Source organism: Haliotis rufescens, unplaced genomic scaffold (genome assembly GCF_023055435.1).
Source record: "Haliotis rufescens isolate VD_foot unplaced genomic scaffold, xgHalRufe1.0.p SCAF_2, whole genome shotgun sequence".
Taxonomy (NCBI): domain Eukaryota; kingdom Metazoa; phylum Mollusca; class Gastropoda; order Lepetellida; family Haliotidae; genus Haliotis; species Haliotis rufescens.
In genome coordinates, this window is record NW_025963890.1 from 41,764,831 (window position 1) to 41,825,778 (window position 60,948).

General features: G+C 41.3%; 2 protein-coding genes and 2 long non-coding RNA genes across 4 annotated transcripts; 2 read left to right on the forward strand and 2 right to left on the reverse strand.

The window, feature by feature from the left end:
- Window positions 1–28,763: 28,763 nt before the first annotated feature.
- Window positions 28,764–30,882, forward strand: LOC125381939 (putative nuclease HARBI1). Its single transcript, XM_048399309.1, has 4 exons — window positions 28,764–29,491; window positions 29,882–30,004; window positions 30,174–30,308; window positions 30,636–30,882. Exons 1-4 carry the CDS (start codon window positions 29,073–29,075, stop codon window positions 30,880–30,882), a joined length of 924 nt encoding a protein of 307 aa, XP_048255266.1. The 5' UTR covers window positions 28,764–29,072.
- A 281-nt stretch (window positions 30,883–31,163) lies between these two features.
- On the reverse strand, window positions 31,164–32,560 carry LOC124127784. Its single transcript, XR_007222266.1, has 4 exons — window positions 32,487–32,560; window positions 32,007–32,081; window positions 31,802–31,834; window positions 31,164–31,214 (listed from the first exon to the last, which is right to left on the reverse strand). It is a non-coding gene; the product is annotated as an uncharacterized LOC124127784 (long non-coding RNA).
- A 191-nt stretch (window positions 32,561–32,751) lies between these two features.
- Window positions 32,752–34,194, reverse strand: LOC124127782. The gene is made up of 3 exons (XR_007222265.1): window positions 33,784–34,194; window positions 33,125–33,287; window positions 32,752–32,806 (listed from the first exon to the last, which is right to left on the reverse strand). It is a non-coding gene; the product is annotated as an uncharacterized LOC124127782 (long non-coding RNA).
- A 12,856-nt stretch (window positions 34,195–47,050) lies between these two features.
- Window positions 47,051–60,627, forward strand: LOC124149434 (protein FAM166C A-like). The gene is made up of 5 exons (XM_046521022.2): window positions 47,051–47,210; window positions 48,982–49,065; window positions 49,702–49,891; window positions 51,583–51,695; window positions 59,648–60,627. The coding sequence occupies exons 1-5, from the start codon at window positions 47,140–47,142 to the stop codon at window positions 59,793–59,795; spliced, it is 606 nt and encodes a 201-aa protein (XP_046376978.1). The 5' UTR covers window positions 47,051–47,139; the 3' UTR covers window positions 59,796–60,627.
- The last annotated feature ends 321 nt before the right edge of the window (window positions 60,628–60,948 follow it).

Sequence of the window (60,948 nt, forward strand, 5' to 3'; positions counted from 1 at the left end):
GAAATTCATTTCTCCAAATAAATATCCGAAATTTAGATTTCAAAACATGCTGTAAATAACGCCGTGAGTGGTGATTTAGTAATGTGTAAAAAATGGCGACATTTACGATGTACCTACTTTTCAGAGGTCATGTTCAGTACTTTTGCTTGGCCTAAAATGCCAGTGGATGATATCACAGAACAGGGAATTTCCCACCTTATTCAAAACTGTAAAGTGTATTTGTGTGGGTGATGTATTTTGAATTTTATTCGACTTCAAAGTGAGGGCTGTAGAGGAGGGACATATATGTCCCTCTGGCATCCAGGGGGTTAACGAGGTTACGCTGTACTACAACTTTGATAAAAGGCATCGCCCAGCCTCTAGTCAACAAATATAGATCTAGATATTTTGCAACACATCTCTACAAAAACTTGTACAGCTCTTATTTACTCTTCAGAACCTGAATGGATGGACGGACAGACAGACAGACAGGTGGATTAGGAGTTGAGAGTACTATCGAGACTATGAGCATTTCATCATTGTGTTCATGCGTTTTAGTCATGTCATTCCAAGCCCGTTCGTTTGAAAGTGTAGTTTACGTTTAAATAGATATCAAAGTTATACAATGTCACACATTTGACCTATAATGTTTGAACAACATCGTCCGTCATATTTATAACCGGCCCGCTCTCATTTCAGAGCAGACAAGAGATTTAGAAGACACCCATTTCTGAATCAAAACAATTGCAAATGGCGGCCGGCGTCATCACCATCGGTACTGCTGTCAAACTACGGCCAATTTCAGTACTTATCGACGTTCTAAACACTTTAAAATACAATAATTGCATTCTTAAATACCTTGAATATGCAGCCTTGTAAACATCTTGTCAGTAGAAGATCTTGAAACGATTCTGTAGTCAACGAAATGCAGAGCGATAGGGAGCAAGAGCGATAGTGAATCTGTTCAAAACAGAGGGGACGTTGGCCACGACAACGGTCACTACGTTACCGAGACGAAGTCAGAACGAGGCGCCATCGTCCATTTCCGGCAAAGCTGAACCTGTACGGCTGCATGTCATGGGGGCCAAAGACTTAAAAGGGGGAAGCAGATAAAGTTGTGGTGGCCGTTGGCGTAGTTACCGTCGTTGATAAAAAGAAGGGCCGGTTCAGTTTGTTTTGTCCCTGAGCATTCTCTAGATTAATTATGAAAATGTTTGCTGATAAAGACCGTTCGTCTTACCTGGGGACTGTTTGCTGGTGTGTGTAAGGCGCGATGTGTGTTGTTGGAGGGTCGTCCGCACTTTATTGCCGCGGAACGACAGGCTGCGCAAGTCGCCTTGGAAATCCCAAGCTAGCATCGCCACTGATACACTCAAAGAAATAGTCTGACATGGGTGGTCTCCCTTTGTTCATTGGTAGAAAAGAAGCCCATTCCCCTCACATACACGGAAGATAAAAGCCGTCTTGGCTGCTTGTTCAATCAGTGTGTTTAATTGTTTGTTTATTGTTTACATGATGTGAGTAAGAAATTAACGCCGGCCCCACAGCACAACCCAAGCTCTATATTAGAACAGAACAAAATTTTACTCTAAAAAATCACACATTGACACACGCAGAGAACATACATCATCACATCATACACACACATATAATATGTACAAGTCAGCAAGCATATACATCCCAGCTCCTCCACGTGTCAAGGCGACCGTGAAGATTCGGGTTAGAATAGGTATTCAGCATCCCATGCTTGCCGTAAAAGGCGACTATGCTTGTCGTAAGAGTCGACTAACGGGATCGGGTGGTCAGGCTCGCCGATTTGGTTGATGCATGTCATCGTATCCCAATTGCGTAGATCGATGCTCCATGATGCCAATCACTTGATTGTCTGGTTCAGACTCGATTGTTTACAGACCGACGTCATAAAGCTGGAATATTACTGAGTGCGGCGTTAAAGAACAAACAAACAAACAGTGTGTATCTTGTCAGTGTGGGTGGAGAAATGAACACTTATAGATGAATTTACTTGTGCATCGGTATGAAGGTAGCCGTTCATGTTGCAGTAATGATTATTTATTAGTATCGTATTTCGCATAGATGTTGTTTGTTGTTTGCTGATCAACACCGCACTCGGCAGTATTCGCCTCTTACGACAAGCATATTCGCCTCTTACGGCAAGCATGGGTTGCTGAAGACCTATTACAGCCCGGATCTTCACGGGCCTCGCATATAGATGACATAAGGGGGCGATGGTGTAGCTGAGTGGCTAAGGCGTTGGCTCATCGCGCCTAAGGGCCAGGTTCCATTCCAGGTATAAAGGCTTATCTTGAAGTCCATTCCTGCAAGGTGTCCTTCACCGTCATATGGCTTCCATGCGATTTTCGAGTTCAAACATTTAAAGGGCGACTATCCCCGGGCAGATTGGCTGCTTTAGTAAGTTTGGTTCAGGTCGTTCAAACACAGCTTTCTTTGTCTGTTGACTCCAATTTCATGATTTAATCAATCTAAGAGTTCACGAGTACTCTGATTGACCCAGGTGTCCATAAGGCATAATTTACAACATGTAGACCTGGACTGAAACTGGCGCCAGACACAGAAGCGCAATCCTCCCTTTAAGTCTTAGTTTTCTAAGAAACTTACGTTTCAATTTTGGTCACCATTTTTATCGTGATCATGTGTGCCTAAACTGCTATATTTACTTTCCAACCAGCTACCCATAAACGAAAGAGAACATCTGTAGATATATCTGAAGAATCGATGCTAGGAGAAACAGCGGCAGAGGGCGAAGGGAGATAACTCTCGATCTTTCATCCATACATGTACCCACCAGTAAGTGAAAAAGTGATCGTAAAATACCCAGCGTTACTACACCGGCTTCCAAGCTATATAACAGCTATCCATGGGTATGGAGTTCGGACTTTCCGTGGGATATTCCTCTAGTAAATTGGGCTAGAAGACAGCAACACAACGGTTCAGGGCAAATGTCCCATTAATATCTTAACTTGAAAATAAATATTAACAACTTATTATAACAACTTCAAATTATATTAACACCAGGCTCGGGTCACCTGCCTTTCCTGTTGTGTTGCTGTCACCCAGTCGTTCTTGGGTCCGAGGAAGGAAAACAGACTCATGTGTATACCATTATTCCATTTTTATTTAGATATATTTAAGAAATGGAGTAGTATGTGTCCAAAAAAGGTATTTAAAGCAGGGCCAAAAGTGAGCACAAAAACGGTTCTCCTATATCAGAGAACGGAATCAACTTAGAAATGTCAGTCAAAGGGTGAGCCAAAACAATTGAAAAGAAGATCGAAAGAGTGTGTCCAAACATAAACCCAAAGGGTGTAGCCAAAACAGTCCAAACGAGAGAAATGCTTTATTACAGGGGCACCAAACCACACCCTCTCACACAAACACACATGCAAAACACATGCTGTCACACATACACACTTACACACAATACTAGATGCAAATCACTCCAACTCCCATATACACACATGATTACACTCACCCAAACACACATGTGAAACGAACACTCATACATACACACTTAAACCCAATCACACATTCAAAACACACTCACACACATCACAAACTTGCACTTTCTGTCACACATGCAAAACACATTCTCTCACACATACACACTGACACTCAACAACACATGCAAAAACACACCATCTCACACATACACTCTCTATCACACAAGCAAAAAACATCCTAACACACCTACACACCCACACTATCTATCACACGTGCAAAACAACATCCTCTCACATTTACACACACTCGTACTCCCCCCCCCCCTCTCTCTCTCTCTCTCTCTCTCTCTCTCTCTCTCTCTCTCTCTCTCTCTCTCTCTCTCACACACACACACACACACACACTGGATGAGAAATCTACGAGAAGATTCTCCTCCAGAAGGCAGCCACTCTCCTCAGCGCCTTCCTCAGAGGATGAACCTCTCTGTCCTCCACGAAGCTGTCGTCATCCTCGTCCTCGTAGACCCAGTAGTCACTGTCGTCATCACTAGGGGCAGGATAATGGTCGACGTAGGTGATGGTGACTGGGGCGGGGAGCGTCTCACCGTGGTCAGGGCGGGCCCAGAAGGGGGTGAAAACACTCAGAGGGTTGGGAGAGGGGGTCGGGGACGCAGCCTGGGGACGCTACATCAGTGAGTGGGGAGGGAGGGAGAAAGGAGGGTCAGAGGGCCAGGTTTATAGGCGGTTTTCAAATAACAAATAACATGTGGAAAAGAAAGTCAGTGTGATACACAGGTTACACATGCAATAAGGCGCTACAACAAGACAGAAATTCTGATCGACCTTTTGAATCATGCAATTGGAGGAGGGGGATCATGCAGTTATTTTTTAGGACACAATATCACACAGAGAAAATGGGCAATGTCAATAGCGTGCGTGGGGGACATCGACAAAAGCACTTAAGTGATCTTATTCGGCGGCCAAATCCGAAACAGATGTAGATAAACTACATACACAGTCGGATTCCTCATCCAGCGACGGCCATAAACTCGCAGCGGGAGTGACATGATACCGGATCATGTCTTCCCGTGCTGAAAAGAAAAATAAACAAATTTAATAATACCTTAAAATACATGTTCAATGAATATATCGAGTTAAGGAGTTCGAGTTAACGAGGTTACACTGTACTACAACTTTGATAAAAGGCATCGCCCAGCCTCTAGTCAACAAATATAGATCTAGATATTTTGCAACACATCTCTACAAAAACTTGTACAGCTCTTATTTACTCTTCAGAACCTGAATTGATGGACGGACAGACAGACAGACAGGTGGATTAGGAGTTGAGAGTACTATCGAGACTATGAGCATTTCATCATTGTGTTCATGCGTTTTAGTCATGTCATTCCAAGCCCGTTCGTTTGAAAGTGTAGTTTACGTTTAAATAGATATCAAAGTTATACAATGTCACACATTTGACCTATAATGTTTGAACAACATCGTCCGTCATATTTATAACCGGCCCGCTCTCATTTCAGAGCAGACAAGAGATTTAGAAGACACCCATTTCTGAATCAAAACAATTGCAAATGGCGGCCGGCGTCATCACCATCGGTACTGCTGTCAAACTACGGCCAATTTCAGTACTTATCGACGTTCTAAACACTTTAAAATACAATAATTGCATTCTTAAATACCTTGAATATGCAGCCTTGTAAACATCTTGTCAGTAGAAGATCTTGAAACGATTCTGTAGTCAACGAAATGCAGAGCGATATGGAGCAAGAGCGATAGTGAATCTGTTCAAAACAGAGGGGACGTTGGCCACGACAACGGTCACTACGTTACCGAGACGAAGTCAGAACGAGGCGCCATCGTCCATTTCCGGCAAAGCTGAACCTGTACGGCTGCATGTCGTGGGTGCCAAAGACTTAAACTAAAAGGGGGAAGCAGATAAAGTTGTGGTGGCCGTTGGCGTGGTTACCGTCGTTGATAAAAAGAAGGGCCGGTTCAGTTTGTTTTGTCCCTGAGCATTCTCTAGATTAATTATGAAAATGATTGCTGATAAAGACCGTTCGTCTTACCTGGGGACTGTTTGCTGGTGTGTGTAAGGCGCGATGTGTGTTGTTGGAGGGTCGTCCGCACTTTATTGCCGCGGAACGACAGGCTGCGCAAGTCGCCTTGGTAATCCCAAGCTAGCATCGCCACTGATACACTCAAAGAAATAGTCTGACATGGGTGGTCTCCCTTTGTTCATTGGTAGAAAAGAAGCCCATTCCCCTCACATACACGGAAGATAAAAGCCGTCTTGGCTGCTTGTTCAATCAGTGTGTTTAATTGTTTGTTTATTGTTTACATGATGTTAGTAAGAAATTAACGCCGGCCCCACAGCATAACCCAAGCTCTATATTAGAACAGAACAAAATTTTACTCTAAAAAATCACACATTGACACACGCAGAGAACATACATCATCACATCATACACACACATATAATATGTACAAGTCAGCAAGCATATACATCCCAGCTCCTCCACGTGTCAAGGCGACCGTGAAGATTCGGGTTAGAATAGGTATTCAGCATCCCATGCTTGCCGTAAAAGGCGACTATGCTTGTCGTAAGAGTCGACTAACGGGATCGGGTGGTCAGGCTCGCCGATTTGGTTGATGCATGTCATCGTATCCCAATTGCGTAGATCGATGCTCCATGATGCCAATCACTTGATTGTCTGGTTCAGACTCGATTGTTTACAGACCGACGTCATAAAGCTGGAATATTACTGAGTGCGGCGTTAAAGAACAAACAAACAAACAGTATGTATCTTGTCAGTGTGGATGGAGAAATGAACACTTATAGATGAATTTACTTGTGCATCGGTATGAAGGTAGCCGTTCATGTTGCAGTAATGATTATTTATTAGTATCGTATTTCGCATAGATGTTGTTTGTTGTTTGCTGATCAACACCGCACTCGGCAGTATTCGCCTCTTACGACAAGCATATTCGCCTCTTACGGCAAGCATGGGTTGCTGAAGACCTATTACAGCCCGGATCTTCACGGGCCTCGCATATAGATGACATAAGGGGGCGATGGTGTAGCTGAGTGGCTAAGGCGTTGGCTCATCGCGCCTAAGGGCCAGGTTCCATTCCAGGTATAAAGGCTTATCTTGAAGTCCATTCCTGCAAGGTGTCCTTCACCGTCATATGACTTCCATGCGATTTTCGAGTTCAAACATTTAAAGGGCGACTATCCCCGGGCAGATTGGCTGCTTTAGTAAGTTTGGTTCAGGTCGTTCAAACACAACTTTCTTTGTCTGTTGACTCCAATTTCATGATTTATATCAATCTAAGAGTTCACGAGTACTCTGATTGACCCAGGTGTCCATTAGGCATAATTTACAACATGTAGACCTGGACTGAAACTGGCACCAGACACAGAAGCGCAATCCTCCCTTTAAGTCTTAGTTTTCTAAGAAACTTACGTTTCAATTTTGGTCACCATTTTTATCGTGATCATGTGTGCCTAAACTGCTATATTTACTTTCCAACCAGCTACCCATAAACGAAAGAGAACATCTGTAGATATATCTGAAGAATCGATGCTAGGAGAAACAGCGGCAGAGGGCGAAGGGAGATAACTCTCGATCTTTCATCCATACATGTACCCACCAGTAAGTGAAAAAGTGATCGTAAAATACCCAGCGTTACTACACCGGCTTCCAAGCTATATAACAGCTATCCATGGGTATGGAGTTCGGACTTTCCGTGGGATACTCCTCTAGTAAATTGGGCTAGAAGACAGCAACACAACGGTTCAGGGCAAATGTCCAATTAATATCTTATCTTGAAAATAAATATTAACAACTTATTATAACAACTTCAAATTATATTAACACCAGGCTCGGGTCACCTGCCTTTCCTGTTGTGTTGCTGTCACCCAGTCGTTCTTGGATCCAAGGAAGGAAAACAGACTCATGTGTATACCATTATTCCATTTTTATTTAGATATATTTAAGAAATGGAGTAGTATGTGTCCAAAAAAGGTATTTAAAGCAGGGCCAAAAGTGAGCACAAAAACGGTTCTCCTATATCAGAGAACGGAATCAACTTAGAAATGTCAGTCAAAGGGTGAGCCAAAACAATTGAAAAGAAGATCGAAAGAGTGTGTCCAAACATAAACCCAAAGGGTGTAGCCAAAACAGTCCAAACGGGAGAAATGCTTTATTACAGGGGCACCAAACCACACCCTCTCACACAAACACACATGCAAAACACATCCTCTTATGCATATACCCAAAACACGCGAGACACATCCTGTCGCACATGAACTCTTAAAATCAAACACACATGCAAAACACATGCTGTCACACATACACACTTACACACAATACTAGATGCAAATCACTCCAACTCCCATATACACACATGATTACACTCACCCAAACACACATGTGAAACGAACACTCATACATACACACTTAAACCCAATCACACATTCAAAACACACTCACACACATCACAAACTTGCACTTTCTGTCACACATGCAAAACACATCCTCTCACACATACACACTGACACTCAACAACACATGCAAAAACACACCATCTCACACATACACTCTCTATCACACAAGCAAAAAACATCCTAACACACCTACACACCCACACTATCTATCACACGTGCAAAACAACATCCTCTCACATTTACACACACTCGTACTCCCTCTCTCTCTCTCTCTCTCTCTCTCTCTCTCTCTCTCTCTCTCTCTCTCTCTCTCTCACACACACACACACACACACACACACACACACACACACACACTGGATGAGAAATCTACGAGAAGATTCTCCTCCAGAAGGCAGCCACTCTCCTCAGCGCCTTCCTCAGAGGATGAACCTCTCTGTCCTCCACGAAGCTGTCGTCATCCTCGTCCTCGTAGACCCAGTAGTCACTGTCGTCATCACTAGGGGCAGGATAATGGTCGACGTAGGTGATGGTGACTGGGGCGGGGAGCGTCTCACCGTGGTCAGGGCGGGCCCAGAAGGGGGTGAAAACACTCAGAGGGTTGGGAGAGGGGGTCGGGGACGCAGCCTGGGGACGCTACATCAGTGAGTGGGGAGGGAGGGAGAAAGGAGGGTCAGAGGGCCAGGTTTATAGGCGGTTTTCAAATAACAAATAACATGTGGAAAAGAAAGTCAGTGTGATACACAGGTTACACATGCAATAAGGCGCTACAACAAGACAGAAATTCTGATCGACCTTTTGAATCATGCAATTGGAGGAGGGGGATCATGCAGTTATTTTTTAGGACACAATATCACACAGAGAAAATGGGCAATGTCAATAGCGTGCGTGGGGGACATCGACAAAAGCACTTAAGTGATCTTATTCGGCGGCCAAATCCGAAACAGATGTAGATAAACTACATACACAGTCGGATTCCTCATCCAGCGACGGCCATAAACTCGCAGCGGGAGTGACATGATACCGGATCATGTCTTCCCGTGCTGAAAAGAAAAATAAACAAATTTAATAATACCTTAAAATACATGTTCAATGAATATATCGAGTTAAGGAGTTCGAGTTAACGAGGTTACACTGTACTACAACTTTGATAAAAGGCATCGCCCAGCCTCTAGTCAACAAATATAGATCTAGATATTTTGCAACACATCTCTACAAAAACTTGTACAGCTCTTATTTACTCTTCAGAACCTGAATTGATGGACGGACAGACAGACAGACAGGTGGATTAGGAGTTGAGAGTACTATCGAGACTATGAGCATTTCATCATTGTGTTCATGCGTTTTAGTCATGTCATTCCAAGCCCGTTCGTTTGAAAGTGTAGTTTACGTTTAAATAGATATCAAAGTTATACAATGTCACACATTTGACCTATAATGTTTGAACAACATCGTCCGTCATATTTATAACCGGCCCGCTCTCATTTCAGAGCAGACAAGAGATTTAGAAGACACCCATTTCTGAATCAAAACAATTGCAAATGGCGGCCGGCGTCATCACCATCGGTACTGCTGTCAAACTACGGCCAATTTCAGTACTTATCGACGTTCTAAACACTTTAAAATACAATAATTGCATTCTTAAATACCTTGAATATGCAGCCTTGTAAACATCTTGTCAGTAGAAGATCTTGAAACGATTCTGTAGTCAACGAAATGCAGAGCGATAGGGAGCAAGAGCGATAGTGAATCTGTTCAAAACAGAGGGGACGTTGGCCACGACAACGGTCACTACGTTACCGAGACGAAGTCAGAACGAGGCGCCATCGTCCATTTCCGGCAAAGCTGAACCTGTACGGCTGCATGTCGTGGGTGCCAAAGACTTAAACTAAAAGGGGGAAGCAGATAAAGTTGTGGTGGCCGTTGGCGTGGTTACCGTCGTTGATAAAAAGAAGGGCCGGTTCAGTTTGTTTTGTCCCTGAGCATTCTCTAGATTAATTATGAAAATGTTTGCTGATAAAGACCGTTCGTCTTACCTGGGGACTGTTTGCTGGTGTGTGTAAGGCGCGATGTGTGTTGTTGGAGGGTCGTCCGCACTTTATTGCCGCGGAACGACAGGCTGCGCAAGTCGCCTTGGAAATCCCAAGCTAGCATCGCCACTGATACACTCCAAGAAATAGTCTGACATGGGTGGTCTCCCTTTGTTCATTGGTAGAAAAGAAGCCCATTCCCCTCACATACACGGAAGATAAAAGCCGTCTTGGCTGCTTGTTCAATCAGTGTGTTTAATTGTTTGTTTATTGTTTACATGATGTTAGTAAGAAATTAACGCCGGCCCCACAGCATAACCCAAGCTATATATTAGAACAGAACAAAATTTTACTCTAAAAAATCACACATTGACACACGCAGAGAACATACATCATCACATCATACACACACATATAATATGTACAAGTCAGCAAGCATATACATCCCAGCTCCTCCACGTGTCAAGGCGACCGTGAAGATTCGGGTTAGAATAGGTATTCAGCATCCCATGCTTGCCGTAAAAGGCGACTATGCTTGTCGTAAGAGTCGACCAACGGGATCGGGTGGTCAGGCTCGCCGATTTGGTTGATGCATGTCATCGTATCCCAATTGCGTAGATCGATGCTCCATGATGCCAATCACTTGATTGTCTGGTTCAGACTCGATTGTTTACAGACCGACGTCATAAAGCTGGAATATTACTGAGTGCGGCGTTAAAGAACAAACAAACAAACAGTATGTATCTTGTCAGTGTGGATGGAGAAATGAACACTTATAGATGAATTTACTTGTGCATCGGTATGAAGGTAGCCGTTCATGTTGCAGTAATGATTATTTTTTAGTATCGTATTTCGCATAGATGTTGTTTGTTGTTTGCTGATCAACACCGCACTCGGCAGTATTCGCCTCTTACGACAAGCATATTCGCCTCTTACGGCAAGCATGGGTTGCTGAAGACCTATTACAGCCCGGATCTTCACGGGCCTCGCATATAGATGACATAAGGGGGCGATGGTGTAGCTGAGTGGCTAAGGCGTTGGCTCATCGCGCCTAAGGGCCAGGTTCCATTCCAGGTATAAAGGCTTATCTTGAAGTCCATTCCTGCAAGGTGTCCTTCACCGTCATATGACTTCCATGCGATTTTCGTGTTCAAACATTTAAAGGGCGACTATCCCCGGGCAGATTGGCTGCTTTAGTAAGTTTGGTTCAGGTCGTTCAAACACAACTTTCTTTGTCTCTTGACTCCAATTTCATGATTTATATCAATCTAAGAGTTCACGAGTACTCTGATTGACCCAGGTGTCCATTAGGCATAATTTACAACATGTAGACCTGGACTGAAACTGGCACCAGACACAGAAGCGCAATCCTCCCTTTAAGTCTTAGTTTTCTAAGAAACTTACGTTTCAATTTTGGTCACCATTTTTATCGTGATCATGTGTGCCTAAACTGCTATATTTACTTTCCAACCAGCTACCCATAAACGAAAGAGAACATCTGTAGATATATCTGAAGAATCGATGCTAGGAGAAACAGCGGCAGAGGGCGAAGGGAGATAACTCTCGATCTTTCATCCATACATGTACCCACCAGTAAGTGAAAAAGTGATCGTAAAATACCCAGCGTTACTACACCGGCTTCCAAGCTATATAACAGCTATCCATGGGTATGGAGTTCGGACTTTCCGTGGGATATTCCTCTAGTAAATTGGGCTAGAAGACAGCAACACAACGGTTCAGGGCAAATGTCCCATCAATATCTTATCTTGAAAATAAATATTAACAACTTATTATAACAACTTCAAATTATATTAACACCAGGCTCGGGTCACCTGCCTTTCCTGTTGTGTTGCTGTCACCCAGTCGTTCTTGGATCCAAGGAAGGAAAACAGACTCATGTGTATACCATTATTCCATTTTTATTTAGATATATTTAAGAAATGGAGTAGTATGTGTCCAAAAAAGGTATTTAAAGCAGGGCCAAAAGTGAGCACAAAAACGGTTCTCCTATATCAGAGAACGGAATCAACTTAGAAATGTCAGTCAAAGGGTGAGCCAAAACAATTGAAAAGAAGATCGAAAGAGTGTGTCCAAACATAAACCCAAAGGGTGTAGCCAAAACAGTCCAAACGGGAGAAATGCTTTATTACAGGGGCACCAAACCACACCCTCTCGCACAAACACACATGCAAAACACATCCTCTTGTGCATATACCCAAAACACGCGAGACACATCCTGTCGCACATGAACTCTTAAAATCAAACACACATGCAAAACACATGCTGTCACACATACACACTTACACACAATACTAGATGCAAATCACTCCAACTCCCATATACACACATGATTACACTCACCCAAACACACATGTGAAACGAACACTCATACATACACACTTAAACCCAATCACACATTCAAAACACACTCACACACATCACAAACTTGCACTTTCTGTCACACATGCAAAACACATCCTCTCACACATACACACTGACACTCAACAACACATGCAAAAACACACCATCTCACACATACACTCTCTATCACACAAGCAAAAAACATCCTAACACACCTACACACTATCTATCACACGTGCAAAACAACATCCTCTCACATTTACACACACTCGTACTCCCTCTCTCTCTCTCTCTCACACACACACACACACACTGGATGAGAAATCTACGAGAAGATTCTCCTCCAGAAGGCAGCCACTCTCCTCAGCGCCTTCCTCAGAGGATGAACCTCTCTGTCCTCCACGAAGCTGTCGTCATCCTCATCCTCGTAGACCCAGTAGTCACTGTCGTCATCACTAGGGGCAGGATAATGGTCGACGAAGGTGATGGTGACTGGGGCGGGGAGCGTCTCACCGTGGTCAGGGCGGGCCCAGAAGGGGGTGAAAACACTCAGAGGGTTGGGAGAGGGGGTCGGGGACGCAGCCTGGGGACGCTACATCAGTGAGTGGGGAGGGAGGGAGAAAGGAGGGTCAGAGGGCCAGGTATATAGGCGGTTTTCAAATAACAAATAACATGTGGAAAAGAAAGTCAGTGTGATACACAGGTTACACATGCAATAAGGCGCTACAACAAGACAGAAATTCTGATCGACCTTTTGAATCATGCAATTGGAGGAGGGGGATCATGCAGTTATTTTTTAGGACACAATATCACACAGAGAAAATGGGCAATGTCAATAGCGTGCGTGGGGGACATCGACAAAAGCACTTAAGTGATCTTATTCGGCGGCCAAATCCGAAACAGATGTAGATAAACTACATACACAGTCGGATTACTCATCCAGCGACGGCCATAAACTCGCAGCAGGAGTGACATGATACCGGATCATGTCTTCCCGTGCTGAAAAGAAAAATAAACAAATTTAATAATACCTTAAAATACATGTTCAATGAATATATCGAGTTAAGGAGTTCGAGTTAACGAGGTTACACTGTACTACAACTTTGATAAAAGGCATCGCCCAGCCTCTAGTCAACAAATATAGATCTAGATATTTTGCAACACATCTCTACAAAAACTTGTACAGCTCTTATTTACTCTTCAGAACCTGAATGGATGGACGGACAGACAGACAGACAGACAGACAGGTGGATTAGGAGTTGAGAGTACTATCGAGACTATGAGCATTTCATCATTGTGTTCATGCGTTTTAGTCATGTCATTCCAAGCCCGTTCGTTTGAAAGTGTAGTTTACGTTTAAATAGATATCAAAGTTATACAATGTCACACATTTGACCTATAATGTTTGAACAACATCGTCCGTCATATTTATAACCGGCCCGCTCTCATTTCAGAGCAGTCAAGAGATTTAGAAGACACCCATTTCTGAATCAAAACAATTGCAAATGGCGGCCGGCGTCATCACCATCGGTACTGCTGTCAAACTACGGCCAATTTCAGTACTTATCGACGTTCTAAACACTTTAAAATACAATAATTGCATTCTTAAATACCTTGAATATGCAGCCTTGTAAACATCTTGTCAGTAGAAGATCTTGAAACGATTCTGTAGTCAACGAAATGCAGAGCGATAGGGAGCAAGAGCGATAGTGAATCTGTTCAAAACAGAGCGGACGTTGGCCACGACAACGGTCACTACGTTACCGAGACGAAGTCAGAACGAGCCGCCATCGTCCATTTCCGGCAAAGCTGAACCTGTACGGCTGCATGTCGTGGGTGCCAAAGACTTAAACTAAAAGGGGGAAGCAGATAAAGTTGTGGTGGCCGTTGGCGTGGTTACCGTCGTTGATAAAAAGAAGGGCCGGTTCAGTTTGTTTTGTCCCTGAGCATTCTCTAGATTAATTATGAAAATGTTTGCTGATAAAGACCGTTCGTCTTACCTGGGGACTGTTTGCTGGTGTGTGTAAGGCGCGATGTGTGTTGTTGGAGGGTCGTCCGCACTTTATTGCCGCGGAACGACAGGCTGCGCAAGTCGCCTTGGAAATCCCAAGCTAGCATCGCCACTGATACACTCAAAGAAATAGTCTGACATGGGTGGTCTCCCTTTGTTCATTGGTAGAAAAGAAGCCCATTCCCCTCACATACACGGAAGATAAAAGCCGTCTTGGCTGCTTGTTCAATCAGTGTGTTTAATTGTTTGTTTATTGTTTACATGATGTTAGTAAGAAATTAACGCCGGCCCCACAGCATAACCCAAGCTATATATTAGAACAGAACAAAATTTTACTCTAAAAAATCACACATTGACACACGCAGAGAACATACATCATCACATCATACACACACATATAATATGTACAAGTCAGCAAGCATATACATCCCAGCTCCTCCACGTGTCAAGGCGACCGTGAAGATTCGGGTTAGAATAGGTATTCAGCATCCCATGCTTGCCGTAAAAGGCGACTATGCTTGTCGTAAGAGTCGACTAACGGGATCGGGTGGTCAGGCTCGCCGATTTGGTTGATGCATGTCATCGTATCCCAATTGCGTAGATCGATGCTCCATGATGCCAATCACTTGATTGTCTGGTTCAGACTCGATTGTTTACAGACCGACGTCATAAAGCTGGAATATTACTGAGTGCGGCGTTAAAGAACAAACAAACAAACAGTATGTATCTTGTCAGTGTGGATGGAGAAATGAACACTTATAGATGAATTTACTTGTGCATCGGTATGAAGGTAGCCGTTCATGTTGCAGTAATGATTATTTATTAGTATCGTATTTCGCATAGATGTTGTTTGTTGTTTGCTGATCAACACCGCACTCGGCAGTATTCGCCTCTTACGACAAGCATATTCGCCTCTTACGGCAAGCATGGGTTGCTGAAGACCTATTACAGCCCGGATCTTCACGGGCCTCGCATATAGATGACATAAGGGGGCGATGGTGTAGCTGAGTGGCTAAGGCGTTGGCTCATCGCGCCTAAGGGCCAGGTTCCATTCCAGGTATAAAGGCTTATCTTGAAGTCCATTCCTGCAAGGTGTCCTTCACCGTCATATGGCTTCCATGCGATTTTCGAGTTCAAACATTTAAAGGGCGACTATCCCCGGGCAGATTGGCTGCTTTAGTAAGTTTGGTTCAGGTCGTTCAAACACAACTTTCTTTGTCTGTTGACTCCAATTTCATGATTTATATCAATCTAAGAGTTCACGAGTACTCTGATTGACCCAGGTGTCCATTAGGCATAATTTACAACATGTAGACCTGGACTGAAACTGGCACCAGACACAGAAGCGCAATCCTCCCTTTAAGTCTTAGTTTTCTAAGAAACTTACGTTTCAATTTTTGTCACCATTTTTATCGTGATCATGTGTGCCTAAACTGCTATATTTACTTTCCAACCAGCTACCCATAAACGAAAGAGAACATCTGTAGATATATCTGAAGAATCGATGCTAGGAGAAACAGCGGCAGAGGGCGAAGGGAGATAACTCTCGATCTTTCATCCATACATGTACCCACCAGTAAGTGAAAAAGTGATCGTAAAATACCCAGCGTTACTACACCGGCTTCCAAGCTATATAACAGCTATCCATGGGTATGGAGTTCGGACTTTCCGTGGGCTATTCCTCTAGTAAATTGGGCTAGAAGACAGCAACACAACGGTTCAGGGCAAATGTCCAATTAATATCTTATCTTGAAAATAAATATTAACAACTTATTATAACAACTTCAAATTATATTAACACCAGGCTCGGGTCACCTGCCTTTCCTGTTGTGTTGCTGTCACCCAGTCGTTCTTGGATCCAAGGAAGGAAAACAGACTCATGTGTATACCATTATTCCATTTTTATTTAGATATATTTAAGAAATGGAGTAGTATGTGTCCAAAAAAGGTATTTAAAGCAGGGCCAAAAGTGAGCACAAAAACGGTTCTCCTATATCAGAGAACGGAATCAACTTAGAAATGTCAGTCAAAGGGTGAGCCAAAACAATTGAAAAGAAGATCGAAAGAGTGTGTCCAAACATAAACCCAAAGGGTGTAGCCAAAACAGTCCAAACGGGAGAAATGCTTTATTACAGGGGCACCAAACCACACCCTCTCACACAAACACACATGCAAAACACATCCTCTTATGCATATACCCAAAACACGCGAGACACATCCTGTCGCACATGAACTCTTAAAATCAAACACACATGCAAAACACATGCTGTCACACATACACACTTACACACAATACTAGATGCAAATCACTCCAACTCCCATATACACACATGATTACACTCACCCAAACACACATGTGAAACGAACACTCATACATACACACTTAAACCCAATCACACATTCAAAACACACTCACACACATCACAAACTTGCACTTTCTGTCACACATGCAAAACACATCCTCTCACACATACACACTGACACTCAACAACACATGCAAAAACACACCATCTCACACATACACTCTCTATCACACAAGCAAAAAACATCCTAACACACCTACACACCCACACTATCTATCACACGTGCAAAACAACATCCTCTCACATTTACACACACTCGTACTCCCTCTCTCTCTCTCTCTCTCTCTCTCTCTCTCTCTCTCTCTCTCTCTCTCTCTCTCTCTCTCTCTCTCACACACACACACACACACACAAACACACACACACACACACACACTGGATGAGAAATCTACGAGAAGATTCTCCTCCAGAAGGCAGCCACTCTCCTCAGCGCCTTCCTCAGAGGATGAACCTCTCTGTCCTCCACGAAGCTGTCGTCATCCTCGTCCTCGTAGACCCAGTAGTCACTGTCGTCATCACTAGGGGCAGGATAATGGTCGACGTAGGTGATGGTGACTGGGGCGGGGAGCGTCTCACCGTGGTCAGGGCGGGCCCAGAAGGGGGTGAAAACACTCAGAGGGTTGGGAGAGGGGGTCGGGGACGCAGCCTGGGGACGCTACATCAGTGAGTGGGGAGGGAGGGAGAAAGGAGGGTCAGAGGGCCAGGTTTATAGGCGGTTTTCAAATAACAAATAACATGTGGAAAAGAAAGTCAGTGTGATACACAGGTTACACATGCAATAAGGCGCTACAACAAGACAGAAATTCTGATCGACCTTTTGAATCATGCAATTGGAGGAGGGGGATCATGCAGTTATTTTTTAGGACACAATATCACACAGAAAAAATGGGCAATGTCAATAGCGTGCGTGGGGGACATCGACAAAAGCACTTAAGTGATCTTATTCGGCGGCCAAATCCGAAACAGATGTAGATAAACTACATACACAGTCGGATTCCTCATCCAGCGACGGCCATAAACTCGCAGCGGGAGTGACATGATACCGGATCATGTCTTCCCGTGCTGAAAAGAAAAATAAACAAATTTAATAATACCTTAAAATACATGTTCAATGAATATATCGAGTTAAGGAGTTCGAGTTAACGAGGTTACACTGTACTACAACTTTGATAAAAGGCATCGCCCAGCCTCTAGTCAACAAATATAGATCTAGATATTTTGCAACACATCTCTACAAAAACTTGTACAGCTCTTATTTACTCTTCAGAACCTGAATGGATTGACGGACAGACAGACAGACAGACAGACAGACAGGTGGATTAGGAGTTGAGAGTACTATCGAGACTATGAGCATTTCATCATTGTGTTCATGCGTTTTAGTCATGTCATTCCAAGCCCGTTCGTTTGAAAGTGTAGTTTACGTTTAAATAGATATCAAAGTTATACAATGTCACACATTTGACCTATAATGTTTGAACAACATCGTCCGTCATATTTATAACCGGCCCGCTCTCATTTCAGAGCAGTCAAGAGATTTAGAAGACACCCATTTCTGAATCAAAACAATTGCAAATGGCGGCCGGCGTCATCACCATCGGTACTGCTGTCAAACTACGGCCAATTTCAGTACTTTTCGACGTTCTAAACTCTTTAAAATACAATAATTGCATTCTTAAATACCTTGAATATGCAGCCTTGTAAACATCTTGTCAGTAGAAGATCTTGAAACGTTTCTGTAGTCAACGAAATGCAGAGCGATAGGGATCAAGAGCGATAGTGAATCTGTTCAAAACAGAGGGGACGTTGGCCACGACAACGGTCACTACGTTACCGAGACGAAGTCAGAACGAGGCGTCATCGTCCATTTCCGGCAAAGCTGAACCTGTACGGCTGCATGTCGTGGGTGCCAAAGACTTAAAAGGGGGAAGCAGATAAAGTTGTGGTGGCCGTTGGCGTGGTTACCGTCGTTGATAAAAAGAAGGGCCGGTACAGTTTGTTTTGTCCCTGAGCATTCTCTAGATTAATTATGAAAATGTTTGCTGATAAAGACCGTTCGTCTTACCTGGGGACTGTTTGCTGGTGTGTGTAAGGCGCGATGTGTGTTGTTGGAGGGTCGTCCGCACTTTATTGCCGCGGAACGACAGGCTGCGCAAGTCGCCTTGGAAATCCCAAGCTAGCATCGCCACTGATACACTCAAAGAAATAGTCTGACATGGGTGGTCTCCCTTTGTTCATTGGTAGAAAAGAAGCCCATTCCCCTCACATACACGGAAGATAAAAGCCGTCTTGGCTGCTTGTTCAATCAGTGTGTTTAACTGTTTGTTTATTGTTTACATGATGTTAGTAAGAAATTAACGCCGGCCCCACAGCATAACCCAAGCTATATATTAGAACAGAACAAAATTTTACTCTAAAAAATCATACATTGACACACGCAGAGAACATACATCATCACATCATACACACACATATAATATGTACAAGTCAGCAAGCATATACATCCCAGCTCCTCCACGTGTCAAGGCGACCGTGAAGATTCGGGTTAGAATAGGTATTCAGCATCCCATGCTTGCCGTAAAAGGCGACTATGCTTGTCGTAAGAGTCGACTAACGGGATCGGGTGGTCAGGCTCGCCGATTTGGTTGATGCATGTCATCGTATCCCAATTGCGTAGATCGATGCCCCATGATGCCAATCACTTGATTGTCTGGTTCAGACTCGATTGTTTACAGACCGACGTCATAAAGCTGGAATATTACTGAGTGCGGCGTTAAAGAACAAACAAACAAACAGTGTGTATCTTGTCAGTGTGGGTGGAGAAATGAACACTTATAGATGAATTTACTTGTGCATCGGTATGAAGGTAGCCGTTCATGTTGCAGTAATGATTATTTATTAGTATCGTATTTCGCATAGATGTTGTTTGTTGTTTGCTGTTCAACACCGCACTCGGCAGTATTCGCCTCTTACGACAAGCATATTCGCCTCTTACGGCAAGCATGGGTTGCTGAAGACCTATTACAGCCCGGATCTTCACGGGCCTCGCATATAGATGACATAAGGGGGCGATGGTGTAGCTGAGTGGCTAAGGCGTTGGCTCATCGCGCCTAAGGGCCAGGTTCCATTCCAGGTATAAAGGCTTATCTTGAAGTCCATTCCTGCAAGGTGTCCTTCACCGTCATATGGCTTCCATGCGATTTTCGAGTTCAAACATTTAAAGGGCGACTATCCCCGGGCAGATTGGCTGCTTTAGTAAGTTTGGTTCAGGTCGTTCAAACACAACTTTCTTTGTCTGTTGACTCCAGTTTCATGATTTATATCAATCTAAGAGTTCACGAGTACTCTGATTGACCCAGGTGTCCATTAGGCATAATTTACAACATGTAGACCTGGACTGAAACTGGCACCAGACACAGAAGCGCAGTCCTCCCTTTAAGTCTTAGTTTTCTAAGAAACTTACGTTTCAATTTTTGTCACCATTTTTATCGTGATCATGTGTGCCTAAACTGCTATATTTACTTTCCAACCAGCTACCCATAAACGAAAGAGAACATCTGTAGATATATCTGAAGAATCGATGCTAGGAGAAACAGCGGCAGAGGGCGAAGGGAGATAACTCTCGATCTTTCATCCATACATGTACCCACCAGTAAGTGCAAAAGTGATCGTAATATACCCAGCGTTACTACACCGGCTTCCAAGCTATATAACAGCTATCCATGGGTATGGAGTTCGGACTTTCCATGGGATATTCCTCTAGTAAATTGGGCTAGAAGACAGCAACACAACGGTTCAGGGCAAATGTCCCATTAATATCTTAACTTGAAAATAAATATTAACAACTTATTATAACAACTTCAAATTATATTAACACCAGGCTCGGGTCACCTGCCTTTCCTGTTGTGTTGCTGTCACCCAGTCGTTGTTGGATCCAAGGAAGGAAAACAGACTCATGTGTATACCATTATTCCATTTTTATTTAGATATATTTAAGTAATGGAGTAGTATGTGTCCAAAAAAGGTATTTAAAGCAGGGCCAAAAGTGAGCACAAAAACGGTTCTCCTATATCAGAGAACGGAATCAACTTAGAAATGTCAGTCAAAGGGTGAGCCAAAACAAAAGAAAAGAAGATCGAAAGAGTGTGTCCAAACATAAACCCAAAGGGTGTAGCCAAAACAGTCCAAACGGGAGAAATGCTTTATTACAGGGGCACCAAACCATACCCTCTCACACAAACACACATGCAAAACACATCCTCTTATGCATATACTCAAAACACGCGAGACACATCCTGTCGCACATGAACTCTTAAAATCAAACACACATGCAAAACACATGCTGTCACACATACACACGTACACACAATACTAGATGCAAATCACTCCAACTCCCATATACACACATGATTACACTCACCCAAACACACATGTGAAACGAACACTCATACATACACACTTAAACCCAATCACACATTCAAAACACACTCACACACATCACAAACTTGCACTTTCTGTCACACATGCAAAACACATCCTCTCACACATACACACTGACACTCAACAACACATGCAAAAACACACCATCTCACACATACACTCTCTATCACACAAGCAAAAAACATCCTAACACACCTACACACTATCTATCACACGTGCAAAACAACATCCTCTCACATTTACACACACTCGTACTCCCTCTCTCTCTCACACACACACACACACACACACTGGATGAGAAATCTACAAGAAGATTCTCCTCCAGAAGGCAGCCACTCTCCTCAGCGCCTTCCTCAGAGGATGAACCTCTCTGTCCTCCACGAAGCTGTCGTCATCCTCATCCTCGTAGACCCAGTAGTCACTGTCGTCATCACTAGGGGCAGGATAATGGTCGACGAAGGTGATGGTGACTGGGGCGGGGAGCGTCTCGCCGTGGTCAGGGCGGGCCCAGAAGGGGGTGAAAACACTCAGAGAGTTGGGAGAGGGGGTCGGGGACGCAGCCTGGGGACGCTACATCAGTGAGTGGGGAGGGAGGGAGAAAGGAGGGTCAGAGGGCCAGGTATATAGGCGGTTTTCAAATAACAAATAACATGTGGAAAAGAAAGTCAGTGTGATACACAGGTTACACATGCAATAAGGCGCTACAACAAGACGGAAATTCTGATCGACCTTTTGAATCATGCAATTGGAGGAGGGGGATCATGCAGTTATTTTTTAGGACACAATATCACACAGAGAAAATGGGCAATGTCAATAGCGTGCGTGGGGGACATCGACAAAAGCACTTAAGTGATCTTATTCGGCGGCCAAATCCGAAACAGATGTAGATAAACTACATACACAGTCGGATTCCTCATCCAGCGACGGCCATAAACTCGCAGCAGGAGTGACATGATACCGGATCATGTCTTCCCGTGCTGAAAAGAAAAATAAACAAATTTAATAATACCTTAAAATACATGTTCAATGAATATATCGAGTTAAGGAGTTCGAGTTAACGAGGTTACACTGTACTACAACTTTGATAAAAGGCATCGCCCAGCCTCTAGTCAACAAATATAGATCTAGATATTTTGCAACACATCTCTACAAAAACTTGTACAGCTCTTATTTACTCTTCAGAACCTGAATTGATGGACGGACAGACAGACAGACAGACAGGTGGATTAGGAGTTGAGAGTACTATCGAGACTGAGCATTTCATCATTGTGTTCATGCGTTTTAGTCATGTCATTCCAAACCCGTTCGTTTGAAAGTGTAGTTTACGTTTAAATAGATATCAAAGTTATACAATGTCACACATTTGACCTATAATGTTTGAACAACATCGTCCGTCATATTTATAACCGGCCCGCTCTCATTTCAGAGCAGTCAAGAGATTTAGAAGACACCCATTTCTGAATCAAAACAATTGCAAATGGCGGCCGGCGTCATCACCATCGGTACTGCTGTCAAACTACGGCCAATTTCAGTACTTATCGACATTCTAAACACTTTAAAATACAATAATTGCATTCTTAAATACCTTGAATATGCAGCCTTGTAAACATCTTGTCAGTAGAAGATCTTGAAACGATTCTGTAGTCAACGAAATGCAGAGCGATATGGAGCAAGAGCGATAGTGAATCTGTTCAAAACAGAGGGGACGTTGGCCACGACAACGGTCACTACGTTACCGAGACGAAGTCAGAACGAGGCGTCATCGTCCATTTCCGGCAAAGCTGAACCTGTACGGCTGCATGTCGTGGGTGCCAAAGACTTAAAAGGGGGAAGCAGATAAAGTTGTGGTGGCCGTTGGCGTGGTTACCGTCGTTGATAAAAAGAAGGGCCGGTTCAGTTTGTTTTGTCCCTGAGCATTCTCTAGATTAATTATGAAAATGTTTGCTGATAAAGACCGTTCGTCTTACCTGGGGACTGTTTGCTGGTGTGTGTAAGGCGCGATGTGTGTTGTTGGAGGGTCGTCCGCACTTTATTGCCGCGGAACGACAGGCTGCGCAAGTCGCCTTGGAAATCCCAAGCTAGCATCGCCACTGATACACTCAAAGAAATAGTCTGACATGGGTGGTCTCCCTTTGTTCATTGGTAGAAAAGAAGCCCATTCCCCTCACATACACGGAAGATAAAAGCCGTCTTGGCTGCTTGTTCAATCAGTGTGTTTAACTGTTTGTTTATTGTTTACATGATGTTAGTAAGAAATTAACGCCGGCCCCACAGCATAACCCAAGCTATATATTAGAACAGAACAAAATTTTACTCTAAAAAATCATACATTGACACACGCAGAGAACATACATCATCACATCATACACACACATATAATATGTACAAGTCAGCAAGCATATACATCCCAGCTCCTCCACGTGTCAAGGCGACCGTGAAGATTCGGGTTAGAATAGGTATTCAGCATCCCATGCTTGCCGTAAAAGGCGACTATGCTTGTCGTAAGAGTCGACTAACGGGATCGGGTGGTCAGGCTCGCCGATTTGGTTGATGCATGTCATCGTATCCCAATTGCGTAGATCGATGCCCCATGATGCCAATCACTTGATTGTCTGGTTCAGACTCGATTGTTTACAGACCGACGTCATAAAGCTGGAATATTACTGAGTGCGGCGTTAAAGAACAAACAAACAAACAGTGTGTATCTTGTCAGTGTGGGTGGAGAAATGAACACTTATAGATGAATTTACTTGTGCATCGGTATGAAGGTAGCCGTTCATGTTGCAGTAATGATTATTTATTAGTATCGTATTTCGCATAGATGTTGTTTGTTGTTTGCTGTTCAACACCGCACTCGGCAGTATTCGCCTCTTACGACAAGCATATTCGCCTCTTACGGCAAGCATGGGTTGCTGAAGACCTATTACAGCCCGGATCTTCACGGGCCTCGCATATAGATGACATAAGGGGGCGATGGTGTAGCTGAGTGGCTAAGGCGTTGGCTCATCGCGCCTAAGGGCCAGGTTCCATTCCAGGTATAAAGGCTTATCTTGAAGTCCATTCCTGCAAGGTGTCCTTCACCGTCATATGGCTTCCATGCGATTTTCGAGTTCAAACATTTAAAGGGCGACTATCCCCGGGCAGATTGGCTGCTTTAGTAAGTTTGGTTCAGGTCGTTCAAACACAACTTTCTTTGTCTGTTGACTCCAGTTTCATGATTTATATCAATCTAAGAGTTCACGAGTACTCTGATTGACCCAGGTGTCCATTAGGCATAATTTACAACATGTAGACCTGGACTGAAACTGGCACCAGACACAGAAGCGCAGTCCTCCCTTTAAGTCTTAGTTTTCTAAGAAACTTACGTTTCAATTTTTGTCACCATTTTTATCGTGATCATGTGTGCCTAAACTGCTATATTTACTTTCCAACCAGCTACCCATAAACGAAAGAGAACATCTGTAGATATATCTGAAGAATCGATGCTAGGAGAAACAGCGGCAGAGGGCGAAGGGAGATAACTCTCGATCTTTCATCCATACATGTACCCACCAGTAAGTGCAAAAGTGATCGTAATATACCCAGCGTTACTACACCGGCTTCCAAGCTATATAACAGCTATCCATGGGTATGGAGTTCGGACTTTCCATGGGATATTCCTCTAGTAAATTGGGCTAGAAGACAGCAACACAACGGTTCAGGGCAAATGTCCCATTAATATCTTAACTTGAAAATAAATATTAACAACTTATTATAACAACTTCAAATTATATTAACACCAGGCTCGGGTCACCTGCCTTTCCTGTTGTGTTGCTGTCACCCAGTCGTTGTTGGATCCAAGGAAGGAAAACAGACTCATGTGTATACCATTATTCCATTTTTATTTAGATATATTTAAGTAATGGAGTAGTATGTGTCCAAAAAAGGTATTTAAAGCAGGGCCAAAAGTGAGCACAAAAACGGTTCTCCTATATCAGAGAACGGAATCAACTTAGAAATGTCAGTCAAAGGGTGAGCCAAAACAAAAGAAAAGAAGATCGAAAGAGTGTGTCCAAACATAAACCCAAAGGGTGTAGCCAAAACAGTCCAAACGGGAGAAATGCTTTATTACAGGGGCACCAAACCACACCCTCTCACACAAACACACATGCAAAACACATCCTCTTATGCATATACTCAAAACACGCGAGACACATCCTGTCGCACATGAACTCTTAAAATCAAACACACATGCAAAACACATGCTGTCACACATACACACGTACACACAATACTAGATGCAAATCACTCCAACTCCCATATACACACATGATTACACTCACCCAAACACACATGTGAAACGAACACTCATACATACACACTTAAACCCAATCACACATTCAAAACACACTCACACACATCACAAACTTGCACTTTCTGTCACACATGCAAAACACATCCTCTCACACATACACACTGACACTCAACAACACATGCAAAAACACACCATCTCACACATACACTCTCTATCACACAAGCAAAAAACATCCTAACACACCTACACACTATCTATCACACGTGCAAAACAACATCCTCTCACATTTACACACACTCGTACTCCCTCTCTCTCTCACACACACACACACACACACACTGGATGAGAAATCTACAAGAAGATTCTCCTCCAGAAGGCAGCCACTCTCCTCAGCGCCTTCCTCAGAGGATGAACCTCTCTGTCCTCCACGAAGCTGTCGTCATCCTCATCCTCGTAGACCCAGTAGTCACTGTCGTCATCACTAGGGGCAGGATAATGGTCGACGAAGGTGATGGTGACTGGGGCGGGGAGCGTCTCGCCGTGGTCAGGGCGGGCCCAGAAGGGGGTGAAAACACTCAGAGAGTTGGGAGAGGGGGTCGGGGACGCAGCCTGGGGACGCTACATCAGTGAGTGGGGAGGGAGGGAGAAAGGAGGGTCAGAGGGCCAGGTATATAGGCGGTTTTCAAATAACAAATAACATGTGGAAAAGAAAGTCAGTGTGATACACAGGTTACACATGCAATAAGGCGCTACAACAAGACGGAAATTCTGATCGACCTTTTGAATCATGCAATTGGAGGAGGGGGATCATGCAGTTATTTTTTAGGACACAATATCACACAGAGAAAATGGGCAATGTCAATAGCGTGCGTGGGGGACATCGACAAAAGCACTTAAGTGATCTTATTCGGCGGCCAAATCCGAAACAGATGTAGATAAACTACATACACAGTCGGATTCCTCATCCAGCGACGGCCATAAACTCGCAGCAGGAGTGACATGATACCGGATCATGTCTTCCCGTGCTGAAAAGAAAAATAAACAAATTTAATAATACCTTAAAATACATGTTCAATGAATATATCGAGTTAAGGAGTTCGAGTTAACGAGGTTACACTGTACTACAACTTTGATAAAAGGCATCGCCCAGCCTCTAGTCAACAAATATAGATCTAGATATTTTGCAACACATCTCTACAAAAACTTGTACAGCTCTTATTTACTCTTCAGAACCTGAATGGATGGACGGACAGACAGACAGACAGACAGGTGGATTAGGAGTTGAGAGTACTATCGAGACTGAGCATTTCATCATTGTGTTCATGCGTTTTAGTCATGTCATTCCAAACCCGTTCGTTTGAAAGTGTAGTTTACGTTTAAATAGATATCAAAGTTATACAATGTCACACATTTGACCTATAATGTTTGAACAACATCGTCCGTCATATTTATAACCGGCCCGCTCTCATTTCAGAGCAGTCAAGAGATTTAGAAGACACCCATTTCTGAATCAAAACAATTGCAAATGGCGGCCGGCGTCATCACCATCGGTACTGCTGTCAAACTACGGCCAATTTCAGTACTTATCGACATTCTAAACACTTTAAAATACAATAATTGCATTCTTAAATACCTTGAATATGCAGCCTTGTAAACATCTTGTCAGTAGAAGATCTTGAAACGATTCTGTAGTCAACGAAATGCAGAGCGATATGGAGCAAGAGCGATAGTGAATCTGTTCAAAACAGAGGGGACGTTGGCCACGACAACGGTCACTACGTTACCGAGACGAAGTCAGAACGAGGCGTCATCGTCCATTTCCGGCAAAGCTGAACCTGTACGGCTGCATGTCGTGGGTGCCAAAGACTTAAAAGGGGGAAGCAGATAAAGTTGTGGTGGCCGTTGGCGTGGTTACCGTCGTTGATAAAAAGAAGGGCCGGTTCAGTTTGTTTTGTCCCTGAGCATTCTCTAGATTAATTATGAAAATGTTTGCTGATAAAGACCGTTCGTCTTACCTGGGGACTGTTTGCTGGTGTGTGTAAGGCGCGATGTGTGTTGTTGGAGGGTCGTCCGCACTTTATTGCCGCGGAACGACAGGCTGCGCAAGTCGCCTTGGAAATCCCAAGCTAGCATCGCCACTGATACACTCAAAGAAATAGTCTGACATGGGTGGTCTCCCTTTGTTCATTGGTAGAAAAGAAGCCCATTCCCCTCACATACACGGAAGATAAAAGCCGTCTTGGCTGCTTGTTCAATCAGTGTGTTTAATTGTTTGTTTATTGTTTACATGATGTGAGTAAGAAATTAACTCCGGCCCCACAGCATAACCCAAGCTATATATTAGAACAGAACAAAATTTTACTCTAAAAAATCACACATTGACACACGCAGAGAACATACATCATCACATCATACACACACATATAATATGTACAAGTCAGCAAGCATATACATCCCAGCTCCTCCACGTGTCAAGGCGACCGTGAAGATTCGGGTTAGAATAGGTATTCAGCATCCCATGCTTGCCGTAAAAGGCGACTATGCTTGTCGTAAGAGTCGACTAACGGGATCGGGTGGTCAGGCTCGCCGATTTGGTTGATGCATGTCATCGTATCCCAATTGCGTAGATCGATGCCCCATGATGCCAATCACTTGATTGTCTGGTTCAGACTCGATTGTTTACAGACCGACGTCATAAAGCTGGAATATTACTGAGTGCGGCGTTAAAGAACAAACAAACAAACAGTGTGTATCTTGTCAGTGTGGGTGGAGAAATGAACACTTATAGATGAATTTACTTGTGCATCGGTATGAAGGTAGCCGTTCATGTTGCAGTAATGATTATTTATTAGTATCGTATTTCGCATAGATGTTGTTTGTTGTTTGCTGTTCAACACCGCACTCGGCAGTATTCGCCTCTTACGACAAGCATATTCGCCTCTTACGGCAAGCATGGGTTGCTGAAGACCTATTACAGCCCGGATCTTCACGGGCCTCGCATATAGATGACATAAGGGGGCGATGGTGTAGCTGAGTGGCTAAGGCGTTGGCTCATCGCGCCTAAGGGCCAGGTTCCATTCCAGGTATAAAGGCTTATCTTGAAGTCCATTCCTGCAAGGTGTCCTTCACCGTCATATGGCTTCCATGCGATTTTCGAGTTCAAACATTTAAAGGGCGACTATCCCCGGGCAGATTGGCTGCTTTAGTAAGTTTGGTTCAGGTCGTTCAAACACAACTTTCTTTGTCTGTTGACTCCAATTTCATGATTTATATCAATCTAAGAGTTCACGAGTACTCTGATTGACCCAGGTGTCCATTAGGCATAATTTACAACATGTAGACCTGGGTACCGTTTCACAAAGCAGTCGTAAGTCTTACGTGCGTGTAAAACTGGCGTAACTCGGAAATACTGAACTAGGGGCGTTTCACAAAGCTAGTGTAATATTACGTCTGTGTAAAATTGGCGTAAACTCTACGTGTGGTCTTGGGGTGGTGTAAATATTTACGCAAGCGATAAAGATGGCGTTCAATCCAAACACGGAAGAGATTTCCAAAAAAGTATGTAAGCGAGAACGTGTTTTCCGCGACAGGTCGAACCCCTCGACGATTTGGATGATCATGACATCATCGAGAGGTACCGCCTATCACGACACATGATATTTTCTATCATTGGTAAAGTGAGTGACAGACTTGAACATCAAACCCAGCGTTCCCATGCAATACCACCTTACCTTAATGTTTTAATTGCTCTGAGATACTTTTCCAAGGGTGGGTTTTACAGTGAGATTGCCGATATCCACGGTGTGAGTAAATCCTCCGTCTGCAGAGCAATCCACGCAACAACAGACGCATTATGTGCAACCATGGGTGATTTTGTATTTCCCACAATGCCTTCCACTCAGAAGAGTACCAAAGAATCATTCTTCGACATAGCTGGATTCCCTAAAGTACTCGGTGCAATTGACTGCACACTCGTACCCATAATGGCGCCGAAACGTGACGAAGTAGCCTACGTTTGTCGGAAGGGTTACCACGCACTGAACATACAGGCAGTATGTGATGCCAACATGAGGTGAGATACATACACACATGGTAGATATGTCTTTTAGCATGAATCAATTATTCCTATTCCTCTTGAACAAGGCACGACAAAATGTAAACATTACAACATGAAATAGATGTCCTTGACATTGACGCATGCTGCGCCCCCTAGGTAACGTTTTGGGCGAGATAAGTCATGATGCATACCAGTAAAAATGAATCCATTGTGATAATGTTTTCAAATTTCCATTGTTTCAATGGAGTATAACTGTTCCATAATTAAAATGTGAATTAATAGTGTTTATTTGTAGGCAGATGTAGATCTCTCTATATATACATTAAATAACTAAATACGTATATGAGCTTTAAAAAATTATGCATGTGCATTTTAAATACTGGATTTGTTATATTTTTCTCTCAGATTTACAAACTGTGTCTTCAAGTGGCCTGGCTCTGTCCATGACAGTTATATATGGAATAACTCTGCCCTTGGTCAGTACTTTGAAAAGAAGAATATTGATGGATGGCTGCTTGGAGACTCTGGGTAAATAAAAATACAACATATATACCTGAACTTCACTTACATTTGCTAAATACAGTTGAATTTTACAATGTGTGATAAACAAATCTGATAAAACTGCACTCAGTAAAATATTGATAATATTTTGATGACCTGTCTGGATATAGTGTTATCCTTATTACTTATGTTACAGATATGCCTGCAGACCATGGCTGCTGACCCCGGTGCTCAATCCCAGCTCAGAAGGACAGGAGAAATACAATAGATGCCATATCAAGACACGGAACACAATAGAGAGAGCATTTGGCTTGTGCAAGTCAAGATTTAGGTATGGTTTTAAGTGGTAACAGTAAGTTGGTAATGTAACCAAGAAATTATTGTAAGTGAAATAGTTAAATATTGAAGGTACAGTTACAAGAGGAAAACATGTAATAGTATCTATAACATGGTATCATTGTTGAAAACTTGAAAAAAAAATGGAGTTACTTCTTATCTCAAACTGAGCTTTTTTAAGTTTTTGTAGTATTTTAAAAGAATTGTTAAAAAACATTATCAACTTAATTTTGAACAAAGTGATAGCCTGTCTAACAGGGGTCTGTGAAGAAGTCGGGAAAAAAACTTATAATACAGAAAATGTGTTTCATCACATTTCCAGATGCCTTCACAAGACAACTGGTGTATTACAATTCACCCCAGAAAGGAGTTTGTGTGTTGTCCGGGCTTGCTTCTTGTTGCATAACATGTGCATCCATGAAAGAATACCACTTCCCCAGGGCATTGAGCTACTCAGAGGAGAGGGAACTGCCACCGAGTTGCCATGTGCTGCTGACTTCCAAACAACAAGCTCTGGTTGTGATGGACTGTCAGCAAGACATCAATTAATTTTGCATAAGTTCACTTAAATTACAGCCTTATGCTATTGTTTTCATCATTTATAATAAGCACAGGAATATAAATCATGAGATGTAAGTGACTTTCTACTCTGTATTACTAGACAGTCACAACTTAAGATAATTTCATATTATACAAAAATATAAAATTCACAGCTTTTGTCATAATCAAAAGAATTTTATTATGGGGGATACATTTTGGCCATTAAGGGGAGAAACATGTACAAATTCCCTGAGCAGCTTTAGCTTCTCCTCCTCAATCTCTACTCTTCTATTCTCAGCCAAGAGAATCTGGCACTGTACAGCTATTAATTGCTTTATTGCGTCAGCAACTGGATCTGGTCCTGTAATAAAACATTGTCTAAATCAATATTGCAGTCTTGTGTATTTTAGGGTTTTATGTAAAACTCATCACAGCTTGATATTCAGCAACAATTATGCAGCAAATGTAAAATTACAATATTTTATTTAAATAAAACAAATCCTCCATGCATGTTAACAAACACATAACTTGACTTAACCCTGATAACAGGACCGATGAAGAGGAAGATATTTTAATGTCTGTTTTTACATTAATATTGCATTCAATTTCACAGCCAAGGGCACTTAATTTGGAATCCTGGACAAATTCCTACATTCATTATAAAGAAAATCATTAATCAATTTCAATGTGACTAACAGTGCCAAGTGCCTAACACCTTTGAATATACAAGCCCCAACTTGAACCAGAGCATCATTATCAGAAATGTATTGTGCTACATGGATAAGTATTACCTGATCTTTCTATACTGAACACAATGTTACCAGATTCGAGCTTCTGACACTTCGCTGATTGCACTTATAATTTAATAAGAGGTAATTTTAACTTTGTTCTGTTCACATATTGATAAACTGATAAAAATGTGTGACTAAATGTTGCATAAATCTTTACCTGGTTCACCTTGTGCCTTTCTAGCTGTGATGTCTGAAAATAAAATGTTTGAGCACATTTATAATATATTTTGTGCAGTACATTGTTCAAAACTGACAAATGTCTCTGATATTGGAGTACAATGACTGTGTTGATGCCAAGTTATTTATAACTTTATATGTATTATATTATAATATGATGTGATTTATTGGTAGAAGATCAATACCTTCCATCATAATTGAAGTTCCTGTCCCTGCTGGGGTGATACACGTTGCTTCTGTTGTGTTGCAAGTGACTGTGTCTGTGAAAGAAAGACAAATAAAGCAGTTCATCATCAGAAGTAACTCAATTTGTGTGGATAACATTTGTATCTCCCACCAAAATAAATAAAGCAATTTGAAGCTGTCACATGTACACAAGTTTTATGACATGTCCATGTCAGTATTTAGCATATCATCAAACAAATGGGTTTGTTTTAAATTTGTTTGATCTATATATATCTTTCAGAAAATCAATGTTACTATGAATATCTGAGTTGAGTATCTGTTTTGATAGGACCAAATAACTAAAACATCAACTAGTCTAATAATGATTTTTTTAATGTTTGCAATAGTTATTATAATGCTTTATCTCAACTTATTTAATACATAAGGTCACAAACATTCGAAAAATTTATATTTGTGTATTATTTTTAATTAATGCCTACCATTAAAGTCACAGGTTAATGAAGATGTAGCCATTGCTGCTGTGCTCATATCAGGATCAGCTTCCAAACGACCCATCAACTTGAAATATAAATGGTTCAACACATGAATGATGACTTATGTAAATTTGCTTATCTGGGAGCATATCAATGAGTTGACTATGCCATGAAGATAATGAAAAAAAACATTTATATGGTTTGTGAACCACAGTCACTATTCTTAAATCAGTACTGTCAAGAGGAATGGCATGGACATATTTACCTCCCAAATCAAATCCTCCAGCAATTCCTTCAATCTGGCAAGGAGGAATCAAACTCACAATCTATAATCAAAGAAATGAAGAACACAGTTAAATTACTTCATGAAATATGAGACAAGTAAATAACTAAATGGTATCAGTATTTTGCATAAATATTTCCCCTATGCCAGTAGAAATAAAGTCAATTTAAGCTTTTTATAAGTCTGTTATATTATTATATATATAACACAAATAACTAAGACAGGTAACATTTGTTTTTCTAGGTATCATATCACAATTTCTGGCCCAATCCATATGTTCATGCATAATCCATAGGTCATGCATTTGGGCAATTAGACTATTACATATGATCTGACATATTCTTCCTGTTGTGTTTCATACCTTCTGTTCAACAGTAGTGAGTTGTGTAGGAGGGCCACCTCCACCAGTTCTCACACTCTCCTTCCTCCTTGTCACCTCCTTCTTCTTGGCTGCAGCCCTGAGGTCCTGCCATTTCTTTTTCAGCTGAGGCACAGTCCTTACCTCCGTGTTATTGGCGTTGATCCTGTAAACAAAAATTATTTCAAAATTATAACATGTTTTGCTCGATGTCACCCATGTTTGACAATTGCCTTGTTGTTGTCTACCATTAAATATGAAGATGTTTAAAAATAAGTGATTCTGGCGTTTTTTGTTCCTAATCACTGAGCGGACATTTAGGAAATTTACGTTTAGTCTATATGCAATTTGTTTTATAATGTGAAAATAGTGATACTTCCGCGACCTCTTATATGTGTGCATACATGTATATGCACTTATGCATATTTCAGATCCGTATCCCGAGCAATAACAATAATTCCCACCTTTTCAAATTTTGCACTATCAAAGAAATATAGGCCTCTCGCAAGTTCAAGTAGATCTACAGTCACCTTTTATCGCTATTTGTTTACTTCCGCATAACAACAAGCGCGATAACTCTAAATGGCATAGGTCTATCACTTCCAAATAAAACACATCCTTCATATGACAGATGTGAGTTCAATGCCGTGAAATGCACTCACTTTGTCAGAATATCCTCCCATATCTTCTTCTTCCGATTGTTTGTGATGCAAGAAGAAAAAGATGAAAACAACACATCTGAATTGCTGCCAACTTCTTCTGTAAGAATTTCTACTTCTGTGGCCGAAAAGTTTCACTTCCTCGATTTCTTGTCGCTAATTTCATCCATTTTAATGCGCTTCGTCGTCTGCTCAGAGCACCTGCCACGGTAGACAACTCTAGTGCGGATTTTCCTACCTCACAAAGGGAAAGAGCTCCAATCGTATTTTTTACGTGCGTGTAAGTTGGCCGAGGTTACGCCAGTTTTAGTGTAGCTTTGTGAAACAGTCTTAGACTATGGCGTAAACATTGCGCAAATATGGCGTAAAATCTACGAGCGTGTAAATTTACGACTGCTTTGTGAAACGGTACCCTGGACTGAAACTGGCACCAGACACAGAAGCGCAGTCCTCCCTTTAAGTCTTAGTTTTCTAAGAAACTTACGTTTCAATTTTTGTCACCATTTTTATCGTGATCATGTGTGCCTAAACTGCTATATTTACTTTCCAACCAGCTACCCATAAACGAAAGAGAACATCTGTAGATATATCTGAAGAATCGATGCTAGGAGAAACAGCGGCAGAGGGCGAAGGGAGATAACTCTCGATCTTTCATCCATACATGTACCCACCAGTAAGTGCAAAAGTGATCGTAATATACCCAGCGTTACTACACCGGCTTCCAAGCTATATAACAGCTATCCATGGGTATGGAGTTCGGACTTTCCATGGGATATTCCTCTAGTAAATTGGGCTAGAAGACAGCAACACAACGGTTCAGGGCAAATGTCCCATTAATATCTTAACTTGAAAATAAATATTAACAACTTATTATAACAACTTCAAATTATATTAACACCAGGCTCGGGTCACCTGCCTTTCCTGTTGTGTTGCTGTCACCCAGTCGTTGTTGGATCCAAGGAAGGAAAACAGACTCATGTGTATACCATTATTCCATTTTTATTTAGATATATTTAAGTAATGGAGTAGTATGTGTCCAAAAAAGGTATTTAAAGCAGGGCCAAAAGTGAGCACAAAAACGGTTCTCCTATATCAGAGAACGGAATCAATTTAGAAATGTCAGTCAAAGGGTGAGCCAAAACAAAAGAAAAGAAGATCGAAAGAGTGTGTCCAAACATAAACCCAAAGGGTGTAGCCAAAACAGTCCAAACGGGAGAAATGCTTTATTACAGGGGCACCAAACCACACCCTCTCACACAAACACACATGCAAAACACATCCTCTTATGCATATACTCAAAACACGCGAGACACATCCTGTCGCACATGAACTCTTAAAATCAAACACACATGCAAAACACATGCTGTCAGTCACACATACACACGTACACACAATACTAGATGCAAATCACTCCAACTCCCATATACACACATGATTACACTCACCCAAACACACATGTGAAACGAACACTCATACATACACACTTAAACCCAATCACACATTCAAAACACACTCACACACATCACAAACTTGCACTTTCTGTCACACATGCAAAACACATCCTCTCACACATACACACTGACACTCAACAACACATGCAAAAACACACCATCTCACACATACACTCTCTATCACACAAGCAAAAAACATCCTAACACACCTACACACTATCTATCACACGTGCAAAACAACATCCTCTCACATTTACACACACTCGTACTCCCTCTCTCTCTCACACACACACACACACACACACTGGATGAGAAATCTACGAGAAGATTCTCCTCCAGAAGGCAGCCACTCTCCTCAGCGCCTTCCTCAGAGGATGAACCTCTCTGTCCTCCACGAAGCTGTCGTCATCCTCATCCTCGTAGACCCAGTAGTCACTGTCGTCATCACTAGGGGCAGGATAATGGTCGACGAAGGTGATGGTGACTGGGGCGGGGAGCGTCTCGCCGTGGTCAGGGCGGGCCCAGAAGGGGGTGAAAACACTCAGAGAGTTGGGAGAGGGGGTCGGGGACGCAGCCTGGGGACGCTACATCAGTGAGTGGGGAGGGAGGGAGAAAGGAGGGTCAGAGGGCCAGGTATATAGGCGGTTTTCAAATAACAAATAACATGTGGAAAAGAAAGTCAGTGTGATACACAGCTTACACATGCAATAAGGCGCTACAACAAGACAGAAATTCTGATCGACCTTTTGAATCATGCAATTGGAGGAGGGGGATCATGCAGTTATTTTTTAGGACACAATATCACACAGAGAAAATGGGCAATGTCAATAGCGTGCGTGGGGGACATCGACAAAAGCACTTAAGTGATCTTATTCGGCGGCCAAATCCGAAACAGATGTAGATAAACTACATACACAGTCGGATTCCTCATCCAGCGACGGCCATAAACTCGCAGCAGGAGTGACATGATACCGGATCATGTCTTCCCGTGCTGAAAAGAAAAATAAACAAATTTAATAATACCTTAAAATACATGTTCAATGAATATATCGAGTTAAGGAGTTCGAGTTAACGAGGTTACACTGTACTACAACTTTGATAAAAGGCATCGCCCAGCCTCTAGTCAACAAATATAGATCTAGATATTTTGCAACACATCTCTACAAAAACTTGTACAGCTCTTATTTACTCTTCAGAACCTGAATGGATGGACGGACAGACAGACAGACAGACAGGTGGATTAGGAGTTGAGAGTACTATCGAGACTGAGCATTTCATCATTGTGTTCATGCGTTTTAGTCATGTCATTCCAAACCCGTTCGTTTGAAAGTGTAGTTTACGTTTAAATAGATATCAAAGTTATACAATGTCACACATTTGACCTATAATGTTTGAACAACATCGTCCGTCATATTTATAACCGGCCCGCTCTCATTTCAGAGCAGTCAAGAGATTTAGAAGACACCCATTTCTGAATCAAAACAATTGCAAATGGCGGCCGGCGTCATCACCATCGGTACTGCTGTCAAACTACGGCCAATTTCAGTACTTATCGACATTCTAAACACTTTAAAATACAATAATTGCATTCTTAAATACCTTGAATATGCAGCCTTGTAAACATCTTGTCAGTAGAAGATCTTGAAACGATTCTGTAGTCAACGAAATGCAGAGCGATATGGAGCAAGAGCGATAGTGAATCTGTTCAAAACAGAGGGGACGTTGGCCACGACAACGGTCACTACGTTACCGAGACGAAGTCAGAACGAGGCGTCATCGTCCATTTCCGGCAAAGCTGAACCTGTACGGCTGCATGTCGTGGGTGCCAAAGACTTAAAAGGGGGAAGCAGATAAAGTTGTGGTGGCCGTTGGCGTGGTTACCGTCGTTGATAAAAAGAAGGGCCGGTTCAGTTTGTTTTGTCCCTGAGCATTCTCTAGATTAAATATGAAAATGTTTGCTGATAAAGATCGTTCGTCTTACCTGGGGACTGTTTGCTGGTGTGTGTAAGGCGCGATGTGTGTTGTTGGAGGGTCGTCCGCACTTTATTGCCGCGGAACGACAGGCTGCGCAAGTCGCCTTGGAAATCCCAAGCTAGCATCGCCACTGATACACTCAAAGAAATAGTCTGACATGGGTGGTCTCCCTTTGTTCATTGGTAGAAAAGAAGCCCATTCCCCTCACATACACGGAAGATAAAAGCCGTCTTGGCTGCTTGTTCAATCAGTGTGTTTAATTGTTTGTTTATTGTTTACATGATGTGAGTAAGAAATTAACGCCGGCCCCACAGCATAACCCAAGCTATATATTAGAACAGAACAAAATTTTACTCTAAAAAATCACACATTGACACACGCAGAGAACATACATCATCACATCATACACACACATATAATATGTACAAGTCAGCAAGCATATACATCCCAGCTCCTCCGCGTGTCAAGGCGACCGTGAAGATTCGGGTTAGAATAGGTATTCAGCATCCCATGCTTGCCGTAAAAGGCGACTATGCTTGTCGTAAGAGTCGACTAACGGGATCGGGTGGTCAGGCTCGCCGATTTGGTTGATGCATGTCATCGTATCCCAATTGCGTAGATCGATGCCCCATGATGCCAATCACTTGATTGTCTGGTTCAGACTCGATTGTTTACAGACCGACGTCATAAAGCTGGAATATTACTGAGTGCGGCGTTAAAGAACAAACAAACAAACAGTGTGTATCTTGTCAGTGTGGGTGGAGAAATGAACACTTATAGATGAATTTACTTGTGCATCGGTATGAAGGTAGCCGTTCATGTTGCAGTAATGATTATTTATTAGTATCGTATTTCGCATAGATGTTGTTTGTTGTTTGCTGTTCAACACCGCACTCGGCAGTATTCGCCTCTTACGACAAGCATATTCGCCTCTTACGGCAAGCATGGGTTGCTGAAGACCTATTACAGCCCGGATCTTCACGGGCCTCGCATATAGATGACATAAGGGGGCGTTCGTGTAGCTGAGTGGCTAAGGCGTTGGCTCATCGCGCCTAAGGGCCAGGTTCCATTCCAGGTATAAAGGCTTATCTTGAAGTCCATTCCTGCAAGGTGTCCTTCACCGTCATATGGCTTCCATGCGATTTTCGAGTTCAAACATTTAAAGGGCGACTATCCCCGGGCAGATTGGCTGCTTTAGTAAGTTTGGTTCAGGTCGTTCAAACACAACTTTCTTTGTCTGTTGACTCCAGTTTCATGATTTATATCAATCTAAGAGTTCACGAGTACTCTGATTGACCCAGGTGTCCATTAGGCATAATTTACAACATGTAGACCTGGACTGAAACTGGCACCAGACACAGAAGCGCAGTCCTCCCTTTAAGTCTTAGTTTTCTAAGAAACTTACGTTTCAATTTTTGTCACCATTTTTATCGTGATCATGTGTGCCTAAACTGCTATATTTACTTTCCAACCAGCTACCCATAAACGAAAGAGAACATCTGTAGATATATCTGAAGAATCGATGCTAGGAGAAACAGCGGCAGAGGGCGAAGGGAGATAACTCTCGATCTTTAATCCATACATGTACCCACCAGTAAGTGCAAAAGTGATCGTAATATACCCAGCGTTACTACACCGGCTTCCAAGCTATATAACAGCTATCCATGGGTATGGAGTTCGGACTTTCCATGGGAGATTCCTCTAGTAAATTGGGCTAGAAGACAGCAACACAACGGTTCAGGGCAAATGTCCCATTAATATCTTAACTTGAAAATAAATATTAACAACTTATTATAACAACTTCAAATTATATTAACACCAGGCTCGGGTCACCTGCCTTTCCTGTTGTGTTGCTGTCACCCAGTCGTTGTTGGATCCAAGGAAGGAAAACAGACTCATGTGTATACCATTATTCCATTTTTATTTAGATATATTTAAGTAATGGAGTAGTATGTGTCCAAAAAAGGTATTTAAAGCAGGGCCAAAAGTGAGCACAAAAACGGTTCTCCTATATCAGAGAACGGAATCAACTTAGAAATGTCAGTCAAAGGGTGAGCCAAAACAAATGAAAAGAAGATCGAAAGAGTGTGTCCAAACATAAACCCAAAGGGTGTAGCCAAAACAGTCCAAACGGGAGAAATGCTTTATTACAGGGGCACCAAACCACACCCTCTCACACAAACACACATGCAAAACACATGCTGTCACACATACACACTTACACACAATACTAGATGCAAATCACTCCAACTCCCATATACACACATGATTACACTCACCCAAACACACATGTGAAACGAACACTCATACATACACACTTAAACCCAATCACACATGCAAAACACATCCTCTCACACATACACACTGACACTCAACAACACATGCAAAAACACACCATCTCACACATACACTCTCTATCACACAAGCAAAAAACATCCTAACACACCTACACACCCACACTATCTATCACACGTGCAAAACAACATCCTCTCACATTTACACACACTCGTACTCCCTCTCTCTCTCTCCCTCTCTCTCTCTCTCTCTCTCACACACACACACACACACATACACACTGGATGAGAAATCTACGAGAAGATTCTCCTCCAGAAGGCAGCCACTCTCCTCAGCGCCTTCCTCAGAGGATGAACCTCTCTGTCCTCCACGAAGCTGTCGTCATCCTCGTCCTCGTAGACCCAGTAGTCACTGTCGTCATCACTAGGGGCAGGATAATGGTCGACGTAGGTGATGGTGACTGGGGCGGGGAGCGTCTCACCGTGGTCAGGGCGGGCCCAGAAGGGGGTGAAAACACTCAGAGGGTTGGGAGAGGGGGTCGGGGACGCAGCCTGGGGACGCTACATCAGTGAGTGGGGAGGGAGGGAGAAAGGAGGGTCAGAGGGCCAGGTATATAGGCGGTTTTCAAATAACAAATAACATGTGGAAAAGAAAGTCAGTGTGATACACAGCTTACACATGCAATAAGGCGCTACAACAAGACAGAAATTCTGATCGACCTTTTGAATCATGCAATTGGAGGAGGGGGATCATGCAGTTATTTTTTAGGACACAATATCACACAGAAGAAATGGGCAATGTCAATAGCGTGCGTGGGGGACATCGACAAAAGCACTTAAGTGATCTTATTCGGCGGCCAAATCCGAAACAGATGTAGATAAACTACATACACAGTCGGATTCCTCATCCAGCGACGGCCATAAACTCGCAGCAGGAGTGACATGATACCGGATCATGTCTTCCCGTGCTGAAAAGAAAAATAAACAAATTTAATAATACCTTAAAATACATGTTCAATGAATATATCGAGTTAAGGAGTTCGAGTTAACGAGGTTACACTGTACTACAACTTTGATAAAAGGCATCACCCAGCCTCTAGTCAACAAATATAGATCTAGATATTTTGCAATACATCTCTACAAAAACTTGTACAGCTCTTATTTACTCTTCAGAACCTGAATGGATGGACGGACAGACAGACAGACAGACAGGTGGATTAGGAGTTGAGAGTACTATCGAGACTATGAGCATTTCATCATTGTGTTCATGCGTTTTAGTCATGTCATTCCAAGCCCGTTCGTTTGAAAGTGTAGTTTACGTTTAAATAGATATCAAAGTTATACAATGTCACACATTTGACCTATAATGTTTGAACAACATCGTCCGTCATATTTATAACCGGCCCGCTCTCATTTCAGAGCAGACAAGAGATTTAGAAGACACCCATTTCTGAATCAAAACAATTGCAAATGGCGGCCGGCGTCATCACCATCGGTACTGCTGTCAAACTACGGCCAATTTCAGTACTTATCGACGTTCTAAACACTTTAAAATACAATAATTGCATTCTTAAATACCTTGAATATGCAGCCTTGTAAACATCTTGTCAGTAGAAGATCTTGAAACGATTCTGTAGTCAACGAAATGCAGAGCGATATGGAGCAAGAGCGATAGTGAATCTGTTCAAAACAGAGGGGACGTTGGCCACGACAACGGTCACTACGTTACCGAGACGAAGTCAGAACGAGGCGTCATCGTCCATTTCCGGCAAAGCTGAACCTGTACGGCTGCATGTCGTGGGTGCCAAAGACTTAAACTAAAAGGGGGAAGCAGATAAAGTTGTGGTGGCCGTTGGCGTGGTTACCGTCGTTGATAAAAAGAAGGGCCGGTTCAGTTTGTTTTGTCCCTGAGCATTCTCTAGATTAATTATGAAAATGTTTGCTGATAAAGACCGTTCGTCTTACCTGGGGACTGTTTGCTGGTGTGTGTAAGGCGCGATGTGTGTTGTTGGAGGGTCGTCCGCACTTTATTGCCGCGGAACGACAGGCTGCGCAAGTCGCCTTGGAAATCCCAAGCTAGCATCGCCACTGATACACTCAAAGAAATAGTCTGACATGGGTGGTCTCCCTTTGTTCATTGGTAGAAAAGAAGCCCATTCCCCTCACATACACGGAAGATAAAAGCCGTCTTGGCTGCTTGTTCAATCAGTGTGTTTAATTGTTTGTTTATTGTTTACATGATGTGAGTAAGAAATTAACGCCGGCCCCACAGCATAACCCAAGCTATATATTAGAACAGAACAAAATTTTACTCTAAAAAATCACACATTGACACACGCAGAGAACATACATCATCACATCATACACACACATATAATATGTACAAGTCAGCAAACATATACATCCCAGCTCCTCCACGTGTCAAGGCGACCGTGAAGATTCGGGTTAGAATAGGTATTCAGCATCCCATGCTTGCCGTAAAAGGCGACTATGCTTGTCGTAAGAGTAACTTGTCTGAAACTAGTGATTATTCATTTCTTATGAAAGTTAACTTTCACAAGGAAAATGTTTTCTATAAAAAATCTCCGGCTGGCTATGGCACTGGTCTTAACTGGGGACTGTTTGCTGGTGTGTGTTTAAGGTTGGCGGGACGTCCGCACTTTATTGTCGCGGAACGACAGGCTGCGCAAGCCTTTCCTGTTAATAGCGGCGTAAAACCCAACTCACTCACTCATTAGTTATGGAAATATAGAATTTATTGCGTTTAGCGACGTTTTTATATAGATTCCTGCACTGGTACCAAGCTGGAGAATACCAATAAAACAGTTGAGACAAGATTTGTTTTATTCAGAAGGAGTTGGCCTCCAACATGGCATCCCGAATAACTGCATATATGGAGAAATGTTGTTAATGCCTACTGGAGTCTGAAAAAACAACTGTAACTACATATTTGTGTGGTACGAAAGGTCTTGTATATGTGTTTTCATTCATAATAGAACTTTGACCCTGTCACTCAAAACGTATTTCCCAATTGTTTGACACCCATTTAGGCTATAGTGTTGCCTGGTCGGTACTTTCAATATTATAATAAAAGATTATGCTGGTAACGGTAAGTTAGTTAGTATTTTAAAGACTTCTTAATATCTGCACTTCCACTCAACATTGTCTGATATACGAGAATGTGGTTGGTTGGTTTGTTGTTTAACGCCGCACTCAGCAATATTCCAGCTATATGACGGCGGTCTGTAAATAATCGAGTCTGGACCAGACAATCCAGCGATTGACATCATGAGTGGAGTGTTACGTGTTACCGGTCAGACGATAGGAAGTCGTCTGCATTCCCGGCGACCATGCGTTGTACCACCATTAAGAAGTCGACACATTCTAGCCAGACGCCGATGGTGTTTTGAACGTATAACTGGAGGCATCGGCGATGGTCTGTTTTCAGATGAGTCCCGATTCACACTGAAGTTTCTGGATAGGTTGGGACGTGTCTGGAGGCGTCCTGACAAACGTCATTCGAACGTCAACAAAGGGCAAAACGACTGACAGAAAGCCACTGCATATTGTTAATCGATCTCATTAAAATCGGTTCTTAGTTCTCGCTATCGCTAAGCAAAGATCTGAGGACATCTCATTACGGGTCACGTCAGAACGAACTTTCATCCGACCAATCAAAGCGTCGCTTACCAGATCGTGAAAGTGACAATCGGAATGTGTTTTCTAATCATGCAAGCTCGAAAACGTTAACACGGGGTATTCCGAACGACACTACGACTCGTTCCGTCAAACTTATCGTCCATCTCTCGCTTGAGTGGGATATGCATTTGAACGGAGGAGGCGTTGCACAGTACCCGGGAAGCACTGCCATACAATCTCAGCCATATATAAGACATTCCGGAATATTCGTTTGTTCAGTTTTCAAAGTTTTATTCGAGAACTTGTCAACATATTTTTCAAGCGTAGTCTGAAATGGAAGTCGCCAAGTTGAAACGAGTGCCGTAAAGCTCGAGAAAGCTGCTTTCTAATTGGCTGATGGGAACTTCTTGTTAGTCATTTCAGTGGTCGATCAAAGTTCGCGAAAGGTCGTTCTGACGTGACCTGTAATGGGATGTCCTCAGATCTTTCTTAAGCAGCAGAGGGAACTTTATTAGATCTGATTTTAATGAGATTGATTGTTAATGGAAGGGCAACTGAACAGTACTGAGACAACATACTGGCGCCAGTAGTTGTGCCGTTTGCGCGCCATGCTGGTGCACATTTTGTCTTTCAAGATCATAACGCTCGTGTCCACCGTGCACGTGTGGCAACTGACTACCTCCAGCAGCAAAACATTACCAGAATGCAATGGCCAGCCATGTGTGCCGACATTTTCCCCATAGAGCACGTCTTGGACATGATCGGGAGACGTGTACGTCGACGTCAAACGTCACCCGCTACATTAGCCGAGCTGGGCTCAAAAAGAGGTGAAGACAAGACACCTTAAAATTGCCACTGGGAGATTAATTCGGACCATGCCACGCTGAATTTAACAATAAATGTGTGGCCAATCGTAAGGGCATGATTGATTATTTAAGGTCACATCAGCAATATTTCAGCCATATCGTGACTATAAAAGGTTATACATTAAAAATAAATACATTTAGACAATATAAAAACATGTCAACATACTTAGTACTCCAACTTCTAAATGCCTATCAAAGAACTTACCTGTATTATAAACTCAACAACAAAAATTCCCGTGACACCAATATTTTAGTGTAAAGTTTGGTTTTCAATATTGTAGTACATGTATGGAATCAAGTCACAAAAACGCAACTGCTGCAGAAAAGCATGCATTCCATGCAAAAGTTTACTTTTATGCAAGCCCCATGCATTTCACTACCCAAGGATGGGTATAAAAACATGTGCGTTAACGGGATTCCATATGCATTGTTTAGCATCGTGCTACCACTCAGTAAAAACAAATTTACGCAATTTTTCAACTTTACGAAATGCCACGCCTGTCCGAAAATGAGCGTCTGCGAGCCATTGGTATGCTTGAAGCAGGATCGAGTCAAGGTGATGTTGCAAGACAATTTAACGTCCACAGAAACACAATTTGGTGTTTATGGCAACGTTGGCAACAGACGAATTCAGTCAGAGACCATCCTCGGAGTGGCAGGCCACGCGTAACCAATAATCGACAAGACAACTGGATTCGAACAACACACCTACGAAATCGATTCCAGCCAGCAACAGTCTGCAAGAAGCATCCCTGGCCTTCGACGAATATCTTCACAAACCGTACGTCGTCGTCTCAGATGTGCAGGGGTTGTCGCCAGAAGACCCACCAGACGTCCCATTTTGACAGGAAACCACCGTCAAGCACGTCTACAGTGGTGCAGACATCGTCTACGCGGGACGGCCATGCAGTGGGGACAAGTTCTATTCACTGACGAGTCTCGTTTTCACCTCAGCCACAGCGATCGACGGATTCGAGTGTACCGACGTCGAGGTGAAAGTTACGTCAATCATTGTGTCATGGAAGAAGATCGGTTCGGGGCGGCAGCGTTATGGTATGGGGTGGGATTACAGCAAAACAGAGGACCCGTTTGATAGTGGTAGAGAGAAATCTCAATGGATAGCGCTACCGCGCCGAGATCATCGGCCCTGTTGTTCTACCGTTTTTGCGTCGTCATGGCCAAGGCATTACCTTTTAACATGACAACGCCCGGCCTCATATTGCTCGACTTGTTCAGGATTCTCTTCAACAAAACAACGTGAATGTCACCCCTGGCCGGCTCGCTCCCCTGATCTCTCACCAATCGAGCACGTGTGGGATGAGATTGATCGGCCCCTTCGACGTCAACCACGTGTTCCACAGAGACTCCAGGAACTTCGAAACATGCTTCAGCAGATATGGACAGATATCCCACAGGACTTTGTGCGACGCCTGGTCCATTCCATGAGACGAAGATGTGTCGCAATCAGAGGTGGAAACACACCTATTGATTTGTAAATTGACATTTTGGCATGATCATGGTTTTTTTTATGAAATCACGCATTTTCTGAAGTCATATGGCAAATTAAACCATTTGAACACTTACGGGAGTCTTTTATCTGTTGCAAACCGAAATTGTTTCAGATTTGGTCAAAAACTTAACTTTGCATCAAATCTTATTCAATGTCAGAGGAACTTTTGTTGTTCAGTATACTTGTCAACCATATACTCTGTACATCATGCACTTTCTACACCGAAACGTCGCTCCTAAATTGTAATAAAGATCAAAGTTTTTCATGCATAAATCTTCTCCTTATTTAAATACATCTGTTAAGTTGTTCTATGTAAACAACAAAACACTCAAGAAATCTGAACATGACACAGAAAGATTTATAATTTGTCAATTACACACCTTAATTAATGTACGTGTTTCCTCCTCTGTGAGCCATCATAAATATTAGAGAACTTAAACTGCAACCTACATTAAAGGGTATTGAGAGATTAATTATAACTAATTAAGATTTACATTGCATTAATTAGTTGGCCTAATATTATGGTAATGATATAAATTGATATATCTTCATCCCCCGGTGATACCGGATTAGAATTGTCTTCAGCAACAGGTGGTCGGGCTCGCTGACTTGGTTGATTAATGTCATCGTACCTCATGGAGACTCGTAGATGGATGCCAATGATGCCAATCACTTGATTGTCTGGTCTAGACTCGATTATTTACATACCGCCGTCATATAGCTGGAATATTACTGAGTGCGGCGTTAAAGAACAAACAAACAAACAGTGTGTATCTTGTCAGTGTGGGTGGAGAAATGAACACTTATAGATGAATTTACTTGTGCATCGGTATGAAGGTAGCCGTTCATGTTGCAGTAATGATTATTTATTAGTATCGTATTTCGCATAGATGTTGTTTGTTGTTTGCTGTTCAACACCGCACTCGGCAGTATTCGCCTCTTACGACACATTTTTGTATAAATTAATATCGTGCAAACTTTGCTGGTGAGTAGTTTTTAATATACAATAATAACATAAGTGACAATAGTTATGCCAAAATATATAAATGTATTACCCCCAATTTTGGATGAAAGCATGTGTCAAATTGTAAATGCCCGTCATTGAAAGAAGGTCTAGATTTTGATTTTATAAATGTTTTCTTCCAGATCTAGATCTTGAACATTTGTATATTTTTGATATTTAAATTTTTTTTTATTTCTTTCTTCTTTGTTATTTATTCATTTTTTATGTTCATGAGCTTATTTTAGCTCATTTCAAACTAAAATCTTAAAATCTATATATTTTGCCTGTATGGTCTCTGCTTGAACACAGAGATCTCTATCATCAACGAGGGAACTACTTGTTGCTATGGACACCGCGTCGTGATTCACACAAATATGTACACTATGAATTATGTTCCTGAATATGTAGACATGTACTACATACGTATGTTTAAGTAAGGACAATATGCATAATATAAACTAGCATGCATGTTTTTCAAACTAAATCAATTACTACGCCGCCGTTTCTTAGCACTATTTCTTACTGCGGATTGTGTGTAGTCCGTGGCAGCGCATGTAAACAACTTCGCGTGGTCACAGGAGAGCACTGTCAGAAGTCGACGAAAAACTTCGAAACCAGCAAAATGTCAAGACCAGCAGGGACGCTTATCACCACCCACAATGCCAACTACATATCTCCCAGATTTATGCCAGGGTAATGTTTACAATAGATGTTGTGTGTGAAATATCGTGATATTATTAAGTTAGCGTCTGTAGATATGACCATGAGGCCTGGCACAGGATAAAATGTATTCTTTCGAAGACTAATTTTATTCAATTAAATATTATACGTAGGTCTTGTCCAAACTGAGGGTAACGCACAGAGATTTTAATGTGAGAAATGTTTTATTTCAATTCAGAATATGTATGCATTGTGAATATTCACACTTAATGTCCCGTGATTTGAGAAGCACTTCATATGTATAGATTACCTCCCCTTGGTGAACATCGCTTACATTTAACATGACTTTATTTGTGACCGACCACGAGATAAGGCTCCTTATGGTGAAAAAAATCACATTTTACTTCCCATTAGATTTTAAAACTACAGTATCTTAGGAACACAAATTTACAATTCACAGGCTACAGTTCATATTTATTACAGAGATAGATCTACCTGGCATGAAGTATTTGGACTCATTTTGAGACTTTTGTTTGTTTGTTTGATCTTGTTTAACGGTGAACTCAGCAATATTCCAGCTATATGATGGCGGTCTGTAAATAATCAAGTCTGGACCAGACAACCCAGTGATTTACATCATGAGCATCTATCCACGCAATTAGGATCGATGACATGCATCAACCAAGTCAGCAAGCCCAACCACCCAATCCCGTTAGTCACCTCTTACGACAAGCATAGTCGCCTTTTATGGCAAGCATGGGCTGCTGAGACCTATTTTGAGACTTATAACTGTTTATGTATTAATTGCAGATTTTAGACATAATGTCTGCAATAATTGAAAGAAGACATGTATGCTGAAGGGTTTTGAAATAATATTTTTATTACATTCTGAACTAACAAGAGAAAAATTAGTAATGGTAATTGCTTTATATCATAGGATGAAAGAGCACCTTTTGATTTCACACTTAAAATAAAGATTAGGGGAAAGCATGTAGGTTATTCACATATTTTCATGGATGATGCATGCAGATTAAGATCTACAATTCCACGACTAAACAGCTGCTAAATGGGATTAACTTTGTTATGATTGTTGCAAAGATTTTGTTCTCATCCCAAAAGTGTAAAAGTTAATACCGTATTCGACGTAATAAGCACCCAGGGCGCTCTCAAAATTAGAAATTGGGGGCTCTTATTAGAATATTATTTTGGTGAAAAAACGGTAGTTGAAAGATACATTTTATATTATGCTGACAGCCTGAAATGTTTATGTACGACAGATATATTTTTCCAGAATTTAATTGCCCATAATTAAGGTTGCATATAACACACAAGCGCGTATTATACACGAATGAATAAGTCTTGTGTACATTGATCAATCGGAAGGGGTGCTAATTGGGATTTTTCACAAGCCAATATCATAGCAAATATCACCGTGGGCGCTTATTAGAGTGGGGCGCTTATTAGGTCGTATACGGTATGTTACTTTATCACTTCAGAGTTATGCAAGAATTGAAGTTTCCTGCTTCTCGTGCTGAAGATTTGGTAAACAAATATGATAGTTTCAATATGGATATTTGTGTAGACCTATTAGCATTCCTTTTAGAACGATATTGTGCTGAGGTAGCACCCAAGGTGTTTTTGTCAGGTTTTTGTTTTATTTGAGTAGAATTCTAACATAGTCTATTAGATGAATGTATATGCCAGATTAAGGGAATCTTTTGTGTGTGTAAAGAAGTAACTGTTACAAGAGATAAGATGTGGCTCGAAGTAAAATATTCAACAAACCATTGACTTTTGTTTACAGGTATCGAGGTCACTGCCCCACCACCAAGTTCGACTATGGCGAGACGTACGGAAACGCTACATCTAAATATTTCCAGGACTACAGGTACGAGTGTCACACTACTTAATTCGACGTAATAAGTGCCCCGATCTAATAAGCGCCCACGGCGATATTTGCTAATATATTGGCTAGTGAACAATCCCAATTAGCACCCCTTCCGATTGATCAGTGTACACAAGACTTATTTATTCGTTCATAATACGCACTCATGTGTTATATGCACCATCAATTATGGGCATTTAAATTCTTGAAAATATTTCTGTCGTGTATAATTTCCACAGACTTTTCTTTTGTATCATATTAGGCTGTCAGTATAAACCACAATATAAACGATCATCCAACTCTGTTTTATTTTCTTACCAAAACTATATTCTAATAAGAGCCCACTTTTTCTATTTTTGAGAGCGCCCTGGGCGCTTATTACGTCAAATGGTATATGTCAGTCAATCATGTCATTGCTTATACAGTTCATGTAGAGCCATTTTTAACATTCAAAAGACTGTGGTTACTGGTTACCATGGTAACTGACAATATACACTGTATCTGGATTAGGTTCAGCAGTGTATGATTTTGATGGTTGTTCCTATTAACAGTAAATAAACATTTATGAATGTCAATATTTGCAAATTCATACGACAATAATTGGCTCATTTGTTGAATATGACCCCGTTTTTCTTGTAGGTCGGAGGTGTTGAGGAGCTCGTCTGACCCGTACTGCAGGGGAGGGCAGTTCCCCACGTACTACACACACAACCCAGACCTAGTCATTGGGAACCGCAGTCGCACACAAGACAAGTGGACAGCAGCACCAAAATATCAGCTGTCAAACATTGACCACGACAGGCGTGAAGAACTGTGCAAGTTTGATCAGGTTGGTGCTTCTGAAAAATGGTTGTGGAGAACAAAAGATCTATCAGGGACTTTCTAGAAATGAAGAAAATATCTGTCACTTTAACTGTGACATAAATTAAAGTTCTTGTAGGTAGAGTGTCTGCTCGAAGAGTGGAAGGTCAGTGGTTTGATCCCATACTGCATATTAGCAAATGTCCTTGAAAGATGGTACTTGATGTTACCGCACCTGTCGCTCAGCTTCAAGGGGATAAAACAAGGAATTGTTTGGCTTGGAGTTGGTATTCTGTGTCTGAGTGGGGTATTTATGTAAACCGCGGCATGGTCTCTCCGTGGGCTAGCACTTCTAAAATCGGCATTAGTGTGGACTAGTACAAGCCGCCACATACGGACAAGCACCTGTGCATGCATGTCACTATGAAGGGCAGTGATCTTGAATGTGACTTTAAAAGTACTTAAAACCCATTTCACTTCACCCCAGCTCAAGCCCTGCTGGGGCAGTGGGGTATCCTGGTTGAATAGGCAGTAACTCATCATGCTGAGGATCTATCATCTTCCCAAGGCAAGGGAGGTAACTGACTAAAGTCCAGTTTCCATCCTTGCCAAACTAGGCTGGAATTTCCAGGCTCGATAGAAGAGCTGCCAGTGGCTGTCCCTACTATGCCCTCCTATCGACCAAAACGATTCCATCACTCATAGCGCTTGCATTTGCTTCAAACATAATGGCAGCCAGTCAAGACGATCTGATCGATAACCAAACTCTATATTTTAATAAAACAGGTCTCAATCTGTGAGGTGCATCAAATCACTTGAGCACCTTGGTTAAAAAGGTGAAAAGATTTGCAAAATATCTGTCAATGCCAAGTTGGCATGCTTTGCAAATCCCACAGTCGACCGGAATCTGCACATTGAGATCCATGTTGTTTACAAACCGCATGTAAATTTACTTACTCGATTTTTATTGGGTTGTGCATAGACTTGTTAGTCCAGCCAATATGTAACTCCGGAATTCCAGCCTAGGGTGGAAACTGGACTGTTATACATGTAGTCAGTTAATGCCATTGTCCAGAAAGATGAGGATGTATGTTTGAGTCCCCATTTGGTACAACAAGTCAACACCGTTATTGGTGTCCCGCGTGATGACATTGCTGGAATAATGCCTGAAGTAGCATAAAACCCAAGTCACTCACTCCCGTTTGCATAAATAAAACACCCAAAACATATTAAAGTATCTTAATTCTTCTTGTGGACCTAAAAAGCAGGCCTGAGAATTTATGGATGTCAACTTCTTTATTATGAGGAACACACCGTTTCGGAGTACATGCTTACTCCTCCATTCACCTGATGAAGGAGTAAGCACACTCTGAAACATTTGTTCTTCATAACAACGAAGTTGACCTCCACAAATTCTCTTCCTTATGCGGGCGGTCGGGTAGCCTAGTGGTTAAAGCGTTCGCTCGCCACGCTGAAGACCCGGGTTCGATTCCCGACATGGGTACAATGTGTGAAGCCCATTTCTGGTGTCCCCCGCCGTGATATTGCTGGAATATTGCTTAAAGCAGAGTAAAACCATACTCACTCACTCACTCTTCCTTATGTGTATCACTTCCATATGCCTTTCAAAGACCTGATTTGTTTTTTGTTTTTTGTTTGTTTTATCAAAGTTATTGATGATATTGACAGTTGGTTTTATTTAATTAATTATGATCACAGCTGGCCCAGTCCCATCGGGAACACTATACAGACAAGTCAGGGACCAGGAAGAGTGTGGATTACTTCAAACTGCCTGTCAGTGCTGAGGAACAGTTTAAGAAAAATGCTATGTTGTAAGTATGGGTGTACATTATAGCCAGTGCTTGTCGTCTATAGCTGTCACCTGTCATGTGCTTGTCACTCATCTTCCTTGTCTGTCTCCACTCACTCTCAGTACTAACCATTTTAAACACCACAATAATTGGCTCAGTTAATGACATCAACCGAATTTTGAAATTATGTAGTTTCAGTCCAAAAAGTTAAGATTTTGTGACCATTTGTAAAACTTAGAAATATATTCAGGCAATAAATGCAAATATCAAGATGCTGAAAATTGTTTTAATTAAGTTCTCTGTCAAAGAAATTGGTGCGGACATATCTTTTTATGTGAGAAACCCATGTGCTAGAATTTTCATTTCTTGTTTTCGAACAGATATACAATTCTTTCATGTGGAGTGCTTTGATGATATGATGAAATCTCAGGACAACTATTTCTTGTTGTGGATCACATGCAATGATATGTTGAAACAGTACAAAATCAGAATTGCTTGCAATATTAAAACACCAGCAATAAGATATCATGTCGTGCTTGCATCTTTATTTAATCGCAGAATCATGTTTTTCATTTAGTGCTATGTTCTTGTATGCCAACCCCACAGTCTTGCTGCTTTACATTCGCTGATTATCTATGTTGTGGTTTTCAACTTTTCATTATGCTTTGGTGAAATGTTTACACAAATTCAGTGCCCTGTCGTTGCCAGATATTTCATGTATGCCTATTTAGTTGAGGATTACTTGAAACAAATTTGAGAAATGCCATCTTTAATTTGCAAGACAGAACTATCTGGCAAGGACTTTAAATGCTTTGTGATTAGCACCTGGTACTAATCTGGGTTTTAAGTATGGACAAATCTTCTTACCGGTATTCATTTAGTAATTTCTTTTCTTTTCTCACAAATACCAGAATAGAAGCATTTTAGATGTTCTTAACTATGTACAAGTCGACTTTTCTAATATTTATTTTCATAAAAGTTTGTCTACAAAATCAAAATCTCACTTTTTCTTTGCAAGTTTTACCTCTTTATTTTATTATAATGGTTCATTTCTGTGTCAAAATGTTGTAAAAGAAATCCATGTTTGTACCAAAATTCAGAAAAGGATCTATTACATTGGAATATCTAAAGTCTTGTTGTAAAAAATTGTGTCAATTTAGAAAAGGTCACCAGTTTGTAAGAAGAGTTTCCCCACAAGATGTCACAGACTTTGTGTTGTGCTAAACTCACAGCAGAAATTGTATTTGTATAAAGAAATGAACCATATACTGTAACTATTACTGTAATGTCAATTAGACGTAGTCCTCCTGTTCTGACATAGGTATTCTCTCCCTTGTATCATCTCAAATAGTGCATGTCTTGTAGAAATTTGAATCCGTATGTACACCCATACAATATGTAAACAGAAAAATAAAAAATCTTGTGAATCCAAAATTCAGTCCCTAAATGAAAATCTATAACTTAATAGAATAAATGTTAAAAGTTTATAAGATTTCGATAATAACTGATTGAACACTAACCATGTAAAGCGTTGGTTTGCACTTGAGTGACTTGCAGTGTTCACGTTTTGATGATGTCATCAGTTTGTGTGTGTGATGATAAGTTCCCAGTGTGCAGTGCCATGCGGACTGCTTCTCGCTAACGGAACATCTTGAGCACTTCAGGTAAGGTTATGTTCTATTCATGATTTGTTACCCCTTGCTATAGTGGCGAACTTTATAGTATTTATACATCTATTGCCGCGTATTAGCTATGTGTAGCATTTGGAGAATAACCTACAAGATATGAGAAATTACAGATTATCTGTCCGAACTGAATTAATTCTTCAAGTTCCATGCCTTAGCCTAAAAGAATAATAGTCTTGGTTTTCAGGCACCGCCCGCTTCATCATCAATTCCGCTTCACGTTTCGGTTTCTTTTCCTTTTTTATATCAAAAGAAATCTTTAAATATTCCATGTCTCAAACACATGACCCCAGCAGTGAAATGCTACAATTCTTAAGAACAACATAATTTTGCTGATATTATTGTACACAAAATTTGGTTACATACTAGCTTGAACAACCTCTCCCCCACCACCACCCCAAAAAAAACCCGCCCACCCACACTATATTTTCAAAAGCCATTGCCTGAGAATCAATTCTTTTATTTTTAAAGCCTTATTGAATGTTCAACATTATTTCACGAGGGACATAATCCCAAATCCCAAAGCTTGTGAGCTGTTCTCTATGTTTCCCAGTGAAAATGTAGAAAACATGGGTTTCCTGATCTCAGGTTGAGATGTCAGCTTAGGCACTCTAATGTTGGAACTGCATCGCATAAAATCATTTGTGACGTCATGAACAATCGCCAATGTCGTCTTCAATTGTTTGCGACAATGAATTCATTTGACAACACATTACTGTTGGCCAACAGTTTAACAATGACATTAACTAGCCAATCAGCATGAAGCAGATTAATAATGCTCATTGAAAATTACTGAAAAGGATTTTTCGCATGATTTCCTTGCCACTGTTATATGTCATATATTTGCCTTACACATAGAGGCCCAAAGATATAATTATAATGTGATTCATATCCCCTCCACAAATTTGAATTCGGAACATCAATGTTTTGCATTCACTGCACCAAAAATGGGGATGTTCATTGAATCATTAAAGAGATCAAGACAAAAATTCAGTCAACCACTAAAATTAATTTCTTCATTATCATGGATAGTTTTGTTACTGTTCCATTAATCTTGAATTTCTTTGCAAATATACCGTATTTAAAGTAATAAGCCTCACTCTAATAAGTGCCCACAGCGATATTTGCTAATATATTGGCTAGTGAACAATCCCAGTTAGCACCCCTTCCAATTGATCAATGTGCACAAGACGTATTTATTCTCGTATAATACATTTATTATATGCATCCTTAAACATGGGAAATTTAATTCTGGGAAAATATATCTGTCATATATAAACATTTCAGGCTGTCAGCTAGCATAAACCACGAAATTTATGATCTTTCAACCCTGTTGTTTTTCACTAAAATAATATTCTAATAAAAGCCCCCTATTTCTAATTTTGAGAGTGCCCTGGGTGCTTATTATGTCGAATACGGTACATAGTAATCTTTTGAAGAGAACCTTGTCCTGTTTTCCTGGTCCTTCACAAGAGCATTCAAGCTGACCAATGTGTTACAAGAAGCAGCGTTTGAAATTGGCACTAGTCCCATAGTCCTTGCCAAACTGCCCAATAGTTAAGGTATCATAAGGACCAGCAGATTTTTGAAAATTTTAGGGTTTTACTATATGTTATTATAAGGACTACCGTATTCAACGTAATAAGTGCCCAGAGCGCTCTCAAAATTAGAAACTGGGGGCTCTTATTAGAATATTATTTAAAGGATAAATTTCATGGTTTATGCTGACAGCCTGAAATGTTTATATATGGCAGATATATTTTTCCAGAATTTAATTGCCCATAATTAAGGGTGCATATAACACACGAGTGCGTATTATACGAGAATAAATACCATATTTGACGTAATAAGCGCCCACGGCAATAATTGCTAACATATTAGCTAGTGAACAATCCCAATTAGCACCCCTTCCGATTGATCAATGTAGACAAGACTTATTTATTCGCGTATAATAATACGCATTCGTGTGTTATATCCACCCTTAATTATGGGCAATTAAATTCTGGAAAAATATATCTGTCGTACATAAACATTTCAGGCTGTCAGCATAAGCCACGAAATTTATCTTTCAACTCTGTTTTTTTTTTCACCAAAATAATATTCTAATAAGAGCCCCCTATTTCTAATTTTGAAAGCGCCCTGGGTGCTTATTACGTCGAATACGGTAAGTCTCATGCACATTGATCAATCGGAAGGGGTGCTAATTGGGAGTGTTCACTAGCCAATATATTAGCAAATATCGCCGTGGGTGCTTATTACGTCGAATATGGTAGTGGACTAAAACTGTTAGTTTCTATCGCTGAGATAGTAATAAATTACCTTTGGGCTTAGTAGGTAAGTTAGTTCCCTTGTGCACAAGTCCTCTAATAAATGATGTAACTTTATCTAAAATACTTAGGTATATTTTTCAGATTTAAATATTGGTACAAGAAGTGATTTCAAATCACATGGGGTTGTTAAGTAATTGCTATTGACATGTTTGAATGGTTAATTTTGCTGTCATTTAGGAGATAAACCATCTGTGTTTTGAAATTTGAGATAGTCTAACTAGGGTTAGTACTAGCCTCAAAAGACCCTTGAAGATTCCGGGGTAGAAGAGGTCTTCAGCAACCCATACTTGCCGCAAAAGGCGACTATGCTTATCATAAAAGGCAACTAACGGGATCGGGTGGTCAGGCTCACTGACTTGGTTGATACATGTCATCGATCACAATTGCTTGGATCGGTGTTCATGATGTCAATCACTGGATTGTCTGGTCCAGACTCGATTACTTTACAGACCGCTGTCATATAGCTGGAATATTGCTGAGTGCGGCGTTAAACAACAAACAAACAAACAAACAAACAAACTAGCCTCCAAAGCTTTACGGGCCCAGGTAAGGATAAAATGCCCTTGTAATGTTAAAACAATGGGGAAATTGGGAATTTGAACTAGCTCTGGGCCAGCAGGCTGGTGTTAATTAAAGTTCTAACCCTCCTAACTAAAGACAAGATACCTCGTATACATTTGAAACCTCACACTTAAGTGTCATGGTAGAAAAATAAAATAAACCACTATTTCCACACCGCATTAATCCAGGTGGTACAGTGTAGAATAAACTTTCTGAATCTATAGGTTAACTGTCATACCCCTTGAAGATCCCTTAATGGGTATGAAATATGCTTCAACATAATGTATTTTTTTTCAATATTCTTTAACATCTTTATCAGGTTCAAAATAAAATATCAATGTCAGTTGTTGTCCAACGGCCAATTATTATTTACAACAGTACTGTGCCACTAGTTGTTACTACAGCCATATTATATTGCTGTTGGCTTCTACCTTTTGTGGGGGGCACAGGTGGCCCAGTCGTCGCGATTCGCTGTTCAGAGTTGCGTATCTTGTTCACGCCAGAAACCTATGATTGTGGTTTCGAATCCGGGTTCGCCCCGATTATGTTTCTAGGTTTGTCAGCACCATACCAGAGCTCATGTGTTTCACAGAAGTGGTAAACATCTGAGACCTGCATCACTTCGGGCTTTCCTCCCACATTAAGCTGACACGCCGTGATATAACTGGAATACTGTTAAAAGCGGCGTTAAACCCAACTCACTCTATCTTTGTGTAGCCTGTAATTAAACATGACCTAAATCAAGATGGAGACTGGTTGTCATGAATTGGAAAAGGATGGGTGCTTTTAAATTGTACATCGACTTTGAAAAGCATTAAAAAGATTTAGGCATAAATGCTTTGAACTCGTGAAATAGAGGAAACTGCTACACTGATACGATGTTTGCCAGTTTACCTCTTGCAGAGGCAAGAATTCACTTTCCTTGTGGATCACAGGGGCTCATTTGTTGAAGACCTCCATATGGAGGTCCTTGTATTCTCGATATTGCACAAGACTGTATCTACAGCATTGTTATGGCCTTCCATTCACAGACGACAGGTCCTGTAACCATGGTAACACTGTCATGAGAACCTTGATTCTGCAATGTAAGTCTCAGATGGATGTTAAGGAACAAGCTTGTGGGGTTGGTTTCAAGAATGCATTATGTTAGTTTAAGAACACAAGTATATGGTAAAACTACCAAGCTCAGGACCAAATGTGCGAAAACATTTTCTTTCAGTTCAAGCAGTGAAGACGATGAATAAGTGGCCAGTCTGCATTCCTGGTAACTGTCAGTTGTTCATGATAGTTGAAACATGTGTCAGTTGTTCATGATAGTTGAAACATGTGTCAGTTGTTCATGATAGTTGAAACATGTGTCAGTTGTTTATGATAGTTGATACATGTGTCAGTTGTTCATGATAGTTGAAACATGTGTCAGTTGTTCATGATAGTTGAAACATGTGTCAGTTGTTCATGATAGTTGAAGCATGTGTCAGTTGTTCTTGATAGTTGATACATCTGCCAGTTGTTCATGATACATGTAGTTGAAACATGTGTCAGTTGTTCATGATAGTTGAAGCATGTGTCAGTTGTTCATGATAGTTGATACATCTGCCAGTTGTTCATGATACATGTAGTTGAAACATGTGTCAGTTGTTCATGATAGTAAACATGTGTCAGTTGTTCATGATGGTTGATACAACTATCAGTTCATGATAGTTGATACATCTGTCCGTTCATTAACGTTGATACATGTGTCAGTTGTTTATGATAGTTGATACATCTGTTTGTTTACTATAGTTGATGGATCTGTCATTTGTTCATGATAGTTGATGCATCTTTGAGCTCATGATAGTTGATACATCTGTTTGTTTATGATAGTTGATGGATCTGTTATTTGTTTATGATAGTTGATATATCTGTCATTTGTTCATCATAGTTGATATATCTGTTTGTTCATGATAGTTGATGCATCTGTCAGTTTTCCATGATAGTTGATACATCTGTCATCTGTATATGATAACTGATACATTTGTCAGTTGTTTATGATAGTTGATACATCTGTCAGTTGTTCATGATAGCTGATACATTTGTCAGTTGTTCAATATAGTTGATACATCTTTCAGTTGTTCATGGTAGTTGATATATCTGTCAGTTCATGATAATTGATACATCTGTTTATGATAGTTGATACATCTGTCAGTTGTTTATGATAGTTGATACATGTGTCAGTTGTTCATGATAGTTGATACATCTGTCAGTTGTTTATGATAGTTGATACATCTGTCAGTTGTGTATGATAGTTGATACATCTGTTTGTTCATGATAGTTGACACATCTGTCAGTTGTTCATGATAGTTGATACATCTGCCAGTTGTTCATGATAGCTGATACATTTCTTAGAGGCCACCTGACCTCTTTAAGAGTGAAATACCTGATCACATACATGGGGACAATGAGTAATTTCGTCATTCTCCATCCTCATGTACACTCGACCGCCTCCGTGGTCTTGTGGTAGAGCGTCCGCCCGGAGAGCGGAAGGTCCAGGGTTCGATCCCGGGCCGCGTCATACAAAAAGACGTTAAAAGATTGTACTTGTTGTTACCCTGTCTGGCGCTCTGCATTAAGGGGCTAAAACAAGGACTGGTCGGCTCGGAGTCAGTATACTGTGTCTGAGTGGGGTATTCATGTTAAACTGCGGCATGGTATCTCAGTGAGCTAGCACTATAAATCGGCATCAGTCCGGACTAGTACAAGCAGCCACACAAACACACACACGTACATGCACGTCGCTATATAAGTGCAATAATCTTGGACGCGACGTTAAACCCAATTTCACCTCACCTCACCTCATGTACACTCACAGTGTGCTGTACAAACTTGATACAATATGGAAGGAAATCTCCTGAACACTTTATCAGGTGAAGCAACAATGGGAATGTTTGGATATCAAACATTCATAGTTTTGTTTTATAAACATAGGTCACATTCTTTGCAGGAGCAATGCTGTTATACTACTGAATACTTTTAGCCAAAAATTTGTAAATATAATCTGTCTTTATCATAGCAAAGTAAGACAAGAACTGTTTTTGTCAAAAGTTACTTTATTTTATCTATTCTGGATATTGAAGCACAACAACACTGTACAATGAAACTGACTAATACACTACGTATGATAAAGCAAAATGTCAAACAGGATAAGTCTGTAGACAACCTAATATGCAAATGATAAATTCAGCTTGTGAAATCGTGTTGATGCAGAATAGAGATGCCGTGTTTTGTATTGGGTAAAACTGCAGTGAACCCATGAATTGTTTCTTATACTGGAAATGTTTGTATATATTACATGTATATATATGTTATATATATGTTATATAGCACCTTTATGTGAAGAAAGTGTCTTTGTTTATTTCAGCATGGTACTGTCCACTGGTCACTCGGATCAGATCAGCTTGCCTCACTTAAAGCATGTGGCACGCCGAGGACCCCTCATCCGCCGCGTCGCCCTCAACTCCTCACAGCGGGACCGGGAGATGCGCGACGTGTACTTCGAGAGTCGCTAACTGCAGTTACACACAATGTTATGTTCAGTTGGGATTTACGTTATTGTTTTGAATGATCTACTTACTTACTACCAGTCTTCTTTCAGATTTTAAACACAAAACCCGAGTTTCCAGACCAAATAACATAAGGGAGTGGACCATTAGTCTGCATTGTGGTTATTTTTTCTTTTGTCGAAAGTCAGTATTAATGTTTGTGATATGTTGACATATTGTATCAGGTTTTTAAGTTTTGTTATTGATAATTCTCTTGGTTATGTTATTATAAGATTGTATGAACGAACAAGTTGTAGTTCTTGGGATTTTGATTTCGGACCAAGAATGTTTGTTTAGAATTGGATAAGGTTTTTATACAAAGGGACATAGGTTACCGTACGTCTTTCGGAATGTTTAAACTGAGAACTAGTTTTGTGACACTTTTATCTATAATCATTTCATCTCCATTGATTTAGCAATGGTTGTTTGTGTATTGTGATAACTTATATATTGTTGTGTATTTTTATATGAGGTCTACAAGCTCATATGGTTGCCACTGCTGTAGGTGTTTACCACTATGTATAGACAGTGAGGATGTACGGGGGCAAGTCTTGGATACTCTTACTTTTGTTTTCTGCAGAATTACTGCATTACCATGTCAATTTCCAATCAGTTTTCTTTGTTTTTTTGTACCGAGAAAAAATCCTGCTCGAAATATGTTTTTCAATAACTGAAAGTGATATTGTTTAATATGATATTTGTTATGTCTTTCAGCTGTAATTTAATCATGTTGTTCCAGATCATCATATCATTATAACCATGAGTTGTATATGACAGTATTAAACAGCGTTGAAAAGTTTGTGTTCTCCATTATCATTTGCATCTGATGCAGGCATGGTGAAATCGGGCTGAACGATGTGTTTGAGATCATTGCACTAATATAGTGCTGTGTTGGTCCTTTGTAAGAGGCCACTTAATGGACGGGGTGATAGTCCACTTGGTTCATTGCATGTCATTGTATCCCACTGGCATTGATGCTCATGATGTCAATCACTGGATTAAATGGTCAAGACTCGATTATTTACAGACCACAGGGGGCGGTCGGGTAGCCAAGTGGTTAAAGCGTTCGCTCGTCACGCCGAAGACCCAGGTTCGATTCCCGACATTGGTACAATGTGTG

Bases quoted from the DNA above. Each gene is read 5' to 3' on its own strand.
- LOC125381939 (XM_048399309.1), top strand. From the start codon at position 29,073: ATGATATTTTCTATCATTGGTAAAGTGAGTGACAGACTTGAACATCAA. The intron at 30,005-30,173 runs GTAAATAAAAAT...CTTATGTTACAG, and splicing joins TGGCTGCTTGGAGACTCTGG to ATATGCCTGCAGACCATGGC. The intron at 30,309-30,635 runs GTATGGTTTTAA...TCACATTTCCAG, and splicing joins TTGTGCAAGTCAAGATTTAG to ATGCCTTCACAAGACAACTG.
- LOC124149434 (XM_046521022.2), top strand. From the start codon at position 47,140: ATGTCAAGACCAGCAGGGACGCTTATCACCACCCACAATGCCAACTAC. The intron at 47,211-48,981 runs GTAATGTTTACA...TTTTGTTTACAG, and splicing joins TCTCCCAGATTTATGCCAGG to GTATCGAGGTCACTGCCCCA. The intron at 49,066-49,701 runs GTACGAGTGTCA...TTTTTCTTGTAG, and splicing joins AAATATTTCCAGGACTACAG to GTCGGAGGTGTTGAGGAGCT.